The sequence below is a fragment of the Nelumbo lutea genome, chromosome 7, assembly GCF_056320005.1.
Source record: "Nelumbo lutea isolate HS-2025 chromosome 7, American lotus-T2T, whole genome shotgun sequence".
Taxonomy (NCBI): domain Eukaryota; kingdom Viridiplantae; phylum Streptophyta; class Magnoliopsida; order Proteales; family Nelumbonaceae; genus Nelumbo; species Nelumbo lutea.
The window spans coordinates 12631291-12695166 of record NC_142690.1 but is presented as its reverse complement, the minus strand read 5'-3'; the positions used below and the strand labels follow the sequence as shown (position 1 = coordinate 12695166).

Below are 63876 nucleotides of genomic sequence, written 5' to 3'. Positions count from 1 at the left end.
GAACTGATTTGAACCTTGGTTTGGGGCAGCAGTTACAATACTAAATTGCTCATGCTGCAATAAATTCAAAGGTGCATTTGCACGATGTTCAACATTTATAATATTAAATTCCTTTATTGGGGTTTCAAGTCATTTTGCGTCGTTTGCAGAGGTTTCACTAGTTTGTTCTTTCCTAATGGTTAGATTTTACTTGCTTTACTAATGCAACAATATGGCTTGTGTCTTGTTTATGTTAACATTCAGTGTTTTTGAATCGTCGTTGACCCGGATGGTCTGACCGTTCATCCCAGAAACCGCCCAGGCAATTGGTTCTATTTCACCCTTAACTCATTCCTGGGCCAAAACCTATTGATTTGGTCAGAGAACCGCTGACCCGGGCGGTTGAACTATCAACCTGCTCGATCCAAACAGCATTTCGTGGGTACAGAAGAAAAAGAGAAGAATATCTCAGATCTAAGACAAGAACGATATCAGATCTGAGGCCCAGGTACAGTAAAGAGAAGAAGATTGTAGAGGTTGGAGACTGGAGAGAAATCAGATTTCAGATCTCATATTCGTGTTTCTATTGTCGCCGCAGTTGTAGTTGTAGTTGTTGTTGCCATCGCCATCATCTTTGCCGATGAAAGTCGAACCCTCCTCCTCCTCCTCCTCTTCCTTCTTCTTTCCTCCTTTTTCCCTCATTCATTCTTTCATTCCTTAATTTCTCTCATTCATTTCCTTCTTTTTTTTCTTTTCTGTTCTTTCTTTCTTTCTTTCGTTTTTTTCTTCTTCTTTCTTTATTTCTCAGCTGACAACCACAGCCTCTTTCTCATAAAAACTAAAAGTCTAAAAAACTAATACCAACATTTGCCTTAATAATATAAACCATCCGAAATGTTCTACCTGGATGGTCAAACCGCTGATCCAAAAACCAGTGGCCACAGCGATTCCATTTCCGGATCAGATTTTAAAACCTAATTCACATTTGGACTTTTGTTTGACTGTTTTTGCTGGGTTCCATTATTTGTATATTATGAGCTTTATATTTCAGTGAAGTAATTTCGCTCATTAGTTTATTCATTTTATATATAGTACAACGATGATAAAATTTTAAACCCGCATAGAATTACTTAATTTTTAAGTAAAAAAGCAAATACACAACAACACTAAAAACTGACAGCCTTAACGATTACTAGCCAAAAAGAAAAAGAAAATTACTTTGATAAATTCCTCCACATGGTTACTTTACTGACCCCAACAAATGCTTTTACTCGTATAAAAGGCCTTTTCCCATGCTTATGTTTCCCTTTAACTCCAGTTCATTTTGTCAATCTTTTCCTATTCTTCTTTTCTCTTGATGGATGATAGCTTAAGTCCCACTAACCAGACATGTTCACAGTCTAAGCTAAAGTTAAAGATGTCTTCACCATTGTTTTTTGAACCACCGTTGAACTGGACAATTAGACTGTCTGGCCTTCAGGTAATTGGTTCCGTTTCACTCTTAATCCAATCTTTGGTAAAATATCGTTAATTTGATTAATAATTCATTGATCTGGACAGTTAAATTGTCAATCCATTCAATAGTTTATATCATTTTTTATTTTAATTATTTTTTTTCTATTTCTTAAATTAAAATAAATCATCCATTTAAACAGAATGTCGAATAATCAACCCAGAAACCAGTGGTCAGAACAGATTCAATTTCAAATTGGTTTTTAAAACCTTGATGTTCATACCTACATTTCTATTCTAATCTATAGCTAATAAAGTGATATTTGGAATCAACCTTTTTTTTTCATAATTAATCAAGCATGATTCTTTTTTGAAGTCTTCTCTATGCTCACGTCTAGGGTTTGACTCAGGTTTTGGGACCCATAATGATAAACAAATAGTTTCATCCCATAATCAAATTATCTTCAAAATCATACAAAGCTTGTCAATCAATAGCAATTTGGCTAAATTACAAACTACCACTCTGTAATTTCACAATAGTCATGACACTTAGCATATATCTCTCCAAAAAATTATTTGTGACAAAGACGCACCCTGAATTTTTAGATTTCAGCACTTTGTCCCTAAGTTTGTTAGTGGACTAATTGAAAAGGTAAAAATCCTAAAATGTCCATTCAAAGTTTGATGGACTGAAAAAATATGAAATAACGAAAATATGCATGTTAAAGTGCAGTCTTTTTTAGCAATTTTTAGATTGACTCTTTTTCTGCATTTCCTATTTTTGTATTTTTCTCCTTTCCTTTGATGTATTTTCTGCTTTTTGTATTTTATTGTATTTTCCAAAATTTCTTCATTTTTGTTGTATTTCTTGTATTTTCCACATTTTCCTATTTTTATTTTTGGTTATTTATGTTGTATTTTATCAAATTTCTATAAAATGGTCTCATAAAATGATATAAAGACAGTTTTAGATTTTTGAAATGTGTAAACACACACGTTGCAATAATATGAGAATATTTTCTTAAGTTAAATGGAATGCTAATGAAGGGGGCAAAATACTGGAATTTGAAAGTTCAAAAAAGGATTAGTTGAATTCCATAGATGGTGTGGGATAAATCATTTTACTCCACACCACCAATAAAATGCATATGATCCACAATCACGTAATGTCTCACTTGCATTTATGGCTGGTATGCCAACCACTGAACCAAATATCGAATTCAACTAATTTGATTTTATAAGTTCAGGATGAATTTGATGTTGTTTGATCTGACGTGTCTCGAATTAAGGTCATAGTTAAATAGTCCTGTCATTGGTGAAGCCAAAGTGAAAGGACAAAATTGCACACCAAGATCAAGATCTAAAACCAATAAAGAGAATCGGAAGCTCAGGGAATTGTTCCTCAAGTAGGCACTCCGATGCTCAAATCAGTAATGGAAGAGATGGGTGGTCAGGCCGAGTAGTTGAAAATAATGCCGGTCTGAGCATAAAAGAGTAATAGTATGAAATCTGAAGAATCAAAAGTCTCTTACCTTGAGCGAGGGTTACCTATTTATAGCTAAAGATCCATGTCTTATTCGGATGAGACTTCTAGGGTTGTCAGGATGAGATTATCTGTCGAGGTTTTCAGGATAAATCATCTTCCTCAACGGAGTTGTCCTCCTTACCCATACGGGACTCATTCTTAATCGTGCTTATCCATCTTATATGGTGTCGATGTGGCCAAAGAGATAAAATGGCCACGGAGATTTCCATGTGGCACCTGGGACCAGCTCAACCATAACTCAAATAGAATTTTTGTCACAAAATGAAAATATGAAGAGCTAAGTGTCATTACACTCAAAAGTACAGGATGGTAGAGTGTAATTGATCCTAACAAGTAGAATCTTTACATCAAGCATACGGCTATTAATAACTCCCAAACAAGCCTATAGACAAAAAAAAAAAAAAGAAATAAAGGAAAAAGATTGGCCTAACTCTCTACAAAGAACCTCTATGAATGGAGAGCTAGGCCCTACGAAATTAAAAAAAAAAAAAAAGTTCATCACAACCTCAATGGGACTTTCCTTAGAATCAAAAGACCCTTGAACTTAAGACCAAGCTGATCTGCCTTTTGTCCAAAATTACTCATGCGGTCATGCCATATGGTTAATGCCTTGAGCACGCCACTCAATCGTAATGAAACCAAATTCTGCCAAAACCTTGCCTAACTAGGTTTCCTCCATCAACTATATATCCAAAATTACTACCCCCAACACAGAGACAAGAAAAAAAGACCTTTGTGGGTGCCATATTACACCAAACAAGCCTTATAAGGGAAAGAGCCCCTCTCATTGCCTACTAAGCTTATGTAGAAATTCTTACTGAAAAGAAACCAGAATGCTACTTGTGTTCATGCTTCATTGTTGCACCCCTGATTTTGCACCAGAAAAAACAGTAGTTCTGCATCTTGGCCCAGTTCCTAGTCATGAATCATGAAATTTTTCTACCAGGGTGTAAAATACAATAAGGCTATGTTTGTTTGAAGGAAAAGGTAGAGAAAAGGGGGTAGAGTGACAATTAGTTTCCCGAATTTCAACAATTTGCTCCCGTTGTCAATTTTACCAAGAAAAGGGTAAAATACAAATAACTATCTGGTTTGTAAAGTTTTTTTTTTGGCAAAACGACTCTTCATATCTCCCACTTAACATTCAACGTTGATTTTCCATTGTGTCAGAAACTTTATTTCAGGTCTCATCCCATTTTATATGTCTTAGTGCATCACATTAGAATGCGTTTGGTTTGACATAAATAAAATAAAAATTTAAAAAATCTTTAAAGAATTTCAAAATATTTTAAGTACTCAACCTTTTCTCTTTTATTTTCTATTAAACCAATTAAGAGGTAGAGTGATACATCATATTTTCTTGCTTTTGGTAAAATCTAATTTTGAAGAAAAAAGGGATCATTTGTTGATTTAACGAGATGTAGAAGATTAAAGAAAAAAAATTCTCTGCATACTGTAATTTTTGTATTTTAGTTTTGCCACGGGGGCCTCAATGCCTCATATCCACATTCCTGTTATTCTTTTAATAGCTAGCACATGAGTGGTTATAACACTAATTTTAAGTGATTTATAATTTTATATTTAAGGTTTAGCTGTAAAATAATAAACTCTTGTTTGGGTGTGGGTTTTCCCCTACTAGCAAAAGCCTCATCAAGAATACCTTGAGAACCTAATTAGGACATTTTTTTAGTAATTTTACCTATGAATTTGAAACATCATATGAACCTTTTTTAATGACACTAACTTCCCATATTGATTTATATCCTACGACAAAAACATCCTTCAGTTTTCCATTGTTGTATCAACTTGTGATCAAATGTAACATTAAGGTTATGTTTGGTTTGATGGAAAATGCAGGGAAAGGTATGAAAACCTTTATAAACATTATATAGTTTCCTGTCTTTTCCTTCCTTTCCCTACCTTTTCCTAAAAACCAAACATAGCCTAAAGTTTTGTTAAAATTTTAATACTAACCCTATTCAACTTTGAATCAAATGGACCAAAATATTCACTGTTGCTTACCTTTGATGCATGTAAATGTCAAGTGAAGGGTCTGCTGCTAAATGAAAATTGAGTGTACTAAAGGTCCATCACCTATATTTGACCAATGTGGCCAACAAATTTGATCATATGACAAACTATCCCTCAAACTTAATTGATTACTTCTATTAGCCATGTCACCCAATAATTTTCTGTCAATTGAAATTTTGTAAAAGTCGATATCAGATTTTGATTCATTATTGGAATTGGAATTGGAATTGGAATCGCCTATTCCCACTGCCTTTTGCTTCAAATGAGAATTGGAATAATGGGAATTGGAATCGGATTCCAATTGATGCTGTTTGGTTCATCTAGAAGTTAGAATCAGAATTAACTAGGATTTTAATTTTGACTTTTTAGATAGTTTGGATGCATGTAAAAAACTGCAGCATGATTTTCAAAACCGGACTGAAAATGAAACTGTTTTAGCCACCGGTTCTCAGGTCAAAGAAGTAGATAAATCAATTTTCTAATTTGTTATGTATAAATTAATGTATAATAAGGTTTCAAAATCTAATTCTTTAGCAGTGTAATTTTTTATAGAAATGAAACATTATTTTAAAAATAATTGCTTCAAATTCATTTAATTGGAATTAGATGTGGTGAGTGTTTGATGGGAAAATATATTTTTTAATTGAAATTTATTTATCCCAATCAATGACTGTAGTAATAACCTTATGTCGGCGGTCATAGGTTAAATTTAGATAGCCACCGGCGGTCATGACCATATACTAGAAACTTTATAGATGGTCATGTCTGCTGGCATAGTTTTTTTTTTTTTTTTTTTTTCTTCACTTTGATAGCATGGTAGTTTGATAGATTATGCCGCTTGTTATTGTCCATTGGCTATATAACATGTTTTTTTATAGTGCTAGAATGGTAAGGTCTCCTGTTAGTCATAGTGAAAACTTGAGATTGAATCCCGCCTGTACCTGGTTGGGGAATGGGTTATTCCCATTGTGTATCCCTTCAAAAGAAATACAAAAATAATAGTGCGAGGGGAAGCCGAGAAGGAAAGGCTTTAAAGGATAGTTGTAGAAAAAAAAATGGGAACTTTCATGGCACCAAATGTCACTTGTTTTTTATCATTGGTAGACAAACCTACAAAAACAAAACACAACCTATCACTGGAGCAGATTATTACACCAAATAGTGGTTTTTCATTTGATAAGGGGCAGAAAACAGATACAAGCAAGGCTCAAAATATTGATAAGCTGGTAGGGATGTATCCGTACCTTTTTTATTTTTATTTTTTTTAACTGATACAAGAAAGCAGGTTTAAGGCTCCTCCACCCCCTGAACCGATCAAAACCCCGAAAATATATCAAAAATCTCCTGAAACTATACATAACTTTGAACCTTGAATACAAGTATGACACTGGAGAATACTAGAAACAAGGATGTTGGGACCACATTCTAGCTTCTTTAACTAACAATCTAACATGACATGTCTTAGAGGCTTGGATGCAAAATGTAATGAGTCGCGTTAACTTCTAACAATAACCAAACGCTTATAAGGAAGAAGACGAGGTCTGCAATGCCACCAAGATCAGTGACTTCAATAGCTGAGATGGACCACTTATTACTCCGTAGCTGTGCATCTCCTCGTTCACTGGTATGCCTTTTAGACTATGACAGTTGAGTTAGTCATTGGTATGCATCTCCTCGTTCATTGGTATGCCTTTGGCCCTCGCCGCCGATGGCCATTGGTTCGGGTCACCATCCGCTGTGGTATGGTCGCCGGTGTGCAGATAGGGTTCGATGGAGGAAAAACAACGAAAACCAGACAAAATGGGAAGGAGAATGAAATAGAAATGCGGGCTGGGTTTTTTTGAGTTATATTTTGTCCCTCTGTAACTGGTTCAACCGGCTAGCGCATGCTAACAGTGAAAGACGCATTAATGTTAAAAGAGTTTTGGGCCTGGACGATGTGGTCGATTAAGATTGGTGGGTTCACGCGTCCACTAAACCCACCGGTGCACAGAATGCGGATTCTACAGGGTCTATACTTGGATAAATTTGGCCCTAGGGCTGTTAATGTACTCTGAAAGGCTAATACTTGATTAACTTTGAAGTTGATTATCCCATATTTGGATGTTAGAGCTTGATTCTAATTAATTGGATTGAATGTGGATTTATCCCAATCAGATCCAATTAAATTTTTGAGTCTAATAAAAAATTATTATTTTATTTATATAAATAATATAATTATTTATATTGTATATATAATTATAAAGTTTTATTTAATAAATTTAATATTTATATTTATATACATTTATTATACATATAGATTAAAAATAATTAGATCTTTTAATTGTTTTTAATTTTTTGGTCATTTTTTATTTATATAATAGGATAATTACGGATTAAATCTGAAGACCCAAAACCTAACATGATAATCGGACCCTACTTGGCAACCTGAATCTGGGTTTTACAGTTGAACCCGAGCCATTGGCACCCCTGCACTCATCATAACAAGATTGCTGCAAATGCACGGAGAATGTCTGAATGTGCTTGTGGGGCACGTGTGGTGTGTGTTTGGCAAGGGATACTGGATCTGGCACCTCACACGCACATCCTACTGTCCTACCCACACTTACTCATGCCTCACTAGAGCGATACATCCAAGGTTTTAAAAATCGGACCGAACACAAAACCATCATGACCATTGGTTTTCAAGTCAAATGATGAAAATGGCAAAAAATGATTGTTTGAATCGATGGTTTGACCGTCTAGTTCGAATGGATGGTTCATTTTAATTTAAATATACTTTTTTAAATAAACAAAACAAAAAGGCCAAAAATTATTGTTTGAATTGATAGTTCGACCACTTAGATCAGCATGTCGCTGACTAAATCACAAATTTTTGCCCAAGAACGATTTTAGGGTGAAACAAAATCGATTACCTTATCTGTTCTTGGGTCAATCGTTCAGTCCCATTTAAAGTTTTAAGGGAAATTGTCTAAAACTTACTATGAGTTTTCAACATTTCTCTTAAACTCACCACAATTTTTCAAAATGTCTAAAACTCATCATGTTAGTAAGTTTTTATTTTCCAAAATTCACCTTTTGTTAGTGCACTTTTAATGCTTCTTAACAAAGGTGTCCATGTTAACATAAATAACAATTTTCATGACCAAATTACTCTTGAATGGTGAGTAAGAGGAAAATTGGTATTTTTTAGTTTTCAATTTTATTGTTTTTTTTTTTTTGCATTTTTAGTGCTTTGTTATAATTTCCAATATTTTTTTATAATTTCTGTTTTTTACATTTTTCTCTTTTCTACAATCTATAAATTTTCCCATATTTTTGTTATTTATTTACCATTTCTGTATTTTTCTATAATCTTTGGTTTTTTTTCAACAAATTTTATTTTCTGATTTTTTTTTTCAATTTCTATAGTTTCTATAATTTGAAAATAATTGTTTATTTTGTTTGCAATTTCTATAATATTTTTATAATTTCTATGTTTTAATGTACTTTATATTAGAAATTTTTTTTTTTTGAACTTTTTCTTTTGCATGTCTAAATATTAAAATGGTAACATATTAACACTCGCTAATTTATTTTGTATATATTTTATATATTTCTATTAAAATTAAAATGGTAATATATTAATACCCGTTAGTCTTTTTAACGTCAACCTGATGACATGGTGAATCTTAGATATTTTGAAAAGTTATGGTGAATTTAAGGAGTACATATCTCCCCATAATACATCTCCCGATAATAATACCAAAACCGATGATGTCATCATGGAGAGATGTTCCATATACATGGCGGAGATGTGTTGTGAGATATTGTTGGGCGGCATTTCGAATTTAAGAGAAATGCTGAAATTTTACACAATTTCATCGGTACATTTGGGAGATGTTCTCAATGTACCGCTGTAGTGTCATGGGTAGGAAATCTGAATTGGAGGGTATGGTAAGATTTACGAGGGGAGAACGAAGGACGCCACCATGGCCATGGACAACAGTTAGCTTACGCGCGCATTCAAATTAGTTAACACCAACCGCAACCGGACTTCTAACCAAAAAAAAAAAAAAAAAACCGCAACCAGACCCTCTTCATTCAATCATTCCGAATTTCCGCTTTGAATTTTCTTTGATTTGGCACACATTCAACGAATGCAAAAGTAATGAAAAATAAAAATCTTTTTTTTTTTTCATGAAAAAGCCGAATACAGATTCTTTTCATGAATCCAACCTGTTTTTTTCTCTTTTTGACTTTTGAGGCTTTTCTATAAGTTAGAATCTTCCATTAATCCAACCCCTTTCTCCAGGTACAGTTCCCATTTTCCTGCTCTGCATTATTTCTGTCTTTACCATTTCTTTCTCTGTTTGTTTAGAACCTTTTTTGGGTTTTAATTCTGCTTGTTAAATCTGTTAATTCCCATGTTGTTTTTATGTTGGTTTTCATCTGCTTCTTGAGCTAATAAATGGGCCTGGCATTGTTTATCGAATTATCTCATGTTTGTTGATGCAGTAAGGGCGGAGGTGAGATGCTTTCTTTCAGGTTGCAGTGGTGTTTCATGATCTGGATCTGAACGTCTGGGTATTCTAAATGACTACCCCCACAGAAAAACCTGATCCCAGAAATCGTTCAAGTACGGTTTTTTCCCCCTCCTGTTCATTACTTTTTGTTCCTTCATGAGTTTTAATTCTTTAAGATGGAATTCGAGTTATGTTATTTCTCCTTCATTTAATGGCGAACCTTAAATTCTAGAAATGAAATTATGGAAAAGGATTAATAAAGTTGGGTTAAAGGGTCTGCTATTAGGAGAACAACTCTGAGAAAAAAAAAGGTTTATCATGGAATTCTAGTTATCTGGTAAGTTGAGAATTCTTGAGAGGAATGTGGCATTTCCTCAGCGATAGTTTTTATTTTGTGGTTCTGTTTTTTTTTTTTTTTTTTTGGTGGGCGGGAGGTGTTGGGAGGAGATTGTTTTTTGCAGTTTTGATCTTGGGAGTAGAAACATAAAATGAGACCACAAATAAGTTCCTGGCATGGCTAAGTTTTGGTCTATCGTGAGTAATATTTGTTGGACCTATTGTTTATGGTCTATATATCTTGGGGATAGGGAGCCAGTTATTCCTTGTCTATGATTAATTGGGCTTCGTGTTTAATATCTGGCTGTTATTGTACTCGTTATTTGCTCTACCCAAAAAAAAAAGCAATAGAGAAAATTTGGAATTTCCATCCTACAACTAAAATTAAAAGTAAATCTCAAACTTGCAAACTGTGAAAAGCTGCCTGATATTGACACTCTGCTTGGTGGTACTTTAATCATTGGGATGAAGACTTGCTAAGGTCTAATGATAGCTTGAACAGATTCCTCATTCTGATGATAACAGTCTTTAGTATCAAGATAGAAGTTCGAAGTTGATCTTGGTAGGGGGAAGTGATTTCTGATTGTTTTGGTATTGCTCGAAATGAATACAATGTTGGAAAAAATGACTGCAGTCGAAGTTAGTCTGAAAGAAAGAAAAAATTAAAAGGTTAGACATTGAAAGGGGATGGTGTTCCGCTGGGTTGTTTGCATGGTACAAGGAGGTTTACTTTGTAGGCTTCAGTAGTTTAACAAACATATAATTACATTTTCCCATACCTGTTCCGCTAATAGTTGATAAAAGGGATCCCAGGAGTTGACTTTGTCCGTTATATCTAAGAGATGTTATAACTTCATTTAGAAGGGAATATGTGACTATCAAGCTACACTATACTATTCCTTGGTGCTTTCATGAGTAATAGAGGCAAAATTGGAGCACCTTGGCAATGATTCCTATGCGGAGGCTTTCAGCACCTTGCAACTAAAATTCTAGTTTCTAGAGGCAAATTTGGAGCACCTTGATTTTCACATTTTTTTCTTTAGTTTTGTCTTTTTATATTGTATTTTGTGCTCAACATCATTTTATTGGCTAGATATTTTTCCTTAGATGACCTCTCTGTCTAGGGTTAGGTTTTCTCAGATATGGAATGAGTCTGGTTACTTGCAAATGTGGAAGTCTGAATTTAAGTGTGTCTAATCCCACAAAAATAAACCCTAAAACCTTGCTTTAGGCCTAAGTATTTATTATAACTTTTAACAATTCTTTGATAACCAGAATGATGAAATTTCTATAGAAGACAGAACAAGCTGTCATTTCCTTAAGATGAAAGTTTGAATATCAATCTATGATCATTGGGAACTTTGAATTATATCCCTATAAGAGACTGATGCTTATGATGTGTATTATTTTGCTTAGTAGTTAAGATTCCATTTGTCTATTGCTACTCTATCAGCTTTCCTTAAGACTTTTGAACCATCTATTATAATAGTAGCTTCTTTTCTAATCGTGAAAAAGGAATCTGATGCTATTTTAAATTAATTCATTTGGTCTATGAAGTTTCAGTCTTTTTGCATTCATGAAATCCTACTATTCAATGTTTTCCTTGTTAATGGTTCTACTAATTTGGCTCTGATGCACCTTTAAAGATTCTAATGATTTCACAAAATTGTTTCAGTACCAAAACTTTAGGCCCAGAATGCAAGTAGTTCTTTTAACATTCTTTTTAGTTGTACTGTAGGATCTGAGTCTTGTTTAATTGACCTCTTAGGCTCAGACCCCTCAGAAAATTGGAGTTGCAGAGAGGATGATCAAAGATCATCTGCAGGTAACTTTAGAATAATCTTTTTATATCCCTGTTCCTCAGCCACTTGATTTGGATTTGTTCTATGCTATTCTCTCTTACAAATACTACTCTATATTTCTTGATTTTTCCAGTCAATGTGGTTGGAATTTATTAACTTGAACAATTAAGTGAATGAAATTACAAAAGAAATTGACTACTAGAATTTCTTAGTAATAATATAAATTAGATAACTAATGTATTAAAAAAATTCCAATTGCAATACCTAAAGTAAAACCCTATGAGCAGGGAGCTGATGAGGAGCAATCAGATGGAAATACAGAAAATAATGAGAATTATACAGTTTTGTGAAATCAAAGGCATGAGGACCAAGAAAGATTGTTACCTTCTTCCATGGCTAGAAACAAAGGGAATGGAAGAAAGAAAAGCTTCCTCTTTGTATCTGTTATGAGGGGAACTTTCAGTTTTCATTCTTTTTCATCAACATGACCACCCAAGACTTGTTTTGGTGTATGTTCTTGGTGGGTCAATGTAATATTTCTTTTTTAATTGTGACTCCAATGTTTCAAAATATCAGGTCCACTAGAAAGACTGGAAGAGCTGATGAATCAACCAGGCAATAGGATATGTGCAGATTGTGGCTCTCCAGAACCTAAATGGGTGTAAGTATCTGATATGAGTATTAAGAAGGGCTAGATTTATAGCTGTCCAAATAACCTATATGAAGAAACTGAAATTATTGTAGCTGCTTATCTCATATTATGGTGCTTTTATTTTTTACTATAATAGTTCTTTTGTCCTTAGATTTATCTCATATGGTTTGATGTGAATCTTTTAAAACACTGCTACCTACCAACTTATTGTAGACATAGATGCCTTCTGTAAGACAAGTAATCACTAAAAGAAATACAAAGGAACAGACCATGAAGAGGATTCAGAGAGAAGAGGCTGCTGGAAGCTTGTATATCCCCAATAAACAAAAGATCTACTTCCATTTTTGCTTTTACTGCTACAGTATGAGCTAGCAAATTTTGTTCCTTTCAATATAAGATATATTTATGTACAACAGCATTGCAATTACAAAAAGAATATAATAAACAAGATCTTGTGTAGATTTCATTCATGTTGCTTGGCAAAATATGTTGCAATGCCAGTTCCAGATCAGAAAATATATGAACTTTATGCATTCTATTCTTGATGGAAATTCTTGCCACTCTGATCACAACCTGGGGGTCAACATCAATCTATGAGTTGCCTGACATGTTTGTTCCATCATCTGAAATAAACAGTCCTGAGTGAGAGAGGAAAATAACACCTGTGGCCCCATAAAAAAAGTTTAAATCATTAGTCATAAACTTCATAAAGATGTACAGTGATATTATGATCTGAAGATTGCATGTGATATCTGGGGAATGGTCTTGGTACATTAAAGTTTATTGATGCAGGACCAGCTAAATTTCAGTATGTTGAATGGTCTTCCTTGATCATAAGTCTATGGCTGTTGATGGCTATAATTTCTTAAAGGAATAAGAAAGAAAATAGGGAGAGAAAGAAGAGACAGAATACCTGGAATCACTCACAGGGTACCTAAAAGGCCCATACATATTTATAGACTTTAAAGTCTAGACTCATAAGAATCCTAGGAGTCAAACTATTAGACTCATAAGAAACATAGTAGGACTCAAAACTTACTGCCATTATCCTATTTCAATTCAAAGAAGACTATGTAACTCTAATCCTACTTATTTAATGATTTTGAAACTTTAAACATAAACAAACCATAATTAGAAAAATCAGACCATATCATTGGACCCCATAGAAAAATTGTAAAATGATGAAAATACTCCTACTATCCAAAAATGCATAAATACATAAAATTTCAGAAAAGTCCAATTCGACTCTTCAGCTCCTGCATCACTCTCCCCTGGTTCATAAGAACTTGTCCTCGAGTTTGAAAGAACTTGAGGAAAGGTTGATATGCCCCAATGGCAAAAGGAGTAGGAGTTCCAATGGTTACTTCAACTCACTTGGACCGTAAAGTTGATACCAAAAACATAGCTAGAAAAGGATCTTGAAAGCAATTTATATCTGAAACACTGCTTTCCATAACTGTCTTTGTTAAATCATCAGTAACATTAGATTTTTGAACACTTTATCAATCTGCCTATCTTGTGGTGAATCTTCCCCTTGCTTATCACTATGAACTTTCGTGTCCAAAATCTCAACTGCAACATTTGGAACCTTTCCTTCAATTTCTAGTTTAGGAGTTACCATTTCTGTGTGTTCAGCTACCCTTGGCTCTTCAACAAACTCTAAGATTTCTTCCATCATGGATGTTGGTGGACTTGTGCTATGTCAGCTTGTAATGCTTGGATTGATTCCAAACTTCCAATTAAAATTGTAAGTTAAGGTCATGGCTTACTTCCTTAATAAGATCTATTACAACTAGCATATTTGTATGCACTTGAATTTCTCCAACTTTCTCCACCTCTATCTCTTCATGATCATTAACCTCAAGTTGATCATGAGTGCTGCTAACTCCTTCAACTATTTTTATCTTTTCTTGGCCCGCACTCCTCTTGATCTTCAATTCCTAGTACTTTTATAGGTTGAAGTTCTGGTTCTTTAACTTCATTTTCAACTTTTGCTCTAGGATAGCCACTAAGATGCAATAAATCATCTACTTTATCTTTAACTTCGTACTTTTTCCATTGGTTTCAAATTTTTTGTTGTAACTTGCTGCTTCTCTTACTACCTTGAGAGCTAGTTCAAAAGCATAATCTAAGTCATAAATTTGAATTGTAGACAATTCCTTCTTGTTGTCAACTCTTAGTCCACTCTTGAAATAAGATAGAATGTACCTTTCACTTTCTATAGTATCACACTAAATAGACAATTTATCAACCTTATGCATATAATGAAATACAGATGCCATACCATGCTTGAGATTAGTCAATTCCATATACAGATAATCATGGAAGTCTAGTGGAATATACTTGTTTTCTTCCTAGAAAAGAGTGAGGAGAGAGAATAGAGGAGAGAAGAGAGAAGAGAGAAGAGAAGAGAAGACGAGAGAGGGAAAACAGTTTGAGACTCAAAAAGTATTGCTGGCGGCACCCAGCTTCTCATTTATAATAACATAACATAAAATAAAGAAAGAAGATTACACTTACACCCCTGGCGTCACACCCTAATAATCTAATTAAGAGAAGAAAAGAACAAGCTGACAACACACTAACAACAGAGATAAAGAATAACACTAACAACACTCCCCCTCAAGTTGGGCTGAATATGTCTATCATGCCCAACTTGTCACATAACTCATTGTGCCACAAGTATGGAAGCCCTTTTGTGAGAACATCAGCTACTTGTTCCTTGGAGTTGACATAAGGAATACAAATTTCTCCTTTTTCCAATTTTTCTCTTATGAAGTGTTTGTCCACTTCAATGTGCTTGGTCCTCTCATGTAGGATAGGATTGCTAGCAATGTTTATGGTTGCTTTATTGTCACAGTAAAGAGACATAGGATTGTGAACAGTAACTCCCAGTTCCTCTAGAAGATATTTTAGCCAAAGTACTTCAGCCAACCCATGTGCCATAGCCCTATACTCCGCTTCAACACTTGACCTTGCTACCACACTTTATTTTTTACTTCTCCATGACACTAGATTTCCTCCCACAAATGTGCAATACCCACTTGTGAACTTTCTATCATCCACAAAACCTACCCAATCAACATTTGTATAGAATTCCACTTTCAGATGATTTTTTTTACTAAATAGCAGACCTATTCCTGGATACTTTTTCAAATACCTAAGAATTCTCTCTGCAGCCTCCATGTGTGGTCTCTTAGGGGAATGCATGAATTGGCTCAAGACCTCAACTGAATAAGCAATGTTTGGATAGGCCATGGACAAATAAAGAAACCTTCCCACTAACATTTGAAACTGTTTCACATCTTTTAGAGGTTCGCCATCACAATCACCTAGTTTATCTACTGGAGCAAACGTCTCATCATATTTAACACTATAGACTCGAGTGTACCATTTTTCTACCAACCTTGCTTTGTACCTTTCAATTGTCCCATCTGCCTTGTGTTTCACTGTAAACACCCACTTACACCCCATTGGGTCTTTCCCTCTTGGAAGATCCACCAACACCCAAGCCTTATTCTTATGGAGGACATTAATCTCCTCCTTTATAACATCTGTCCATTCAAGGTATTTTAAGGCCTTTTCAATACTTCTAAGTATGGGGATGCAATCAACTGTAGATAGGAAGGCCCAGTACAAGGGGGAAATGTGTAATGAGGTGTTTGGTAGTGCATGACCTAACTCCCTTTCTTTGAGCAATAGGAATGTCAAGGTCATCCACAACCAAAATGGGAGCAGGGGTATCAATAAGTGCAATATGAATGCCTAGTTCATTTGGACTTACCTTCTAGGGGTCTAAAGGTGTTGGTTGCTCAATGTTTGGTGGCTCCACATCTTTGCCACATTGTTGATCTCTACGATGCTTACATTGGAAGACATGAAAGGGAGTAGGATCTAGAATAGAAAGAAGAGAGACTTGACGGGCATGCTTTTCCTCTTCCACGCTACTCTCCTCCTGAGGAGAAGTAGGGAAGAATGGTTCAAACTCAAAAAAGGAAACATCCATAGAGACAATAAAACTTATGACCAATGAGATCAAAGCACCGGTAACCCTTTTAAGAGGAGGGATAACCAAAAAGATACATGGAATAGACCGAGGGTCTAACTTACCACGAGATTGAGATAAATCATGGACAAAGGCATGGCAACCAAACACTTTCATGGGAATGGAAAATAAAGGAGATTAAGGGAACAACAACTGATGAGGGGCCATGTAGTTCAACACTCTGGAGGGCATGTGATTGATGACATAAGAAGCATCAAGTATAGCATCCATCCAAAATCTTTTTGGTACATTTATGCGTAACATCATCCCTCATGCTACCTCAAGAAGGTGCCTATTCTTTCTGCAACACCATTTTGTTGTGGTGTTCTTACACATGAGCTCCTGTGAATAGATTCATAAGAAGCAAAGAACTCATTGAGCTCACCATGGAAATATTCTTTTGCATTATCGGATTAAAAGATTTGGACTTCAACATGAAACAGTGTAAACACCATCCTTTGGAAATCTTTCACAATTTTAGGAACTTCGTCTTTGCTATGCATGGGAAATACCCATGTACAATGGGAGAAATCATCAATCAATGTGATAAAGTACTTATACCCGCCCTCAGAAGTTACAGTAGTAGGCCCCCACACATCAGAATACACAATATGGAAAGGAAAACTTGATCTTTTATTACTTGAATGAAAAGTTGTTCTGCATTGCTTGCTCAACTAACATGTTTGACATGAACATGACTTAAATAAAAAAGGAAACAATGACTTCAGTATTTCAAAGGAAACATGACCTAACTAACTATGCCACAAAAAAAATTGACTTTTATTTGACTAAATATATATGACTTTGAAGATGACACCGAGAGACCAACCTTTTTTGTCGAGAGTGTAGAGGCCATACACTAAGCTTCCTCTATCAATCGTCCTCCTAGAGGTTAGATCTTGAAAAACACATGAACCAATAAAAAATGTTATGTTGTAGTTTGAAGAGCTTGTGATACTACTAATGGAAAGCAAATTGATGGGAAGTAGAGGGACATGCAACACACTATTTAGGTTAAGTCCATGAGGAAGGGGTATTGATCCCGGACTGCAATGGAGAAGAATGATCCATCTGCAAGCCTCACTTTATCCCTTCCTAACAAAAGGCTATAAGTCTGAAAAAGACGTGGCTTACTGATCATGTGGTTAGAGGCCCTTGAGTCAATGATCCAAAGGGAATCAGTGGTAGTGGTGACATGGAAGGTAGAGGCCGCTTTACCTGATGTAGACACAAATGAAGTAGAAGGAATACCAGTAACTAAACTGTCCATCTGATGCAAGGCCCTACCATATGATTCCAAATGATTACGGAAGGAGTTCTTGATATCTTCCTTGGGGTTAGAACCAATGAAGTGGTCTTGAGTAGTACCAGTAGACTGAGTACCTTGGGTTGTCACATTTTCTGCATTATGTGCTGTATTAGGCTTCTTCTGACCCTGCACTTTACCCTGTTTTTGGTTCTTTACAACCCACTTTGACCTCCCATGGATCTCCCAGCATGTGTCACATGTATGTCTTGAAAGTTGGTAGTGGGTACAAAACAACTTGTCCTTATCATTAACCTTATTGGAGTCACTCTTCTTTCCCATATTGTTACTACCCATTGCAGCTAATGCCACCTGTTGCTCCCCCTCAGTTGTAACCATCATACTTCACTTACTTTCCCCAGATTGAACAAGGGCATATACCTCTTGAACCAGTTATTTAAAAGGCGCGCCTGAGGCGTGCCTAGGCACACAGGTGAGGCACATTTCAGGGTATGTGCCTCGCCTAGGTCCTAGGCGCAGCCCTTTCAGAAGGCACACGCCTGGTGCGCTTAGGTGTGCGCCTGATGCGCCTTGCGCCTCAGCCCTTTCAAAAGACTAACATCATATTTTCACCTCCCATACCAGTTGAACCATGGGTTGATGTAACATCGGATGAGGCACAATCATCATTTGCCATTGAGAACAACACAAACTACAAAACAAAGCCCGATCTACAGATGCACACAACCAGTCCCCACTGAACTAGTACCTCTCAAAGTCTCAGTCCGGGCACTAAACACCAAACAAATCACTGCTGAAATTGACAGTAGCAACTAGGCAGTTCGGGAACAATCAAACAGTCCAGAAAGAAAATAAAACACTGCTGAAATTCACTGGCAGAAATCCAACAGTCAAGGACAGTCCAGAGATTTAAGTCTCAATCCCCTTTGGGCTACACACTACACACACCAACCAATCACAGCACATACCTGTGACAAAGGGGATCACACACCCCTGTTATGTACAGCACCTGTTCGAAGGTGCAAATCCAAAAACAAGCCTTCACAGCATCGGCCAAAGAAAAAACAGGGTCTTCACAGCATCAGCCTTCTCTTACTAGGGTTACCTTGGTGCTACGACAAGGAAGAACCCAGAAGAAACAGAAACAGGTGGTTCTATACTGTCCGATTAGAGTTTCTTGCCTTCACTTGTTGAAAAAATCAGAAAACTGGGTGGATGAGTGTGATTCAGAGGAGAAAAAGGACTCCTATCGCCCAGAGCCTTGCTCTGATACCATGTTTTCTTTCTAGAAAAGAGTGAGGAGAGAGAAGAGAAGATGAGAGAGAGAAAACAGTTTTGAGAGTCAAAATGTATTGCTAGCGGCGCCCAGCTTCTCATTTATAACAACATAACATAAAATAAAAGAAAGAAGATTACACTTATACCCCTAGTGGCAAACCCTAAAAATAATCTAATTAAAAGAAGAGTAGAACAAGCTGACAGCACACTAACAGCAGAGATAAAGAATAACACTAACAACAGTACTTTTTCTTGCGAGCACCTCTTCATCTCTGCCCATTTAGCAATAGGATCATCACCTCTTCTTTTGGGCCATTGCTTAAGAGTTCTCTACCATACTTTAGCATGACCTGTGAGATTCATGCATGCAAATCTAATCCTTTGTTTGTTAGACAAATCATGCCAATGAAAATATTCTTCTAGTTCAGCAATTCAATCAAAGAATAATTGTGGGTCATCATCTCCTTTGAAATTTGGCATTTCCCTTTTTCTTATAACATTCTTGAAAACCTTACTCCTGTAGCTAACATTATTAGATCTGTTTTCTATTACCATCTTCTCAAATAAGTCAATAAGGGACCCTTCATATGGGTAATTCTCATTTTCCCATAATCCTAATGTCAAATTCCATAATATTCATCTCGAAAACATATTAAGAGATTTTTTCTGGAGAAGTGTAAAATTGGTCCATAGACAATGTACCATAGCTGAAGCATATAAACCAAGGGATGGGGGATTTTTTGGTTTTAGGACGACTTGGGAGAACAGTAATGCTACAATGAGAAACATATATTGGTTAATCATGCAAAAACATGACTCTCTGTGCGCACAAAGAATTACTCTCTCATCACTAAAGGCACCTGAGTTCCTCCAGGCCTCTCTTTAATACCCTCAGCTCTGAAGCAGGACACTATCTGATCAAAACAGGAAAACCAGCTGCTTTGTAGGGACAATGTGACAGATCAATCATATACCTGTGTCTATTTAGATATAAACATAAACAAACAGATCAACCATATGCTTTGTAGGGAGAATGTGAGTATAGATTTAAACACACACACAAACACCCTATACCTGTGTGTATTAATAATTCCAATACTTGCCTTGTCTTGTCCTCACGCCAAAACTCTCTTTCTCTCTCCCCTCTCTTGCGGATACCACTCAACTAGTATATATTATATAGACACACGACATAAACACATGCACATGTATTTATACATACATACATGTACATACACATACATATACATATACATATACATGTACATACACATACATATACATATACATATACATATACATATACATATACATATACATATACATATACATATACATACATACATTTATATATATATATATATATATGTGTGTGTGTGTGTGTGTGTGTGTGTGTGTGTGGGGTGTTGAAAATGTTATTCTAATGATCCTTTAGCTTGTCACTTTCCCAGTGTTTCACTTTTGTTATATGCTGGCAGTTGATTTCCTATTTAACTGACCATTCATTCCTGTACACATCTGCACTATCTTGAGATCAGGATCATATTAGTCATGGATCCAGTGATTATCATCTAGGTTTTATTAAATAATGAACTTCATTATTTAAACCTTGTTTCACCACCATCAGTGCATTGGCTAATGAGATCAATTGGTGGAGACCAGGTCTTTAAACCATGGAATATTTATTTGTATCAAGTGCTCTGGTGTTCATAGAAGTCTTGGAGCTCACATATCAAAGGTATTAAATTTAACATTTTCATTTTGAATCAATTTACTGAAAATATGCATATGGTGGCTATTGTTGTGATGGTACATTGTTTAGGGAAAGTATGAGTAGTATACCTTATAACAACTTTAGCTATAATCTTCTGTTGTCTATGTATGTATACATATATATATATATATAAGTGGTTGGCAAGAATTTGTAAATGTATGATTTGATCTGATGATGCTGGAATGTGGAAGGGAAACAATTAGAAGAAAGAGTGCAAAGGACAGATGATAACAGCAAAATCTTTATAAATTACAATACAAACAACTACATGTGGAGGGGATCCGGATTACATTTTTATTGCCCTCTTATCTACAATGATGGGAATTCCATCTAGCTTACCCAAAAAAAAACTCTTGTTCTTGTCCTCTCTACTCCTCATTTCAGCCTTTCCATTCTTGAGAACATAAGATTTCTCTCAAATAGATAAATTTAGAAACCGGAAAGGGAAAATCTTTTCCTCATTCCCTTTATTTCTTTAAGGTATAATTTGCTTTGAAACTCTCCAAAGTGGGAAAACATTTGGAACCACTCAGCTCAATTCAAATAAGCGTTGTTCTAACTATATGGGGTCGGCTACATGAATCCATTTCACTCTGTTCATTGCAATATCCATTGTTAAGTTATGGACCCTCAAATCATACTTCAAAAATATTCGGAACCATTTGTTCCAATTATTTTAGTTAGGTATACAATTAGAAATCGATGTTTTTAACCATTTATTGACCTGGCCAGTGGAACTGGTGACCTGGTCACAATTCTGGTTCTGGTCAACCTCTAACCTGCCATATTTTGAAAAACTGTTGACTTGGTCGATTATCAGTTGACCTAGATGGGTGACCAGTGACCCATTCGACCTGTTGATTCGCTGGGTTACTGGATTTTTGTATTATTCTGTTTTTTTTTTCATTGTTATGATGACATGGACTAGTCTGTTGACTCAGATGATTGAACCAGTGACCCGTCTACCCAAAGGGAAGATTGGTTCAGCCTCCAGGCTGGGTTTTAAAACATTGTTAGAGATTTGTATATTCCAGTTGACAAAAAGGTAGGTTTTCCTTAAAACAAAAAATGGTACTTTTAACTGGAATAGAAATTTCTGTGCACATTTTTTCTTTACTTGGAAAAAGATAAAAATAAGTTCTTGTAACTATAAAAAGAACCCTTAATTTGTACGATGTCACCAGACTCATCCAGATTACTTGGAGTTGGTTATGCTGAATTCTCTTCACCAGTGTGTTCAATCCACCATTTTTCCACGAGCAAGTACATTCACTGTTCAATGGTAAGTGTATAATTTTTCCATAAATACTGAATTTATTGAGACAGAAGAGAAGGATACGAAATATGAAAGGTAGATAATCCTTGAAGAGTGAGCAAAAGACCAAAATACAGGGATGGGACAGGAAGACAACAATGAGATTTTTTCACCTTATCTCAATGGGAGAAATTTGGAGGACACTATTATTAGGGGACTATGAGCAGAGGAAAGAGTCTAAATAGGGGAAGGGGGGATGCCCAAGGCTTAATAATTTCCTTTGAGTGCTAGTTATCCATACTTGGGGTGGAGGTCTGTTCCATGTGTTTAGGCTGAAGGGTGGTTGGGCTGCGGGTTTTCTGTTGCTGGGCATGGCCCTGTTTTTGTTTGCTATTATAACTTAAATTTTTGAGTGCTTTTATTTATCCAGGGTGTATAAGCCTTTTCTTAGATTTTGGGTGAAAGGGTTCTTTTTTACTTTTTCTTCATTCCCTCTTCTCCTTTTGTATCTTATATGCCGTTCTCTCATTTAATATAGTCCTGTTACCATCAAGTAAAAAAAGTTTGACAACCTATTGTAGTTAGAATATGAGAAGGAACGAGAATGCTAAGAAAATTGAAAATTGGGTGACTTGTTTATTACTTTATGAAAAACCTAGTAATGGAGATGTAAATGTATCATGGCAAGACCAAATATGGTTGAGCTAGACAATCTAATTATGCAGTTGGCACGGTGAGAACAATTAACTGGATGATGGTCACATGGCACTTTTTGTGGTCTTATATATGGCAGATGAATTTATCTATCAATTGCATATGCCTCAATTTCCTATTTATTCTTTGTTGTATGTCTCAGGTGCTATCAGTGAAGCTAGATTTATGGACAGATGATCAAGTTGATTTAATGGTTGCATTGGGCGGAAACACTACAGTAAACATGAAATATGAAGCTTTTCTTCAAGATATTAAAAAACCAAGACCAGATTCCTCCATAGAGGAGCGCTCTGATTTCATTAGGTAAAAATAAAAAGTGCACTTGTTCAAACTGTTTGATAGAAACCTGTATCATTCTGAATCAGAACACAATGTCTTGAATATTTAGGAGAAAATATGAGCATATGCAATTTTTCAACCCTAATGAAAAGGTTTCTTCATCCCATCCATCAACTACTTTGAGTTCATTGTCCTGTCCTAGCACTGCTCCACCTCCAGACAAGAAAAACTGTGAGAAACAATCTACTGGCCACCGCATTCATGCATTTGGGCATGCATTTCACAGTAGCAGGAAAAAAAAAGAAACTGAGCACAAGAGCGCAAAGAATTCCAACTCAGCGGTATGACTATCAATATGATAAGGCCACTATTTGTGGAGTCTGCTATTTTGCAGCTTACATGTTTCTACTGAAATATTTTAGTATTTAGATTTTCAGTTTTCCATGGATAACAGAATCTCATACTATGCATCAACTGTTTATAGCCGGGTATGGTCGAATTTATTGGTTTGATAAAGGTCAATATTGTGAGAGGCACCAACCTAGCTGTTCGAGATATGATCACTAGTGATCCTTACGTCATCCTTTCATTGGGACAGCAAGTAACCCTTTCCCCCTGATCAACAACTCCTTGACATTATTGTTTCCAATCCAGGACTTAAACAACTGTATTAATAAATGAAAGTGTTCTATTTTTTTTTTTTGAACTACACAGTCAATGAAGACACGTGTGATAAAGAACAATCTTAACCCAGTATGGAATGAAAGGTTAATGTTATCAATTCCAGATACTGTCCCGCCTCTAAAAGTGGTAAGCTGATATATCTTTCAGTTTCATACATTTCTTTGATGGCATATTAAATATGAAGCGAACTCTTTGAAGCATCCATTCAGCCAACACCTTTTTCTTTTGATGCCTTGATGTTTGTCATATCTTTTTTCGAATTAATCAGAGTTATTTTTCCTTCTTTCAGATGAGTAATTTACTTCTGCTGCTTCTTTTTCTTTTCTAAAGTTGAGCTAATTTAAAAGAAGATATAGCTAGGGAAACATTTTTCATGCATAACAAAGATCAAATGAGCTCCATCTCAATGAAGCAAGTTGACAGGAATTCTTTGTTCCGGAATATTGCATGGCATGCCATCAATTATGCTTTATACTGTTGATCAGCTGGTGTGTTAAATTTAATGATCGCCATATTAGAAATCCTGAGTAAGCCAATGTTACAAAGGTTATAGGGAAGGAAGCTTCAGTGAAAAGGTATGCCAAATTATATGGCTCTAAAAAGAGGATTAATCTTCTCTCCATCCTAACGAGGAAAGATGAAAACCAGTGTAGTTCCAGGATTTTTTTTTAATTGACAGTATGGTTAAGAGGATGTTGTTGTTTGGCAGGCTCTCCAACTCAGACAGAGCACTATTCAAAGAAACATTCCCCCACCCATGATGCAATCAAATTAAATCTTGATTGCTACTTTTGTGGGTACCTGAGGCCACCTGTGGTAAGAGGAGCTTTCAAGAATCAGGAGAGGGAAATCGTCCTAAGTTTTTATGTCCTACTAGTGAAATTAATTCCATGTTTCCATTCATGCTGAGCCTTTAGCTCTTTTACATAGACCTAGATGTTCTCTTCAGGGAGGTGGACCGTCAGGTTATTAGAGGATAGATAAGTCTTGACTTACACCTGCATGGAAGCCAGGATGGACTTCACTGATGATGAAAACAAAGTTAGTACATGATCTTGTTAATCAGATGCTCCAATGTTCTGGGCAGCCATTAATGTTCTTCCACAGTCCCACTTCTTTCAAAATACTACAAGAAAAGATAAACTAAAGAAGATAGTTAGGATTCCTTCTCCAGCTTGCCAGGTATATATATATTGGAGAAGCACGCAAGAACTTAAAAAGGATTTAGGCTCCGGGACCAATATCTTGCCCCTTCATGATGTGGATTACCCACTTTATCTTGATGTTATTTTCAGTACATCTTGTTGCAGAAGGCCTTCTTCATTCTAGCTTCTTTTCACCTTTTAAGCACCCCTATTGATAGAGAGATGCTAAAGCTAGTGGTCTGTGCATATTAAACTCAATTATTCATAATTTTGACATTGCCAATAAATATAGTGGTAGCTGTTTGGTTTCAGATTCAGGTATCTGAACATGTGCATTCAAATTTGCTTATTTAAACTGAATATATTCACAATCTGTTTCCTCTTTTGCAGCTTGTTTATGACAAGGATACATTTACACCGGATGATCACATGGGAGAGGCTGAGATTGATATCCAACCCCTGGTTTACGCTGCCCAAGCCTATGAAAACTCCAAAACCACAGAGACCATTCAGCTAGGAAAATGGCTAGCAACCAATGACAACACCTTAGTAAAAGACAGTGTTATCACCCTGACACATGGGAAGGTAAAGCAAGAAATCACACTGCGGCTGCAGAATGTTGAACGGGGAGTGTTAGAAATCGAGCTAGAATGTGTTCCTCTCAGCCAGTAACTGATGGGTGAAAAGAAATGCCTTCAGAGAAAGCAAAGGATGGGTCTAGAACTGGCTATCCATCTCTCACCTTAAGCCTGTGAAGCTAAATTTCCAAGTTCATCTGAACTAATGCGTTGGGGAGGAAAATTTAGCCCTGCAACTGTGTTCTGTCAGATATTTGCCTGTATCATGCACTACCCTTTGTTTAGATTCTAACACTGGTAGAAAAAAGTCTTACATTTAGGCTGAAGAATATAAAAAGAGAACCAAAGAACATTGTCTTAGCCTATCTTGGTAGTTTGACAAGTAGAATAATCCCAATATACTAGTTGAGTTCGCTGAACAAATGAGTTCGGAGTCAAGCAACTGATTGAAAAAAAAAAATAAAAAGAAACGAAGTAAAGCTTCATAAATTTCTATATAATGGTTAATAAGACAGCAACAAAAAATGTACTTTTATTATTATTATTTTTTTTTGTATTGTCAAGAGAGATGATGAACAAATTCATCAAAAAAAAGAGAGATGATGAACAAGAATACCCAAGTGATGATCAATTTACATAGAGTGAAAGCAGAGTAACCCAGCAAGACTTTCAAATCAAACCCTAAATTGATAGAAATCCATAGCATTACTATGAGTTTCTTTCGTTTTTTCGTTTTTTATGCAATCCTCACCACACGTAGCGAATTATATATACTTGCAATCGATCACCCATAGCAATCAAGAACTGCAATCAGGGCACCGGATCAATCCGTTCTCATTGCACTCCGGGCAGCGCCGCAATTGCTCTTCCTCTTCGTCGAACACCTTGCGACTGCCATTGCAATTCAAGCAAGGAACAAACCTTGCATCACCACAGCTCCCACAGACAAACCCAGGTTCTCGAACAGGGAACCCTTTAAGAAGCTTTGCCAGTTCACCGACCTCATGAAGCTGCCGAATTTCATCAGCCCCTCCAATGTACTTCCCCCTGATAAAAACCTTGGGCAAGATTACAGTCTTCTCTCCGAGCACACTCTGCAGCTCTTTCCGGTACGCCGAATCCATCGAAATGTCCCGCTCGTCGACCGGAACTCTAAACCCCTTGAAGATAGTTCGAACGGTACAACAATCCTCGTAAGTCCTCCGAATTCCCCGCAAACTGGTGAAATACAGCACGATCCTATCCTCGGTTCCTGGCAACCGAATCCGATTATCAAACAAAGGCGAAACCTTAGCTCCAGACCCAACTGGCCTCACTGCTCTCGACTGATTATACCCTAGTTGCTTAGCAGACAAAGCTCGCCTGAAACTAGAAGCGACATTCGGATCCAAATCCGCAAGCAGCGATTCCTCAGACAAGTGCTTCCAAAGCGGCTTCGACGGAGAACTTGGTATCTCCATTTCCGGAACCGCCATTGCCGAAGAATCAAAAGAATTGAATGAATTACACTGCAATTTCTTCACCTTCGGATCGACCAACACCGAATTCTTTTTCGCTGGCGACGACCTGGCTGATTCAAATGAACTGCACATTTTCTTCACGAATCCTTCTTGAACTGGACACGGATAGGGTTTCTTGGGGGAATCACGAACGGAGGAAGCAGAAACGGATTTAGCGGAGTAATCGAAGTCATCGAGTCCAGCCATGAGTTCCCAAGCGTTGATCACAGAATCAGGCGACGGGGTCTCTTGGTCGGCTAGGGCTTTATACTGCGGAAAGGAAGCAGGGAGGCGATCTAGATCCTGATCTTGACCGTTGAATTTAGGGTTTGAGTGGTTGTGATCGGAGTCGAGGAGGAGGAGCGAACCGTAGGTGGTGGAAGTGAGGGAAACAAGGTGGTGGGTGTCGCCTTTCTTGAGGGGCGGGTGGTGGACAAGGGGAGTCGGCAGGGAGAGGGCTCGTGAGATCGGCGGAGTAGCACCGGTGGCAGAGGTCTCGACGGTGGCTGATTTGTTGAAAACGCGGCCTTCAGGTCTCGAAACAGAGCAGCCCATGAATGGATATGATGATTAGTTTTGCTTTTCTGCTTTTTCCTTGGCGTGCTTTGCTTTCAGGGTCTTTTCTTTCTTTTTCAAGTTGGTTCCCGGGTTCCTCTCTCTCTCTCTCTCTCTAGGCTTGGAATTGTGTGTGCTTTCTAGTTTGGGACTGCACAGCCCAAGCGTGGGTGGAAAGCAAGGGAGGAGCTACACAATAAAAAAGGCTAGAGCGCTGGACGGCTGGAGAGAGAAAAAACAATAAAAAAAGGGGGTCGTGTCCGAGAGGAGAGAAAAAGAGTCTAGAGAGAGAGAGTAAATAGGAGAGAGAAAGAGATGCGATTGGTGGTTTGGGTTTTGATGGGATTGGGATGGGCCTTCATTTATTGTGGGCAGCGACCCAATAGGGGCGACCTCATTGTACTGTACAGTTATGTGGGCTCCATAGTGACACGTGCCGTGTGATGGATAAGTTAGGGAGGTAGGGACTGTGCCTTTGATTAGCACGCTGGGGTTCCCTTGTTTTTATTGGGTTTGGGGATACGGGGGCACGTGGGTTAGTTAATTCCGTTTTCAAGTGTGTGCAGATAATCTGGGAAAAGAAGATTTGCTTGTTTCAAGCAAAATTAAAATGGAGTCCAGCTCCAGTCTGAAGTCTGATGTCTGATCTGATGAACTGTCTCTTGCTCGGACTGGGACGGTTGGCAACACGAGAACAAGTGGGTCCGCTTTTGTTTGTTGGGATCTCTGAACTGCTCTCCTTCGTTGGATTGGAATCCATGATGGTGATGAACAGGATTGCCGGGTTTGTATATTGTAATATGGATGAGTCGAGACTCGGATGGAGCAGCTACGCCTACGGTGTCATGGACTCATGGTGGGTGAATAGCCGCATTGATTTTACACCTTTTTGCAGACAAAGCGAAATGGACAATTTGATAACCCGAGGGACCACCGAGAGAAATTCAGCCTCGGGCCTACTACGGTACTACCCCAGTGGAGGACAAAGTTGATTACTGGCAAAAGGTGGGGTTGTGTCGGGTCGGGTCAGTGGGTCACTGTCTCCTTTTTTAATGTTTCGACAAGGGAACCAACCAATACGGTTAAAGGTTTAAAATTTTGCCGTCAGATTGGAATCCATTTGAGACTCGTCATGCAGCCATGGTTTGTTGGAAGCAAGGATCATGCACCATATCACAACCCTTTGGTGGGTAATCAAGGTCGGGTCGTTGTCTCTGGCAACATTATTGATCCGATCCTTCTTCCCCTTTTCTGAACAAGAGTCCATCTGAATGGGCCCACCACTGGATGGACATCAACCATTCGATCCATAGATTATCTATTTTGGCCCATTTATCGAACTTTCAGTGAGCCAACGAGACAATACCGAACATGATTCAATGAAACTGGGATCTCGTGTGACGTGGACCCTGACGGCCACTGGATTGGAATAACTTAGTAAGTTTAGTGGGTCCCAGCCACCACTCACGTTTTTTCTTTTTTCTTTTTTCTTTTTTTCTTTTGAATATTGTATCTAAACTATTTAAAATCAGTCTGGTGGGGAATCTCAATTAAGGCAGATGGAAGGGAAGGTGGTGTAGAATTAGGTCGTGTGATGCAGCTTCTACAACCTACAGCAGAGCAACCTTGATTGAGATTGATTTATTATTCTTATAGAGAATGCTTAGCGGAGAAGTGAGTAGCATATTATGAGTTTATGATTATTATCAAACTACCAAAGACGTTAAACATCTCATCTCGGTTTTTTATTTGGAAAACATGTCTCTATTCTAAGTTAAAAGTTACCAAATCTCTCTCTTGATGAATCCGGATTTTTTCCTCTCCTCTTCACAGCATTTGCAGCTGTGCATTGGGACCATCTCTCCATGAGTAAAAAACATATCAATATGCAGTCGGTTTGTAAGGAGTCTGATCTCCTGCCCACAGCTTCCTACCCATGTCCCTGCCCATTGCATAAATTTTGGACACATATTCATTAGCATGTGCCCCTTCTTTACATATGCGAAATTGCATGTGAGGTCAAAAGGATGTAATGGCTGTCAGAACTCAGAATTCACCCATTACCCCAATTAATTTTTAACTTAAAAATAATTACTTTTTCCTTCTCAAGAACCCTAATAGTATTTCGTTCTCTCCGTTCATTCTCTACTGCGTATTGTTCCTAGAAACTTCGTGAACAACCAACAACCAGCAACATGTTCATCGACAACTTATTCTTTCCGTACTCCATCAGTTAAACTTCTTCTTCTACTCTCCACAATGTCCTGTTCCAAGAGGTTCTACCGACATCCGACAACCGGCAATTGAGGACGTGCTCACCGATACACCAGTAGTTAAGTAGCCTCAACCAAGGGAAGAGAGGATTTAATTAATTAGTTAATTAATACAATTGATCACATAGAGAGGTCAATTTATCTGCAAGGAGATGGCATCTAGGTTCCCCCAAAGTTTGGTTGAGGATTAGAACACAAGGCCAAGGGAGCCAAATCAATCGGGTTTGGTGCTGTTGTATTTCAAATTGATGTCGAACAGTTGAACGTCCTTCACAGGGTACCTGTTTGCTGCACGCGATATTGACTACAACCTTTGATGCCGAGGTGCCTGTGATATTGTTGAAATGAACATCGTTGATCTTTACACGAGATGGCTGCCGGCAAGAAAATAAAACAGAATCAATCAGTGGTTCTGACTTCTGAGTGATGAGTATATATAGTAAATATTTTCTGTAATGGTTGAGGTTACTTAACCACCGGTGTATCAGTGAGCACGTCCTCGATTGCCGGTTGCCGGATGTCAGTGGAATCTCTTGGAATAGGACGTTGTGGAGAAGAGAAGAAAAGGTTAATTATAGTATTGAGAAAATAAGTTGCCGGTTGCCCGTGAAAATTTTTGGAACAATATGCAGTAGAGAATGAATGGAGAGAACAAAATATTATTAGGGTTCTTGGGAAGGGGAAAGTAATTATTTTTAGGTTAAAAAATTAATTGGGGTAATGGCTGAATTCTGAGTTCTGACGGGATGGATTTAACGTCCTCCCATTACATCCTTTTGACTTCACATGCAATTTTGCACATGTTAATGGATGTGTCCAAAATTTATGGCGTGGCCAGGAACGTGGGTAGGAAGTTGTGGGTAGGAAATCCAGACTCGTCTGTGAGTAGTATTATGTGGAGAGGAAATCGGGACTCTTTGGCACTAGCCGAATTGTAAGAAAAGTATCCGATGTGATTTACTCAATCCACATCTATGCATTCTCTTATTGTGCGCCACAAGGTGTTTGAGGTGCACCTGAGATGCTTCTGAGATGGAGTTTGATCTAGGCAAAAGCAAGTTATTGCCTACTTGACATCAATGTGTTAAAAAATGATTTGACATGCCACGTGGCATAATTTTACTGGAGAGCCAAATTCCCCCTCTCGTTGATATGATATTTTGTTTTGTTTTAAAAAACAAAATCAAACATGTTGTCAAACACCCCCTATATTGAATTGGGATCTACTCCTCACACAAGGCACCTCACAATGACCTCATAGGCACATCCTGCCGTGCATTGGGAACATCTCCTATAAATAGTAACATACAAGTATGGGAGATGTTCCCAATGTACAATGGGATGTACCTATGAGGTCGGTGTGAGGTGCCATGAGTGAGGAGCAGGTCCTGTCTCCCCTATATTAATGAATTCAGCCAACAAAATTTTCTTTCAACACATTCCGACATGATTTATGTAGAACTCAGATTTCTTCCTCACAAAATTGGTCCTCACACCATCCTCATAACATTTACATGGATGGTGGGTCTTAATCTTGTAATGGATCCTACACATGATGTGCAGATACAAATCAAGTTGGAATGTGTTGGAAAGGATTTTTGTTGGCAGGAGATCCCGACTCTGTATCAACAACTGACTTAACATCTCAATTATACTAGAACGTGCCAACTAGGAGTCTAGGTTTGCTACCCACACATATTCGCAAGACACTACAGCTACACACCTAATATATATATATCCCCCAACATTCAGACACATGGCATTCTCATTTTTTTGGAATTCTAGACACATGACAGTTTTTGAGAAGTTGTTATTAAAGCCTACAACCCACTACCACCATTCAGATAAGTGGCTTTCTCATTTTCTAAAAAATTAGACAAATGACAATTTATGAGAAATTCTTGCTAAAGCCCACAGCCCACCACCACGCTATAGCCCCCCACCATTTAAATATGTGGCCTTTTCATTTTTCTAGAAAACTAGACACATGACATTTTTCTGAGAAGTTGCTAAAACCTACAACCCATTACCACCATTCAGACATGTTGCATCCTATTAATTCAAGAAATAAGATTTAAAAAATGGATAGTTTCACTCTTAAACATTCACAATAAACAATTATTTATTATCTTAACACATGTTTATCCATAGTCTATTAAATACAAATGGTGGGACCCATTAAAAGATTACCATAAACCTATGTTTGTTTTAAAATATTTTTTTCTAAAAAGAAAATACTTTATTAATTACAAACTTGATTTAACTTTTAGAAAGTAACCTAATTTAACTTTTAAAAATAAATAACTCAAAATAGATTTATTATATAAATAGTAAATAGTAAATACCAAATAAAATAGATTATTGTTTACAAATAAGATCTCATTTAATATTTTAAATCAAATTAAAAAACATAAATTAATAATGGTTTTCAAATAAAATAAGTTAGAATAAATTGTCAATTACAAAGATGCATGACCCTAGTTGGTTCATGAATCACAATTGAGATGTTTATGATGATATGCGACTACAGTGCCTTGTGGGTGGTGTAGATTTGAACTTACCAACTGGTTCAATTAATAAGGTCTCTGGCTGTTTGTATCGGAGACTTAGAATGTAATCCCACATTAGGGTTGGGGGAATGGAACCAAAAAAAAGGAAAAAAAAAATTCCAACCATATTCAACCTGAAGAGGGTCCCTTACCCTAAGCATGAATGAGCTTCTGGTTAATCTCTTATTATATGGTTGATGGCTCTTCCATTTTTAATGTCTCTCTTTTCTTATGAAGCTTCTTGACACCTCTGCCGATTGTCCTATCATATTTGACCTGAGTAGGGTCCCTAAGCATGAATAGGTGCTTTTCTTTTGGCCTCTCTCTCTGTGTTCGCGTTTCTGTGTAAAGCTTATTGAGACCACTCTATTTCTATCATGGACTGACTTTTAACAGTCCCACCATATTCACTGAAGAAGGGGCCCTAAACATGAATAGGTGCTTTTCTTCTGGTCAGGCTGAAAGCTACTTGACCATCATACATCCCCTTGTAATGAGATAAGTGGCCTCTGACATCGGTCCACTAGCTAAAAGCACTCATTCATGGTGAGGGGCCCATTGTTAAACCCTAACCCTTCTTTTTTCCTTTTATTTGTCTACTTTATGTACCTCAAATCATCAGAAAAGCCTTTCATCAATGGAAATGGATAAGGTCATCAGAAAGTCCCCCATTGGGGTTGAATTATCTTCCCTCAACTGTATTTTTTACACCAATGTTCAAGCTTAGGATTTTTTTTGGTGGAAATATTCATGCTTAGGATTGATCATCAGTCAGTTTATTCTTCACTCCTTTGTTTTTTTTTTTTTTTTCATTCACCTAATAGGCTCTATAATGAGCATAGATCAATAATCAATTAGCATTTAACACCATGAAGCTAGAAGGCAAACAAGTTAAAATCCCAAAATAGACTGAGAGAATGCATTGAAACATATAGAATCCTTTGATCAGATCCAACAAGAATCATTATAACCATTCCATTCAGAAAGAAAAGAATAGAATCTTAATAATAATTATGGGAAAGATACGGATAGGCCCAACGCAGATATTTGAATTCCATTGCAAACCTATAAACATTCAAAACGTTCAAAACCCCCATTTTATACACTAGTGCCTGCCCATGAGATGACATTAATTCTGAGCTGGTACCTATCTACCCTAATTGTACTTTGAGCTTAAAAATTCTGACCCTGGGCTGAACTGTAAATCTCCCTAATAACTACATGGACTTCTTCTGAATGATCATAGAGAGAATCATGAGCTGAATGAATACTGACAGAAAAGTTAAGCATATGTATGATTAAATACATAATGGGTTCCAGGAATAACATATAGACAAAACCATGGGCCATTGGGCTTACATGGAGAGTAATATACCTCTTTGGTTTCCGGTTTATACCTGAAACAGATCTAAAACAGACTTCAAAAACCAGTTTTTTTGCCAAGCTTATAACTGCACTTGGCCAATGTATTCCTTAAGGTAATGTGGAATGGGTTAGGCCCCGATGGCCATTAATTTTCTGTCCCAAAGTGAAGAGAAAGAAAGAAAAAGAAGAAACATAGTGCAAGGTGCCAACTGGCTAGTTGTAATAAAGACTTGAGATCGAATCCCGCCTGCACCAGCCTCAGGATTGTGGAGTTATGGGTTGGGGGATGGACTACCCCTATTGTGTAGTCCCATGAAGCAAAAGAATAAGGAGAGAGAGAGAGAGAGAGAGAGGTAACAGTCACTTAGTCCGACCAGCATCAACAAGTAAACACCATGGTCGAAGCTAGCTTCTTACCAGCCATGCCCGAGTTTGGCTTGGGTCAATGCAACACCCGTTCGAGCAGCCTTTACAGCTTTGCATTGGGAATATCTCCGTACTTATGTACTTTATTTTATGGGGAGATATTCTCAATGCAAGATTGCAAGAGGTTGTTTGAATAGTATGAGCACGGGCTTGCACTGACCGAAGCCGAGCTTGCCATGTCTACCCCTTCTTCCTTCTCCTTCAAAGAGGTACAGATGATGAGAGATTTTGAGTAAATTTGCCGAAAAATGCTGAAAATAGATATTCTCTCTGGAATCCATCTTACACCACACATCTGGAATATTTTGTGTGGAACCCAGCTATGTCGGTGTGGTGGATGGTGCATCTGTAAGGGGTACAAGGAAACAAGCTACTAACACAGTACCAGTAACACCCCAACCAGCCATTACATCCATACATCAGAAATATCTCCCATGAATGTCTGTTGGAACAGTGTTAGGAGCATTTTATTGATAGGACATCCCTAACCATCATAACTAAATACAATAATACATTCATCAATGCAAAATCACGTTGGCATTTTTGTAAATTGAACATAATAAACATACTTATATTTGCACTAATCTTAGCCAAAATTGGGACGAAGAATTCCAATCACATTGGGCTCGGGATCTCAGGAACGTTAGGGTTTGGGACCATTGGAAATTTGGCATTCCCAACCCAACTCAACCCAACCCATGTTGAAGGTGCATACCAGCAGATCCCAACGTGCATCTTATATTCACATGGCAGTTGTATACAGGATCGAAGGTGCATTCCTATTCGATATCCCACTAAATAAACAATATAAGTTATGGGCTTAGATTTAGAAATCAAAATACCTCAAACATCAGAGTCATATACCTTATTCAATGGCTTCCTCAACTGGAAAGCTATTTGCCCAAAGCTCATTGAACTGGCCTCAGAATGTGGTTATCTAATAAAAAATTCTTATTTCCTTGTGCATCAGGTTCCCTGGATCCAATCCAATAATGAATTCTTTTGGATTTCCTTTCCCTTAGCTCCAGAGTTGAGGAACATGAATATTTTACATCTTTTTACCTTAGACCATTGGAATATCAACCTAATCCGTTCTCTATTCTCAACAAAGGAAGCTTTAAAGATTTTGAGAGCACCTATCTTTTCTTCAAACAATGAAATTTCTTGGGTCTGGACAAGTCATAAATCCGTTCTCTATTTCCTCTGATATCAAGTTCCACCTATCTAAAATTTGGAAACTTTCTATTCCTCCGCGTTATCAATTATTTTTCTGGAGAGTGGTTAATGCTTTTCTTCCAATAAAGGATCTACTCTTCGTGAAAATTTCAGACAAACTGTGTTCTCTACAACGATGATGTGGAATCTTCAACTCACCTCTTTATTAATTGTCAATTTTCTCAGGCTATTCTCTCTGAAAATCCTTGGAACTTACACTTGCATAACATATTTCAAGGGTCCTGGATCTTGTGTATAAATAATTTATATAATCTAATTTCTGATAGGGTTCGATTATGATATGGAAAATATATGATATTTGAAAAACAATTGACCAATAAATTGGAATCATAAACAAGATAGCAAATAAGGTGTTATTTCTCAAAATTCATGGGTTGGGTTTTGATTGGTCAAAACTTTTTCCATACCATATCTTTTCCGATTTTCCCTCTCTGGTAATCAACTCTTTCTAAGAATATTAGGGTGGATAGCTATTGCCGGATATTATATTTGGTATGCTCAAAATGAGAAATGTTTTAGGAATAGACAATTTTTTTCACAAACAATCATCAATATTATTAACCAAACAGTTCAACAAACCATGGATTTCTGGAATGAACCTACAGTATCTAATATTTTCTCCTAGAATCATAGAATGCAGCTCTTTATATCTAATGCTACTGATTTAATTATCTTTACTGATGCAGAGATTATTGGAGACCGGACTAACCAAGCTACCTCTATTGATCAAGATGAATTGTCTGCGGTTATGTAGGCTTTAATGGAGCTTCAAAATTGGAATCACGAAGAAATATATATATGTTCAGATGCTCAACAAATGGTGAAGGCCTTAAAGAAGAATGTTGATCTCCTTTGGTCCTATCAATGGCTTTTGTCTAGAACCAGGACTTTAATTTTGAACTCTGTTAATGTTAGATTTTGTCATGTAAATAGAAGCTTTAACTATCCTACCCATAAGGTATCCTAGATGGCGAAAACTCACTCCCGATCGTTTTTTGTCTTAAATGATTATCCTATTGGGATCCCTAGGGTTGAAGACTTTGTAAATATTCTTTCTTTCTAATATAGTTATTTTATCTTTCAAAAAAAAAATTGCCCTCTTGGGTCGATTCCTATTTGACAACAAATTCTCACGTGGGTGAAACAGACAAGCTCGGATCTGCTACCCACAAATTGTTCCTACTTCCTATGGCTTAGTTTGGAAAGAATACAAATGCAAATATGTAAACTGCAAAACATTATATTTTGTATGTATTTATACTGTACATATTTGTATTTGTACTCTTTCCGAACTGAGCCTACATCTCTACTCATGGGACATTATAATTGCACATTGGGAATATCTCCCTTTTTGTTAAGGAGATGTTCCAACACACAGCCATGGTGTTTTGTTGGTAGAGATGTGGGAACATTTTGTGGGTAAAATATCCAAGTTACAACAGAGTTCATATTCAATCATCACAGAACCATTCTCAGATTGTCCCCACATCCTTTTACATCCATGCATCGAGAACATCTCCATAGTTGTGTTTACTTTCATGGGGAGATATTCCCTATGCACAGTTGCAAAGCACTGTGAGAAGAGTCTTATGAGGACGAAATCCAATATATCCTAACCAAGGTTCAAAATATCGATACGTATCAAGAACTTCCCGATATACCCTACAGAGGGTGTATCAGGGTTTTGATCGGTTCGGGGGGCAAATGGACCTTAAACCGACCCCTATGAACCAGATTTAAAAAAAAAAAAAAAAACATACTGCCTGATACGCCTCTACTGGCATATCGGACATATCAATATTTTGAAGCTTGCTCCTAACCAATCCAGTTCTTTCAATAATTAATTATGAACTGCAGTGCAATATGCAAACCCATATCAGATGACCACCGATCTGGGTAATCATGGCATGACCCTGACACAGGGCACCTTGATGAGATCACATCTCCGCCCCACAGCACATCCCCGTGTATTGTGAACATCTCCTGATGATAGTCTTAATTCCAATGATGTCATCATCGGGAGAAGTTCACAATACACGGGGATGTGTTGTGGGGCGTTTGTGGGGTGGAAATGTGAACTCTCCCTTGATACTTGAAAGCAGAGCTTGGATATCCTACCCACGTCAAACTCTGTCCACATCTACCCACATGAGACCGCAACCATACATGGAAAACATTTCACGCCCTTAGATGGTGTTATGCATGGGAGATGTTCTCAATGCACGGGGCTTAGCTGACGCATATTCTTCAAAAACCAAAAAAAAAAAAAAGATGATGATGTAGAGAAATGGCATGCATATATGCAGGGTGCACATAATACCTCTGAAATAAATTTATACATGATTTCCAATACATAGATGATGGTCTTTCCTCTCATGTATTTGATGCAAGGTGAAGCAAAGAGAGCTTGCCTTCTACTATCCAAGAAATACATGAACAGAAGACAAAGAACTATCAAAGGACTACTCGGAAGACAAAATCAAGATTGGGAAGGGGAAAAGAGTTAAAAGAGAGATCCTCACTGTTCCTTCCAGATCCTCCCAGTTACCCTTAGTTTCAATTCCTTCCTGTCTCCACCTGAGAAGAAAAGAGCCATATTACGTTGGATGATGAGACCATCAAAACTATCACGCACCTTCCTATGACTGTCCCTTATACTTCTGGGGACTCCTTGCCAAATCATTTTCCTACCATTTCCTCCCACCTCTAGACTGTAGTTGTAGTTTTTGGCTTCATTATCATCGCCCATAAACCGCAAAAATGCTATATACACAGGTGCCATCCCCAACTGGAAGGCCTCAAAATGCAGACAGAAGTACTGTCCAAAGCAACTGAAAACCTACACATACCAAAACATGCCTACAAACAGTCAATAACAATACTATCGATTTAACATGGCTCTAGGTCATTTACATGTAGAGCCAAATATCACCCCCTCCACGAGAAAATTTTCTCAGTTCCAAAGCATATGAATGATTTTAACCCATATATGACTAGAAAATGGGCATTTTTCAACATAATGCTGGATAACTACCCAGAACCAGAAGACCATTCTCCATTTAACAAAGTAAGAGTGCAAAACCATTTATTAAAAAGAAAAGAAAAACTTAAATGATATGACTAACAACAACAGAAGTAGGCATTACCGTTAACATCCATGTGGCATTCTCAACCTCATGTGGATTTGATTTAACATAGCGATGGTTGAAAGTACTTCCATTGTGCATGTCTACTTTGTGATCATCTTTCAGATGGGCCACCAGAGAAGGGATATCACCAATAACAGTGCACTCTGAACCAGCATAGGGACAGTTATAGGGTCTGAATGCACACTGAGATTCATGTTTTAGCTTGCTGTAATATGGGTATATGCCCACACACCCAAAATCATGATATTTGCATGGAAGTTCAAGTGAAGCTGCCACCTTCTCCAATGCAAGACATCTTATGTTGCCAAGTTCATGCCTGCAAGTGGGGCACCGGTTGTGCACCCTAGGCTTGCAACCAGAACATAATGTGTGGCCATTTGAACACTGCAAATAACAAGATCAAATGATAAATAAAGGATACATCAAATAGGTTTAATCTAAATTCTAAGCTAAAGGATGTTTTAAGTGAAGCCTAAACCGCCAAATGCAATATATCACTTTTGTTTATGAATATTATCAATAATGAATGATTGGACTAAAAGGCTTCATGCATTTTTAACAGTCAAGACAAATTTAATGATGAAAAAGAAATAATACACAAGAAAGACTATAATAAGCATCACAATAGCCTCTAATAATTACTAAGAACCAACCGAAAGCCATCTGGTAATGATACTAGACACAAGTAGATTTTTTAGTAGAAAAACTTCGGTAAAGTGACCATGAGTCCTTAACCATATGGTGGCTAGACAATGAAAGATGATACAGTGGGATTCAAAGCTCTTGAAGAGATTAGCCAAGTATTGTTTGAAAAAGGCATGGTCAATAACCCTATAAAATGGATTATAAGTATAAAGAGATTAGAAATATATGCACTACAAAACAACAAGAGAGAGAGAGATTTCTTTTTTAACAGACTAAATTCAAGAATTCATAATCACAATTATCAGGATTTTTTGACTATCGGCAGTGCTGCTTTTAAAATGATGATGTAACAATCAAGATAATCCACCTTATAGAGGATCCTCTGGATTGGTCATAAAAATGCCATTATCTCCTCCCTCCCTCCTCTCTAAATTGCCATTGATGTGAAAGGAAAACGGCAAGACATAAATTTTAGAGTAAAAATTGTAAGAAATGGAAACTTATGATAAGTTCTAACATTTAAAGTTCAGTCAGTCACACACTTCCAGAGAATATGAATGCAACCCAGGTTGGCCCGAGTTAGCAATTTACACTGCTTCAGGCTTGGGCTTTTGGGTCAGGCCCATTCAAAATTTGAGAAAAGCCCAACCCAAGCCCACCTAAGTTGAACCCCTACTAGGGAAGCCCCACAAATAATTGTGTACTAGTAGGCATTCCTGAAAACATTATTAGATGCACAAACGAACTAAATATGTCATAGAAGATGCAACAAAAATGATCTAAAGTAACAAATAGAAGATACAGCATCATCAAATTCAACAAGGCACAAATGCAGGAATAAATTTTTGACAGGTTTATTTCTGAGGCTTTAGGGTTCTTGCAAGGTGGGGCGAGTTCAGGTTGGATAGGAGTCCTTTGAGTGGCTCAGTCCTAATGGTATTGGATCTTTATTCACCATTTGGGTACCTTTATAGCACAGGATACATTTATTTTACATTTGCTCCTAACCCATCCCCTCTTTCGTGTTCTTTCTTCTATCATTTATGTATCTTCTCCCTTTTCCAATGGTTAATGAATCTCATTACCTATAAAATCTAAAAAAGCATAAAACCTTAGACAGGATTCAAACTGTTCAGTGAAGCCATGCTAATTACAAATTTTAGGATTAGGCGTAGGAAAGCATGTACTAAATATGAAAACTCACATTGAAGTTCTTTTCTTATTTTCTAATTTTGGTGAGGTCACAACATTGCATAAAGTTCTATTAGCTACTAAGAACAAGATAAAACCACACCTGATGGATTGGAGGATACATAGCATTCAAGCATACTGGACACTCCAATAGTTCACGAATGCCGCTAGCAACTGTCCCATTAGGTTTTAGAGAATGTTGTGGAGCATCATTCACATGTTCACCGACATCCAGCATAGCTTCATTTTGGGGAGGATCAACAACCTCAGACTTGGCCCTCATATCATCAATAAAGGTATTCCCAGATGACATTGCCAAACAATAAGGCTAGCTGACTACTCCTTAACAATATGAACAAACCAAGTCAGTTTATGTTCTTTTCTTCTATTGAGTCATAACAACTGCAAACATAAAACTTTTGTAAGAATAATTATATGCATGGTAGAGATTAGAGAATGCATAGAGATGAGTGGGTAAAATTCCAATTAGAAACTAAAACAAAACAAGGGATTGCATAAAGCTAATCAGCTGAATTTGCTTTATATTATACTAGTATAGATTTCTATAAATGCTTAAAACCTCCCCATATCTGTTCAAGTATCTACCTTTCAATAATTATGCATGTATGTATGTATGCAAACATGTACCTATATATGTATATATGTATGTGTGTGTGTGTGTATAATTGGATTGGGGTAAGGTCAGTCCAAGGCGCCAGGCTCAGGCTACCTAAGGACTAGGCCTGGGCCCAACCTGAAAAATTAAAAAGCCCAAAATTTTGGGTGGCCCGGGCCCAGCTTGAAGACCAAAAATCCAGGCCCTTCCAGGCCGCCAAAAGTAAAATTATGGACTGGATCAGGTCAGTCTAGGATCGGGCTGGGCTTGTCCAAGTTGCACCCCTACCTTCCAAGCTTCGACAATGATTATTTTAGATGTCTATGACCTCCTTGTATAATAAATAACTTAAATCTTCAATTAACTGACAATTGATTCCAGTCCATGTCTACTGGAACCCACATTAGTTGCTAAAACTATCTGAAAAAGCCACAAACCAACAAATGGGGTGAAAAAGGAAATGAGAAAACAAGCAAGGAGCCCAGCATAAAAAAGGATCCAAGCCTGCCATCCTTTTTTTCTATATACTCACCCTTACACATACACGGCAAACACATCATGCACTTCCCATAACAAAACGAAAAAAAGGACCTCACCTTAGTTCTGAGATATTTATACCCAGTTTCCAATAAGTGTTGTAAATCATCAAAGCTCCAATATCAATTGTCATAGCGAGTAATGGGATGCCTTTTACATTGATTGTAAGCAACATGTATCATTGGTTACATCTTAACAGGAAGGCCGGTTTTTTTTTTTCTTCACTAGGTGCAACTGAATCATGTGCTCACCTAAACTGTTTTCATGTGAAAAAGCATATTTGCTTTGAAGGTTATTCACACATTTTAGTAATATTCATTAAGCAATGCAAAGGTACTAGGATCCGGTATGGAAGGTGAAATATTGTTTATAAAGCAGTTGACATAAAAGACTATAGCCACAGTGCATTTCCTTTCAGAATTGAATTGACGTTGTGACCAGTAAAACCCAAAGCCACAGCATTGACATTACAAGATCCTGTATAGAAATGAAAGCTAATTAGACAAATCATGGTTATCTCCCATCCACTGTTCCTCGTTAAAGAACTCAACATCTATACCTCTTACTAGATCTTGATTCAGAACATTAGTTGTTTTATTTTACATTTTACTTGGAAATGCCAGAGCTTGTTATTAACATCGATAGGAAAAGGTAACACAACATCTATTTTTCTTTGCTAGATCGCGATCCAGAGGTTTCCTTTCTTTCTTTCCTTTTCAGTTTTCTTTCTTCCCGGCAATGTCAGAGCATGACAAATATCCATGGAAATAGATACGAATCATCAAAACAATTCCTTGAGCACATCAAACCAAGTAGTCTAAAGAGGGTCCAAACCCCCTGTCTATTGGCAAAAGCCCTTGATGGCAAACATCAAAGCAACCCAATTATCAGCAAAATCATGAACAGAGCCATTCACATTTGATACGAACTCAGAGAAAACAACATATACACATATGCATTCAAACCAGGGAGAAAAAACCAACAGATCCCAAAAGGATCATTTGAAAAAACAATAAAAAAGTTAGATCTTTAGCCCGAAAAAAAAAAAGTAGTTCAGAGAAACAAAACAACCGTCCAAAGAAATAAATCCAATCGACCGATCAAAAAAAGAATCAAATCCCAACAGAATAAGGGAAAAGATCAGATTCTTTTGCACATTACCTTGATGAACCGTCTTGATCAGAACTCAGAAGCCCATGAGCCAAGAACCACCATAGCCGTAAGAGGGAATTCGTTGGTAAACAATTGTCTAAATAGTCACTTCCCAAGCAAGGCTCCGATCAGGAGAGAAAATTCGAATTAAAGCCAGTGAGGGAGGTGAGAAAGGGAGCGTAAATGACAGCGACCTCTTGGGAATACCCAAAAGGGAGCCGTGGACGCGAGGTCTGATGTCTCCCTCCACCCCCCTCTCTCTCTCTTCTCGTCATTCTAAAAGAAAGAATCTGATAGATAATAAATAGGGTAAAATTGAACGCGTACGGAGATGGGTTGTTTGAATTTGGGAGATAGAGAGAGATGTGAAGACGAAATCAAATGAAAGAAGCGCCAAAAAACAAGTTGGTGATCTGGAAGCAGTGCAGAGAGATGGGGTCAGGAACAGGGCCCGGAAAATACTGCCAAGTGTGAACTGTGAAAGCCATTAAATATTGTATTGGCCACCGTCTCAGCCTTTTCAGGGTCTCTGTTCTGAGTGCCTGGGTTGAAGTCCTCTCGTTGTTGATGTTGGGTTGGGCAAACGTTTAAGAAAATGAGGGCGTTGTCCGATTTTGAATTTTAAATTGGGGAAGTCCGAAGTCCACGACAATGGCGATTTCATTTGCACCGGCAGGTCAACAGAAGTCTTCGGATGGTACAATTTCAAATCTGCAATTGCAAGTAGACAGAGTCACAAAGATAATTTGAAAAAAAAAAGGTTAAAATAGGTTTCAAAAGGATCAGTTTAAGAGTTTTTTGGTCTCGGGATGCTCAATTTCGAATCTGCAAGTGACTGGTTGGGAAATTAAGATGTTTAAAATAATAGAAAGCTTCACTTCTCAACAACATTGCTCATTTGGGGGATGTTCGCCAATAACTTGTACTTGGGAATTTACTCCCCAAGAGGAGGTTTTTAATTAGTTATGAGTTAAGATAATCAAATAAATATCAAACTTCTTAATTTTTATTTATACTAAAGGAATTTATCTTAAGGATTTAAAAAAATAGAGAATAGAACAAAAAATAGATAATATGAAAGGGACTGTAGGAGTGTTCACGATTCTATTAACCAAACATTGGGCTCACATTTGAAACTGAACCGGTCCTTGATCTTTGAAAAATACCCAAAATTGCTTTGATTTTTCGGATTTTTATTTTTATAACATTTAACTTTGTTAACTGTGACTTTTTTAATAGATTAACTGGATTTTTTAGGTTCAGATTATCAGTATCGGTTCAGTTTTTTATTTTTCAATTTTTTATATACAAATATATATATATATATATATTCTGAAAAACCTCTTACCAATCAACTTAGCAATCAGGTGTTATTTATCAAAATTCATGGCTGAGTTTTGATTAGTCAAAACTCTTTCCATACCATGTTTTTCTGCATAATAGAATTTATATGCTAGGTACTGTGTGGTGCATGGGATTTTCTAACTAAATTGTAAAATAGAGTTAATGGGCTTTTAAAGAACCCCTTATACCTATAAACACCTTACCACAATTTTTCATCACAAATATCACTCATTTAACCCTTCATCAGACTAAGATTTCAATATAGGCTATCTCATTGGTCAAGATATCCATTTCTTGTATGCCCTTGATCATACCATTTATAGACCAATCAAACCCCACCAAATGATCCAAGAGACCAATATCTTTAGAAGCCCTACTATCAACACCCGATTTTTGTTCGGTTTGTTGTCAAAACCCCTAATTTACCTCAAACACCCAAATAAACCATTATAATCCCTTTGAAGCGCCTAAAAACCCATGAACATCACCATTAGACCCAAGACCTCCTAAACTACCTAAACTTGAAATTTCAACCTAAGATCTCTTTGTTTACCCTTTCGTCAAACCAAGATTCCCTTTCGAACCTTTTGTTGGAAGGGTTAGGATCCATCATATGGATAGTCAAACCATATTAGATGGTTGGGCGAAATTTCAAAAATTTCCTAAATCTTCTAGGAATTGAATTCCCTATGTTTTGAAAAACTATATTTTTTCGGATCAATCTTTGCATTGAACTGGGCTAGATTTGAAACTAAACAAAGAGGGAGATGTATACCTGATACACGTACCATAAACGCAGATCCCAATGTGGAAAGTTCACGCCCAAATTAGTCCTAAAACCAGCCTCTACTGAAAATAGCGTAGTATATAGGTGAAGTTGATTCAGCAACACAGTTTTCAACAAAACTACAACCAAACTACTTCGATCAAACTAAGGAAGTTAAGCTTGAAATTCCTTTGAATTTTTTTTTGAAAAAATCAAAAGAAAACTTATCTCTACCAGCCCTTGATAGCTGATGTCGAATTGGGAAAAAACTGGAAGACAAAAGGGTGTAGAGAGAACAAAAAACTATAAAAATATGAAGTTGTCTTGGACTAGTCCACCCCCTCCTCTTTTATAATCTCTTATGGAGCTATCTCCTAATATAATCCAAATCTAAATTAGATTCAAACTCTAATTAGAGATATACCTTATCTTCTTATAAGATTAGGTGCTCTATACCCAGATTTGCCCCATGTCACAGGACAACAACTTAATTAATCATATTAATTATGTGCCTTAGGCCCATCATCTATAAGGCTTACGACCCAAGGGTGTTGCATGACCAACTTAGGCCTGATTTCTATGGTGTGAGACCCCACAATGACCTCACATAAGTTCACATGAGTTCAACCCAACTTCTGTGAAAAGACTTGGTCGAATTCACTACTAAATGCACTAAACCCCTGAGCACATCACTATGGGTTCAATATGGGCCCAACATTTACACTTAAATGATCATTGAATTCAGCCATTATATGAAGGCCCAAGGATAATGGACTTAAGTCAGATAAAGTCCATTAGGTAATTAATCCTTAATGGTCTCTTACACTTAACCTCTCAACTCATAATGATCAAATACTACCTGACAGTCAATGACCTTTCCCATGGCTGCAAAGTGCAATGTCACACTCTTTACTCAGATGGACCTATGGATTATTTCATCACTCACTAAAAGTGTGGTGACAGAAATAATTGGACTGACCACTTCAGTCGAGGTATGGAAAGCACCCTCTACAACTTATTCTACTATATCTAGATCGAGAGTGCCCCATCTAAAATGACAATTATAGAGCATCAAGAAGGGGTCTCAGTCCATAACTAAATATGTCAAGAAAGCCAAGGAAATAACTGACGGTTTGGCCACAATCTTTGAACCTGTAGGCAAGGATGATATTATTCTTTATATTATTTCTGGATTGGGACCTGAGTATGAATCCATAGTTACTGTGATTACTAATAGGCTTGATTTTGATAGACTTACCATTAATGATGTAATGGGGTTGTTGTTAAATTATGAAGCTTGGTTGGAACAACACAACCAATGTATCTATGATAATTCTCCCCCTTTAGCAAATCTAACTACACAGGGGAAAAATAAGAATAATTGGAACTCCAAAAACACTGTGAACGTGGTGGATACTCTTCTTACAATGGCAGGGGTTGTGGAGGTCACAACCAAAGGGGATATCCAAATCAGTTCCCCAGTGGAAGAGGTAACAATGGTGGATGAGGCAAAAGAAAATTTTCACTAATCATATGTCAGGTTTGCAGCAAGCTTGGACATAGAGCACTCACCTGTCGAAGACGATATGATTTAGCATATCAAGGCGAACAATAGAGTCCACCAGGTCCAACAACATATAATACGAGTATGGGGTCAGAACCTGATTCCACATGGTACCTGGACTTAGGTGCCACATATCATCTCACTCTAGATATAGAATATTTGCTGAATTGATCAAACTACACGGGACAAGATCAAGTTACTGTTGATATTGGATTAGGTTTGAGGATTTTACATTTGGGATCATCATCCTTGTAACTTAATCATCATACTTTTGCTTTACATAATATTTATCATGTGCTTCAAATCACAAAGAATTTAATTTCTCTAAGTAAATTCACTAAGGACAATGATATTTATTTTGAGTTTCAATGGGACTTCTTTCTTGTGAAGGATTATACGGGGAGAGTCCTACCTAGAGGAACTAGTAAAGATGGCCTTTACTAGTTTCCGGGAGATACTCAAGTCAACAATAAAGCAACTTCCTTTGTTGGAAAGCACACAACCTTCTCAGGATAGCATCAATGACTAGGTCATGCTACATTCAATGTAGTGAGTCACGTTATTTCTAAGTTTGGTTTACCATGTGTGGGGCGTATTAGTAAGACAATATGTCAATCATGTCACAAGGATAAAACTCATAGGCAACATCTTCCAGTTTCTTCATTTTGTTCAATGCAACCATTAGATCTTATTTATTTAGATGTGTGGGAACCAACCCCACCTTTATCTAATAAAGGCTTCCGGTATTATGTCATTTTCATTGATGATTATTCCAAATTTACTTGGTTGTATCCTCTTGTTAAGAAATCTGAAGTTGCCTTTTTGCATTTTAAACGACATGTGGAGCTATTGTTTGCTACTAAAATCAAAAGCTTTCAGTTTGGGGAGAGGAGTTTCACACACTCTCTCTGTTCCTAGATTCTGAAGGTATTTCACATCGACTGGCATACCCACACACTCATGAACAAAATGGGATAGTTGAACGGAAACACATGCATATTATTGAATCTACGCTATCTCTACTGGCCTCGTCCTCTCTCCCGTTTTCCTTATGGACTGATGCTGCATAAACTACCATATACTTGATCAACAGACTATCCCCATCTGTCCTCCAATGTCGATCTCCATATGAATTGTTATTCCACCGACCTCCAGACTACAACTTTATCATGACTTTTGGGTGTACATGTTATTCATTACTATGGCCATACAATCGTCATAAATTTGAATTTCGGTCTCAACAATGTATTTTTCTAGGATACAGTGCCACTCATAAGGGTTACATGTGCTTTCATGTTGCTAGTGGCAAGGAGTAGCACACCAGCCGACATGTATTTTCGATGAGACCTATTTTCCCGATATCTCCCAATCCTCTATTTCTCGTGAGAATACTAATGGTGTCTCTTCTTCCATAGGTGGAGTAGCTGCTGGCCCATTTACAGGCTCCACATCGGTACTCTGTCCAATTCCATGATGAATGTTGTATCTCCTCCTTCAGTCACCTCTACAGTTGCCGAGGCTGATATGTCACCATCAGACTCTCCGATTCACCCACCTAATTCCACTGCTACAAAATCCACTTCTAGTCCATCGTCCACTTCAGGCCCACCACAATGCACCAGACTAGTTCAAGAGTTACTTGACTCTACTCCAGCCGTTCCAGCTCTTGCTCCACTATGCACCCACACCATGGTCACAAGGTCAATGACTTCTGCAGCCTCCCTTGAAAATATGACTTCTCGGTACTCCATTCCAGCTGTTCTCCTTGCCAATGTCAATCCATATCAATGTGAACCAACCACATACTCTATTGTAGCCAAGAATCCTCTATGGCAGCATGCTATGCACCAAGCATATCGTGCTTGGTTTCAATCAAGTATCGGGACGCCACAAGGCACATCTTGTAACTCAAGGTTTCAATCAAGTATCGAGACATGATTTTTCTGATACTTTCAGTTCGGTGGTTAAATTGGTCACGGTGCGTACAATCATTGCTTTAGCAATCTCACACGGCTGGGATATATGCCAACTTGATATCAGCAATACATTTTTAAATGGCTTTGTGGATGAAGACATTTATGTGAGATAACCCAGAGGGTTCGAAGACCCATCCAAGCCTACACATGTTTGTAAACTATGCAAGGTGTTGTATGGTTTACGCTAAACTCCACATGCATGGTTCCCTCGGTTAAGTGAAGCATTTACCAATCTTGGTTTCTGGTGCTCTCAAGCTGATCCCTCTCTGTTTATCTATCAACGGGGTCAGGTAACCATATTTATTCTTGTTTATGTTGATGACATCTTAATCACTGGGTCCTCTTCTCAAGTTGTTTCTCAAGTCATTGCATCACTTTCACACACCTTTGCCCTAAAAGATTTGGGTCACCTACACTTGTTTCTGGGCATCGAAACTTATCATACATCTACCAGATTGATGTTATCTCAGCGCCGTTATATTTTAGATCTCCTATGGTGCAGTGGGGTGGCTGGTGCAAAACCCATATCTTCTCCTATGTCAACATCCTGCAAGTTGTCATCACTTCTGAACCTAGCAGAGTATAGGAGCATAGTTGGAGCATTGCAATATGTTACACTTACTAGGCCGGAAATTTCCTTCTCCATCAACAAGGTTTGCCGTTTTCTTTATGCTCCCATTGATGCTCAATGGTCATCTATGAAACGGATCCTTCGCTATCTCAAGTGTACATTGGATGTTGGTCTTCATTTTACTCCATTGTCATCTCTTCAGCCACATGCTTTCAGTGATGCCGACTGGGCCGGATGTCTAGACGATCATAAATGTACTGTGGGTACTGTGTGTACTTGGGACCCAACCTCATCTCAAGGAGTGCGAAGAAACAAGCTATTATAACTTGCTCCAGCACTGAAGCCGAATTCAAAGCACTAGCCAACTTGGTAACAGAACTGGTATGGATTCAATCCCTCTTGACTAATCTAGGATTTCCCTCCAAGGTCACTTGGTCTGACAATGTCGGCCCGACACACTTGGCTGTTCATACATTGTTTTGAGCACACACCAAATATGTAGAAGTTGATTTTTACTTCTTACGTGATTTAATTTAAAAAAAAAAAAGCTTTTAGTAAAATTCATCTCATCCAAAGATCAAATAGCTGATATTTTCACAAAAGCCTTACCGAGTTCATGATTTCTTCATCTCCAATCCAAGCTTCAAGTCTTCTCGAAGCCGTTTCGTTTGAGGGGGCGTATTGAGGATAATGATAAAGATACGTAACTTTGTTAAACACGTATTAGAGGCATGTATATCACATTATCAGTTACCTTCGTTATCTGTACTTTCTCACTTCTTGTAGAACTCTATTTCGCATGTAACTAAATACAATATAAATACCTCACGAGTCACGAGCTGGTGCTTGACTCACCACTCAATTACCTCTTTCAATTCTATTCTTTTGCCTTGTTAATATTTTCGTAATTCTCACCTGGGTCCTTGTTGCACTGTCTCTCCAATTGGGTACGTACATTCATAGATTTCTAATCTTTGAAGTGAATGGAGATGTTGTATTGCCGCTGGCAGATTCCTCAGGTTTGGATTTTGTGAAAGTTTGAGCTGCCGAAGTGATACCAAGTTATCGATCCACTTTGGCAAACACTCCAGTTTGGGGCATTGAGAAATTCCCAGGGTGTCAAGTTTGGTGAGGTGATGCATGTTAGAAAATACCCATCAGGGTAGGACCCGGATTGTGGCCCATCATAGTGGCTACGATTCAGATTGATTGATCCAAATCCAAACACTCAAATTAGAGCTCATTATGTGAGTGTTAGGACTTAAACATCTTCTTAATACAGCCCCTTAATTAAAAGATTTGAAAATCCAATTTAAATTTGAAATGTTTCATTAATTTGGAAATAATGGAAACTCTTAATTGGAGAAAATTAAGGGAATTAAAATCTCCTTAATTAGGAAAGCTCTTTGATAGGAAGGCTGCCTAGTAAGACAAAAGAGAGGACCCCTCTTCCCTGGGCGTATGATATGAAATCTCTCACTGCTAATCTCATTTCCAAGCTCCATTACTATCAGCACTGATTGACTGAGATAGAAAGAACACAGAGAGAGATTGTTTTGTGGCACAAGAGAATAGTTCCGTCCTCGCAACACTGATCATCGTATTGGTGAAAGACTACTATATTGAATTCGGCTACATTGGTTTGAATAAAAAGGCAACGTGTACGCAACTGGACTTTGTTTTCGAGGATCAAAGGCTAAATCGAATACACATCGAATTGTAGTAGGACATCAACTACAGTGGTTATGGCGTCTGGAGGTATGCACTAAACTAGTTTTGAATGAATCGATTCAGATATGTATGTTTTAGTTTACAGATTAATTCTATCCATTATGATTTATTCACTGTAAATGGGGACTGACACTCAAATCCGTGACACCTTGACCGACTAACAGTGCATGCTCTCTGACAAACAAATCATCTCAGGTTCATCATTGATGTACAAGGAGTCAAGGGCTACGAGATGTTGTAGTGTATTTCCAAACGACATCATGGATTCCCTTTTTAGGTATACAAATTGGTTTTGGGCATCCCATAATATCAAAGACCTGAAGAGATGTGAGGTTGTTTAGTTCCACTGGCAGAAAAGCGAGCTCTTCATAATGGTGTGTGTTCTCTGTGCTTGCTTTTTTTTTTTTTATTAATTATCTCTGTTTTACTTTCATTTTGGGTGTTATTCAAATAGGCTTTTCTTGGGTTTTCCGCAACAATGGTTTTGCTTTCAAGCAACCCATCTGATGGGGACAGTACATAACTGCGGAAATCCTGCAATCCTATGATAGGAAAGGCCAGCAGTAAGATTCATTGAATTCAAGATGCTTATCATTTTGCTCAAGTGTCTTGGAAGCTCTGCTAATTCACAAGTCCGCAAATTTACAAAGGATGCTAGAAGTTTCTTAATTCTAGTGCTAGAGAGGTCAAAATTGTAGGTGCTTAAGCTGATTAATGGAATGGAATAAGGTAGCTTTTTTATCTGCATACCATGTAAATCAAGTACAAAGCAACTCAAATTCAAATTATGTGTAACATGAATCTATATAATTAGAACCTCGCCATTTTTTGCAATGCTAAAGCAGGTTCGTAGGTTCTCTGAATCATGGAAAGGCTTAGGAAGAATTACTTTCTTGCAGTTACTTACCTCAGAGAAATGATAAAAATGGCGTACCCTATTAATGTTATTGTAACATAATTTCTGTGGAGGTCATGCATCTTGCACCATAGAATGTCTCCAAACTCATCTTTCTCAACATCTTGAATTGAAACACTCATTACCAACATCCTCTACATCGATCCTCACCTCTTCTTGATGATTGAATAAAACCTTCTGCAATCCAAAATCGAATCAGAGTAGTCTCCTTTTTTATTCTATAATCTCGAGGGAATAATGCACATACAATACCCAAAACATTGCTTCATCAAATGTGGTTAAAGATGAACATAACTCAACTTCAGGACAGGTAAAATTCCAGTTCCATCTTCAAGTAAATTCCCATGATCTCTTAGCTTAGACAACCATTCCGTTTCTTTTCTATTGAACCCACCGCACTTCTTCACAATCTCCCTTCCAATGGTGACTAAATTTGGAACCTCTCCTTCCATGCACCCCAAATGCTCTTCTCTAAACAATTCCCAGCAATCATCTTCTAACAAACCTGTCAAATTATACGAATCCACTGTCCGCATAATGTCTGTGATACGGATCCCTCCTTTTAGACAGCACTGCTCCCACACCCATTCCATTAGCATCCGTTTCTACAACAAACGGTCTTGAGAAGTTAGGAAGCGCCAGAACAGGGGTGGAGGGTCATGGCTTCTTTGAGTTGTTTGAATGCTGCATCGGCCTTCTCAGACCACTCCCACCTTCCATTCTTCAGTAGCTGGGTCAGCGGTTGTGCTATGACTCTGTACTCTTTCACAAATTTGCACTTATTCCTCTTTACGAACAGCCAGTGATGTTTCAGGGTTTCCATAAGGCTGCTACTATACACCAATATATCATTGAAAAAGACTAGTACAAACTTCCGCAAATAATCCTTGAGCACTTCGTTCATCAGGGCCTGAAAAGAAGAAAGAGCATTGGTTAAACCAAAGGGCATAACAAAAAATTGATAGTGCCCCTCATAAGTATGAAATATCGTCTTGTGTTCATCTCTTGTCTATCTGAATTTGGTGATATCCGGATCTGAGATCCAATTTGGAAAAACTGTTCACCCCATACAGCTCATTGAGCAACTCATCAATGATAGGTATTGGAAGCCTATACCTCACTGTGGCTCTATTAAGAGCCCTGTAATCTATGCACATCCTCCATCGCTGCTTCCTCAGGATCAGTTGGCTCTGATACCAAAATGGTATCGACCTTTTCTCGGCTCCTCCGAGAAGAGCGCTTCCTACCTCTCCCAGATATGGTGCTACCGGCACTGCTCAGGAGAAATCTAGAAGGCTCGGTGTATTGGAAAATAATTAGCTTAATTCCCTACGCTTTATTCATGCTTCCATAAGGACTTTATAGGCAATCCTTACGGTTACAACCATGTGGGTCACTGCCACGTCACAGATACAAATAATTGGAAGCTAACCAATGATTGGTTATAATAATAACCGTCGAAAAAAGTAAAGAGTTCGGTGAGAAGGTTCATGCAACCTGCGTGAACCTTCTACCAGATCATGAACTAATGGGCTGGGCCTCTCCTATACGGGCTTTCGTCTAAAGGAGGGATCCGTATCAGATTTCCACTTGGGCATAACGAGTGGTTACTACATTAATTTTGCTCTCTTGCTCCTTTCATTAAGGCGTTCTTCAATTCGTCCCACTTGTTTAAATCCTTGTTCCATGCATCATCTAGAACTAGTAAAAATCGCCTCCCACTTAATACCTCTTGTAGGCGATGCTGCAAATTAAAAGGTCGAAATTTGAGACATCATACATGGTTCCTCGCCTCGTGGCAGATTCAATAATTTATCCAGTAATCTTTGCCACGTTAAAATCTTGAGAGACGCAAATCCACATTCTGATAATTGTAAGCCAACTGAGCAAGCATTGTCTTGCCAAGGCCTCCCAGGCCAACAATGGGAATGACTGAAAATAAGTCTATCATCTTTTGTTTTACAGCTTCTCTTCCTTGATCTTTCTCAAATGGATTTTGGACCTTTCAGCAGCAATCACATCTAATCTCTTCATAACAGTTTTAATCTTGTGGCAATGCGTCTCGCTCTTTTCTTTCCAATAAACAACTTCTATCCAGAACTCGTCTAATACATCATGGGCAGCGTCTTTAAGCTTCCAAAGCCAATCTCATATTGCATTATTGTTTAGTTGCTGCTCCTCGGCTCTGCGTCTTGGAGCACGGCTTCAATCGTCAATAAGATGTCTTCCAGCTTTTCCGCTTCCTCGTTAACACTCGTTATTAATCCATATTCCTTGGCATTAAGCGACTTCAAACTTCCGAAAATTTCTTTCACAGAGGCAGATAGAAGTGCAGCTTAATTCCATTGTTTCGGATTGCAAAGGTATTAGAAATCAAGGTCCAGATGGGTGCTGTAAATTCACAAAATAAATACAATGCCCAGTGTAAATTGAAAATAAAACAATTTCAAAATTGTTTTTTATCTTGGTTATTCTAACGATTAAAGTATCAGTATCAAATATCGTATTGGACATATTGGATATGAATACATTTTGGAAACACATAAATACAAATTAAAAATATGAAAACACTTGTATATGCTATGGAAACACATACAAATTTTGTAAATATATTAATAATACTAAGTTTAAATTCAAATGCCCATAAACACAAATAATGTATAAATACATAAAAATGTATATTTTAATGCTATATATAAAAAATATATTACAATTAATAAACAAGATGCGTATATATCATACAACTTTATTTATAATATATTAATCAATAGTCAAAAACACAAAAAATATGCACCTATTATATTTTAATTATTATATCAATTATTTTTTAAATTTCTGTTTTTACATTTTTACATTAACCAAAAAGTCAACCAAATATTAAATTCTCAAATGTAAATTAAAATATCAATTAATAATTTATAAATATATATAATCTCAACTTAAAATATATCATATGTATTAAATTTTCTAAGATACATATCATATGAAAATTCATAATTTTTTATTACTAAAATGATTATTCTATTATTAATGTTTTTATTTTTATATTTCTTCTATAGTTAAAATTCATTTTTGATAAAATTTAGATTAGTATATTCAATAGATTCGATTTAATATTATATTCTTGAATATTTTGTAAATAATAAATTTGTTGTCGTTTAAGGTAAATTAAAATATTAATTAATAACTTTAAAAATATAAAAAATTTAAGATAAATACCATGTGTCAATTTATAAATTTTAAGTACTAAAACAGTTATTTTATTTTTAATTTTTTATTTTTATGAATTTATTGAGATTCAATTAATCTTTTGATATAAATGTGAATTTGATAGACTATTTTTCATTATTTTATAAAATATTAATTTTGAATACTGTTTTTTTTTTTTTTAATTTTCAGTTGGAGTTGTTAAACATAAATATGTATTGTTTGTTTGGATTGCATTTAAATAATGATGTTAATAAAAAGTTTTTTTTTTTAATTTTTTATTTCACTTATGTCACGAAAGGCTAAAGGGCTTAATGGATTAGGAGCTTAAACACTAATTGCTATTGTATTACTTGATTTGGGTGCATATTACCCCATCTTCTTTTTTAGTAGAAAGATACATGAACACATAGTTGTATATTGATTGGTATCGATGTGTATCGATCGATACAACGAAACGAACTGATACACACCCGTATTAGTCTAATACACACAACTAGTAGAATATACCACCAGTTGTAGAATATCTCGTGCTGATTATGTATTAAACCAATATAATTTGCCTTGTATTGGGTTATTCATCTCATGCTAAGCACATTTTTATTTTTTATTTTTTAGGGTAACACAACATGGGTGGTTCTAGGGTAGCTCATCCCCTAAACCTTTAACCTCCCCCCGCCCCGGTGGCAATGGGATTTAGCCTCAATAGTGGCTCTTATGCTAAATAGTTGATTTATGTAATTCTCATAATATATAAGCTATGTAAAAAGAAATAAGTTTGAAGCTTAATAACTAAAATAAGAAAAATTATTTTTTCACTATTTTATATGTAAAGAACTAGGAATATATAAATATATTTTTAAATTTTCATCTTTATATACACCTACGTAAACAAATGCTGCATGCCTTTATTACTAAGTGATGTTTTAAGGCAATACCTATGCAACATTGAAATGACACTTTTTGGCCTAGAACGACTTTTTGGCCAAAAACCATTGATTTGGTCAGTAAACCACTGACCGACCAATCAAACTGTCGACCTGTTGATCTGGACATCAGTTATTGGCAGCTTTTTACTGTTTTTTTTTTATTATTTCATTATTTTTTGATAGAAAGGGCTGTTCATTTTGTTTGAAGGAAAAAGTAGGGAAAGGAAAGGAAAATCAAAGAAATTTATGCATACCTTGTATAGGTTTTGATATCTTTCCCTTTCTTTCCCTACCTTTGCCTTCAAAGCAAACATAGCCTTAATTCAAGACTTTTTGACAACAAAAGAGCAAAAAAAACTTTTGCTCTTAAAAATTAGGTACAAATGCACAATATGGATAACATGATCATCCCTCCCTATTTTTTGCCAAAAAAAAAAAAAAAAAGAATGTTGGATGTTGGTCTTCAGTTCACTAAGTGAACTTCTCTTCAGTTGCATGCATTCAGTGACACTGATTGGGTCGGATGTCCTGACGGTCGTAATTCCACTAGGGGATACTGTGTGTATTTAGAAACAAGCAACAATAGCTCGTTCAAGCACAAAATCAGAGTTCTGAGCACTTGCAAATTCAGTGACAGAATTACTATAGATTTAGTCACTCCTAACTGATTTGGGTTTCCCATCTACAACTCCTCTAGTTTGCTTGGTGCGACAATGTGGGAGCCACACACTTAGCTGCTCACCCGGTGTTTCAAGTATGTATCAAACATGTGGAAGTTGATTTTCACTTCCTATGAGATCTAATTCTCAAATAAAAGTTGTAAGTCAAGTTCATCTCATCAAAGGAGCAAATAGCCGACATCACGACAAAGTCTCTTCCAACACTACGTTTACTTCATCTTCGGTGCAAGCTTCACATCTTCTCGAAGTTGTTTCGCTTGTAGGGGTGTATTGAGGATAATGATGCACAACCCAATGCATCACACATCCAAGATTAGAACTGATCCATGACTATCCTCTTAGAATTCCTATTCTATTAGGATAATCCCCACCCTATTATCCTAATCTTGTTGTAACTGAACTTATTTGTACATGCTCCTAACATCTGTAGAACTATGCTCATATGTAAATATCAATATCATACATCTGATGGCCTCCAAAACCATTGACATTATTATTCTCAAATTCTTTTGTTCCAGTTTATCTTTTTAACTCCTATAAACTTCTTGCTTGTATTTCATCTATATATTTAGATATTTACTGTTTTTTTTTCTTTCTTCCTTTTTTCAAATTATAATGTGATCACAATATTGAAGTAGGGTGATTATTTGTTTCTTAGGTTCAGTTTCGAAGGAGTACAAATACAAATATATGTATAATGTAAATACATGCAAAATAATACAAAATACAAGGTTTTGCACAAGGATCAAACTATCAGTATTGGGTATTGTATCGGACAAGTCGGATACCAATACGGATATGTATACGCTTTGGAAGCGTAACGAAAGATATAGAAACACTTGAATACAATAGGAAAATGCATACAAATCACATAAATACATTAATGATACTAAATAAAAAACTGAGTTATTAATGAATAATGTATAAACACATAAGAAATGCATAGTTCAATAGATCATATGAAGAGAAACATTACAATCAACAATATCGGAACTCTAGAGCGTTCAAACATCAAACAATAATTATCACTCTATTTCAATTTTTATAATTATAATTTTTAATTTTTATTATTTTTTGGGAATATTTATTAATTTAGTATTTTTATATAAAAAATACCTCTTTTTTAAATATAACGATGTTTTCATTTTTAACATATAATACACATAAATCATTTAAGGTAGAAAAAATAAATTATTTATAATTTTCAATTTTTATTATTTTTTTGGGAAATTAAATCTTAAATTATTCATTTCAATTTTTATAATTATAGTTTTCTATTTTTTGGGGAAATTATTCTATTTTTTCACATAATAACTATGTTTCATTTTTAACATATAATTATGTGTAAAATAAAATACATAAATAATTTTAAGTAGATGAAATATATAATTTTTATAACTTATTTTTTAGAAAATTTAAATCTTAAATTACTTATTTCAGTTTTTATAATTATTTTTTATTTTTTTAATAAAGATGAAAAACAATCCAAAAGTAGTTAATATACAGTTTTGTCAAACTAGGCACGGATACACTTTCGTATCCGTGCATATCGAATAGACCGCATCCACTGATACGATGTGATACAACTTCATACGGTAGTGTATCGTGCCGATACACACAACTTGTGAGATATGTACCCAGTCGTGGCATATCCTATATCTATGACCATGGATGCGGATACAATATGCCTTGTATTGGGAATATCGTATTGATACTTTAATTCTTGGTTTTATGCTCTATATATGTGTATGTGTGTGTGTGTGTGTGAGAGAGAGAGAGAGAGAGAGAGAGAGAGAGAGAGAGAGAGAGATCATAATAGTGAATATGCTAATTTGGCTTAATGGGAGTGGTAGGAAGGAAAAGTAGAGAAAGTTAAGGATAAGGGAAAGGGGAAAAGGAGAGAAAGTTAAGGAGAAGGGAAAGGGGAAAAGGAGAAAGGAGAGGATAGCTGCCTTGACAACCTTGCTTTATATATATAATATAGATAGTATAGATTCATTCAGAGAAAACAAAAACAAGTCTATTGCACTAATAAAAGATATCCGACCCACATATTGGACTGGTATCAATCAGTTGGACCACATGTGAAATTCTCTTTTCAAGCAATGGCCTCTCTTTTTTGTTTTTTGTTTTTTGTTTTTTTTTTTTGGGGGGGGGGGGGGGTGTAGGGTTTAATTGAAAATGTAAAATTGAGCTTATCGTATCTATCTTGGGGTCACTAATCACTGAATATAGGGAGTTACGACATCTGATTTCTTTTAAAGGCTAATACCCTTCATCCCTTCCTAATTAGGACATCTGATCATTTTGAACCTTGGTTCTAGATGATCAAACCATCAAAGATGAATATATGATATGATTTGTTGGGAAAAAGAGACATACATAAGAAGAAATATCATTTCAATAACTGGATTAGATTTGAGTTTTGCTGAACCTGATCTGAATCCGATCCATTTACAGCCCTAAAGGTATGGAGAGTTTTTCTAGAAGTTGAGCATCTTATTGTGAATCATTGTCAATGAATCATATCCGGTCCATAGTCCTAACAATATTGACTCTCATTCTGTGATCAAATTTAAATATTTTCTGATGATCGACTCATTATTACACATACATTAACATCTAGGTAATGATCTAATGGCTCTAAAGGCATATAACCAAGAAAAGAACCTTTGTTTTGGAGGTAGGGTTTCTTGGTATTTGTTGGTGCATTTACATCTTTGTTAGTAAACGATACCCCAAAAATATGTCCCTACATTACCACATATGATGCCAACTCAGAGCTAGAAGTTAGGTCATTGCGTTGTTTCTTTAAACTAGTTAAGGTTTAATGTATTGATAGGATGCTCTTATATGGGTCCATTCTATCCATATCCATGGCCATGGATACAGGATACACCAAGATAGGGTATATATATCATGATTCATGTGTACTGGCACAATATGCCTCCATTTCGGGCCATATCACATCGGATTGGTGGTTATGGTTCAACACGCATTGATATAAAAGTGTATTGCTGGCTAGTTTGATAAAAACTATCTATTGACTTCTTTTGGAATGTTTTTGAACTTTAATAATTATAAAATTGAAATAAAATTATAATTATAAAAACCTAAATGTATAATTTAAGATTTAATTTTCCCCATAAATATAATAAAAACTAAAAATAATAAAAACAATTTATTTTACCTACCTTATATGTTTTATTTTACAATTATATGTAAATCAAAACAACTATGTGTTAAAAATGAAAATATATTTATTATTTGAAAAAAATAAAATTATTATTTATTTAAAGATATTAAATAAATAAATTTCCAAAAATCTTAATAAAAATTGAAATAGAGTAATAATTATTATATGATATGTATATGTTCTAGGGTCCCGATATTGTTGACTATAATATTTATCTCTGTATTATTTATTAAAGTATGCATTTCTTTCTAGTTATACCTTAGTCATTGACAATCCAGCTTTATACTAATCATCATCTATGCCTATCATTGAAAACCTTGTCTATCCAAATAAAATAAACCCTGGTTATAAAATAGGGCTCTCCCCTACATGAAATGTCAAGTTCACATAGAGGGTGCCAGATATATTAGGCTAGTTGGGATTTCTTGGCAATAAAACAAGTTCCAATGCCCTAGCTACCAACTTGTTTCTGACACTGCATATTTTAGTATAAAATTGAGGCCCATCAAATGGAACCCACAATGTATGAGATGTGTGGTATCAGATGATGTTGCTAGGTGATGGACATACATGCTAGACGTATGGGTCATGGGTGGGTGAATAATGAAATAATGTGGCATGCAGCCATAACCCTATTGATAGCCAAGGATGTCAAATTCGGGCAGCCAAAATTTTCTCTTGTTGCGTAGAATTATTATCAATTAACGTGTCAAGCAAGGGGATCAATAATTCAGGACATGCTGACAACAAACTTTTAAAATAATTCTTTGAATGTTGTTACAGCTATGTGGGAGGAAAATGATAAGATATTAACATGGGATCCATCATGCATGCGCCATGCATTATTTGTTACGTGGATAAACTCTTATCCATCGAATGGATAATTATCTTAGCTGAGCCAATTAACTTGTATTCATCCCATTCTAATCCCTAAACTCCTCCCTTCTCTCCATCTCTACCCAATACTTATGACATACATAGCCTGCTGTTTAATTCTTTTTATTTCTTTATGGGGACGGTTTTTGTCCTCACAAAATTCGAATTCAGTAAACCTTATTTTTGTCTTTTTTTTTTATTATCTTTGGTGAAGTTCACAAGTCGGCTCGAATATATATATAATAAAAATATTATAATTATTAATTAGTATAATTTTTAATTTTTTAAATAAAATAAAAAAAAGTATATATAATTTTTTTTATAAAATATAAAGTGAGTTGAATCAAGCCGAGTTCGAGCTTATGAATTCTTGACTCGAGCCGAACTCGAATTCAAGGTTCTGGCTCGAATCGAATTTGAGTTCGAACTCAAGCCTTATAGAATAGTCTCAAGTCGAGCTCGAGCCTAATACTATTCGGCTTGACTCAGCTCGAATCCACCCTGAACTCCAGACTTTTTGACCACAAAAATAAAATGCTCCTTTTAAAAAGTATGTATTATCACTTTTATACTCTCCTTTTGAAACGCAAAATTCATTGCTACTTTCGCTAGTAAAGATTTTTTTGGTGTTGGATGAGGTGATTTCAACATCCATTAGAATATGGGCAAAGGATGTAAAATAGGGTCTAAAATAACCCAGATAAGCCATAATGCGATGGTCAACCCGAACAACTATAGTGACATGGATACACCATAAGTCTGTCATAGAATTCACTGATTTGTAGAATTTAATTAGATAATTAGATTAATCCCATTTATTGTTTTGTGGGACTTAGATCTCTCGGTGACATAATCAATAGACCTGATAATTGGGTTGGGTTAAGGACTTAAGGTGCTTTTGAATCAGCTCAGCAAATGCTAGACACTAACCCTAAATACTAGGGTTACGGGTAATCCATGGGTCAAATGGGTCAATGGTTTGATTACTTGGGTCAGTTGGTTTTTGAACAAGTTGTAAAAAATATAGGTTGAATTGTTCAGTTCAAATGGTCTGAATGATTCACTGTTTAGGATAGTGTTTTGAACCAATGTTGTTTCTTGAGTCATTTTTTCAAAAAACGATATTTCATAAGCATGTTGTTTTCTTAGGTTTTCTATTTAGTACCATTGCTGTTGTTGTCACATAGGTGTTTTTCAATGTCATGTCAACATATTGTTGTTAGTGATAGTATAAAAGGATGTTTTCCCAAGTCATCACATTTCTCAATTTCTAATGCATGGTTGGTGAAAACGTTTTTCAAAAAAAAAAAAAAGACTAACCAAACAACATATGTTTTCTCAAAAAATGAATTTCTGTTGATTTTGATGTGATGCTATTTTTTGAAGAAATGATGACATTGATGCCAAGCACCTACTAAGGATATATTTGGTACCATAACCATTTTCCAGCCGAAACCCTGCTACATCAATGCCACCTAGGCATTTTGAATTGCAATGGGAATTTTTTATTGGTTGAGACTGTTTTAACTGAAAACAGTCAAAAAGCGTTTTATTTGAAAATAGAAACAGGGGGTATTGAAGGACCATTGCATCTCACAATGTTTTAGCTGATATGATACGATGCATCACATATCATACAACACTTTGAGCAAAGCTATATAACCTCAATCTTTTTCATTATATAAGCTTCAACCTCTTCTTCTTCTCGAAGTAGCTACAAGCTCATGATAGCACATTTACAGACATAACTCGCCGGTACATTGGAGAAAAATATAATTTGATGAAATCCTAGATTTGGAAAATTCTTGTCCATTAGATTGACATAAACGCTTCAACGTGAAATAGGACATACCAAATACATATCTACCATAAACATTAAGTATTAACCAAACAGATTTCTCTTCTAACCATTAAAACTTGCACCACCCACACTACCCAAAACATTTTAGCATGGAATGAGAATGATACCAAACACAACCTACTCAACACCAGCTCGAATATGTTGGTATGAAAATAGGCAACCGAGCGATGACCCATGACCCAACCCAATCCAACTCGGACTTTTTTGGGTTGGGCCAGGTCATGTCAACCTCTAGTTTGGGTCACTGCATAGGAGACTGGATCGGGTCGGGATCGTGGATTTGATTGACTTTTTGCTAGGTCTAGTCAGCAAACACACACCTCCCCTTTGTTAGTACTCCATCCATCATGCGGGATTAAATGTTTATGAAGACTTAATTTTGCCCTTTATTTTGCGTCTTTCTCCCCTCACCAACAATAAAAGAGACAACCTTTAACAGAGATTCCCGCCGTTAGCGTCTATTCCAATCCTCAATGAATTGTGTATATCTCACAGAGAACTCGTTCTGTAGACTGTATTTTTGGTAGTTATAATGAGGGAGAGAAAGAGGAAATTGTTTTCTATACATATTTTGAACGAAATACGACTTCAGATTTATTTTTTTCCTTTCTTTTAAAAAAGAAGTTGCTCAAAGAGAGGGAAAAGTGTAGTTTTATTTCTGGTTTTGATGAATTATATATGATTACAGATTTTCTTTTAGAAAAGCAACTTATGGATATAGAGGAGTGCTGATAAATACTCAAAACCAAATGAACTGCAGTAAGAGAATTATACACAATCAAGTGTTCATAGCAATTGAGTTTGTGAGTTGAGAGTTGCTGTTCATCAAGATGATGGGAATATTTTCTATTGTTACTTGGATTTTATTTATTTTGTGCTTCTTGTCAGGAGAATCAATCTATAGAGTTGATGGCATCCATTGCTTAGAATCTGATAAAGAAGCTCTTATGGACTTCAAAAATGCACTCGTAACCCTGAAAATCGGCTCTCCTCATGGCAAGGAAGCAACTGTTGTCAATGGAAGGGGGTGATCTGCAACAACCATACTGGAGCCGTAATTGGAATCGACTTCCACAATCCATATCCATATGACCCTTATTATGATGACTCTTCCAACAACAGGTATGGGTTCTGGAACTTAAGTGGGCAGATTGATCCTGCTTTGTTAAGACTTAAGTCATTGAAACACATTTAGACTTGAGTGGCAACACATTTCAAGGCATCCCAATTCCTGAATTCTTGGGTTCTTGATATCTCTTCTTCTGTGTTCCATCCATATCTGCTATTGCTACCAACTGTTAAGTTTACTCAAAGGCTAGCTGATATTGAATGGATAAGTGGTCTTCGTTTCTTGAGACACTTGGCGTTGAACGGAGTGGACCTCTCACTGGTAGGATCCAAATGGATCCAACTGCCAAATATGCTATCTTCATTGACTGAATTGCATTCATCAGATTGTGGTCTCTCGGGTGTCATTCCATCCCTTCATCATCAATCTGTTGTTAATTTTACATCACTTGCAGTTATTGATCTCAGTTTTAATAACTTTAATTCAAACATACTAGATTGGATCTTGAATGTGAGCAGCCTTGTCCATGTGGATATGAGCGACAACAGATTGCATGGAAGGATTCCCCTTGGTATCTCGGAGCTTCCCAATTTGAAATATTTGGACCTTTCTGTAAATGAAAATCTTTCGGCCAGTTGCTCACAACTATTCAGGGGAAGCTGGAGAAAAATTGAA

General features: G+C 36.6%; 3 protein-coding genes and 2 long non-coding RNA genes across 9 annotated transcripts; 2 read left to right on the top strand and 3 right to left on the bottom strand.

Moving 5' to 3' along the window:
* The first annotated feature begins 8957 nt into the window (after nt 1–8957).
* LOC148845157 (Calcium-dependent ARF-type GTPase activating protein family) lies at nt 8958–25685 on the top strand. 3 transcript variants are annotated; one of them, XM_088954299.1, is made up of 10 exons: nt 8958–9302; nt 9506–9626; nt 11618–11674; nt 12228–12312; nt 20556–20631; nt 22779–22939; nt 23025–23256; nt 23400–23516; nt 23630–23725; nt 25135–25685. In XM_088954299.1, the coding sequence occupies exons 2-10, from the start codon at nt 9584–9586 to the stop codon at nt 25414–25416; spliced, it is 1149 nt and encodes a 382-aa protein (XP_088810425.1). In that variant the 5' UTR covers nt 8958–9302; nt 9506–9583; the 3' UTR covers nt 25417–25685. The 3 variants fall into 3 exon arrangements, with proteins under 3 accessions (XP_088810425.1, XP_088810427.1, XP_088810426.1); XM_088954301.1 differs by lacking the exon at nt 11618–11674 and having other exon boundaries at nt 9058–9302; XM_088954300.1 differs by lacking the exons at nt 8958–9302; nt 9506–9626; nt 11618–11674 and adding an exon at nt 11944–12009.
* A 137-nt stretch (nt 25686–25822) lies between these two features.
* On the bottom strand, nt 25823–27617 carry LOC148845156 (uncharacterized protein At5g39865-like). Its single transcript, XM_088954298.1, has one exon. The coding sequence runs from the start codon at nt 27374–27376 to the stop codon at nt 26120–26122; it is 1257 nt and encodes a 418-aa protein (XP_088810424.1). The 5' UTR covers nt 27377–27617; the 3' UTR covers nt 25823–26119.
* A 9888-nt stretch (nt 27618–37505) lies between these two features.
* On the bottom strand, nt 37506–43458 carry LOC148845155 (E3 ubiquitin-protein ligase DIS1). Of its 3 annotated transcripts, none has more exons than XM_088953965.1 (4): nt 42525–43458; nt 40314–40546; nt 38372–38758; nt 37506–38064 (listed from the first exon to the last, which is right to left on the bottom strand). In XM_088953965.1, the coding sequence occupies exons 2-4, from the start codon at nt 40521–40523 to the stop codon at nt 37744–37746; spliced, it is 918 nt and encodes a 305-aa protein (XP_088810091.1). In that variant the 5' UTR covers nt 40524–40546; nt 42525–43458; the 3' UTR covers nt 37506–37743. The 3 variants fall into 3 exon arrangements, with proteins under 3 accessions (XP_088810091.1, XP_088810090.1, XP_088810092.1); XM_088953964.1 differs by having other exon boundaries at nt 40314–40552; nt 42525–43443; XM_088953966.1 differs by having other exon boundaries at nt 40314–40612; nt 42525–42792.
* Nucleotides 43459–49910: 6452 nt separating this feature from the next.
* On the top strand, nt 49911–51561 carry LOC148845154 (uncharacterized). Its single transcript, XR_016101919.1, has 2 exons — nt 49911–50494; nt 50663–51561. It is a non-coding gene; the product is annotated as an uncharacterized LOC148845154 (long non-coding RNA).
* On the bottom strand, nt 51183–52716 carry LOC148845153 (uncharacterized). Its single transcript, XR_016101917.1, has 2 exons — nt 52500–52716; nt 51183–52293 (listed from the first exon to the last, which is right to left on the bottom strand). It is a non-coding gene; the product is annotated as an uncharacterized LOC148845153 (long non-coding RNA).
* Nucleotides 52717–63876: the final 11160 nt, after the last annotated feature.

What these genes read in the sequence shown, in the direction of transcription:
- LOC148845157 (XM_088954299.1), top strand. Translation starts at nt 9,584, where the DNA reads ATGACTACCCCCACAGAAAAACCTGATCCCAGAAATCGTTCAA. An exon ending in TGATCAAAGATCATCTGCAG is followed by an intron (nt 11,675 to 12,227) that starts GTAACTTTAGAA and finishes TCAAAATATCAG; the next exon opens with GTCCACTAGAAAGACTGGAA. An exon ending in TCTCCAGAACCTAAATGGGT is followed by an intron (nt 12,313 to 20,555) that starts GTAAGTATCTGA and finishes GGTGGAGACCAG; the next exon opens with GTCTTTAAACCATGGAATAT.
- LOC148845156 (XM_088954298.1), bottom strand. Translation starts at nt 27,376, where the DNA reads ATGGGCTGCTCTGTTTCGAGACCTGAAGGCCGCGTTTTCAACAAATCA.
- LOC148845155 (XM_088953965.1), bottom strand. Translation starts at nt 40,523, where the DNA reads ATGTCATCTGGGAATACCTTTATTGATGATATGAGGGCCAAGTCTGAG. An exon ending in TGTATCCTCCAATCCATCAG is followed by an intron (nt 38,759 to 40,313) that starts GTGTGGTTTTAT and finishes TGTTATTTGCAG; the next exon opens with TGTTCAAATGGCCACACATT. An exon ending in ATGCCACATGGATGTTAACG is followed by an intron (nt 38,065 to 38,371) that starts GTAATGCCTACT and finishes TGGTATGTGTAG; the next exon opens with GTTTTCAGTTGCTTTGGACA.